The sequence below is a fragment of the Rana temporaria genome, chromosome 2 (genome assembly GCF_905171775.1).
Source record: "Rana temporaria chromosome 2, aRanTem1.1, whole genome shotgun sequence".
Taxonomy (NCBI): domain Eukaryota; kingdom Metazoa; phylum Chordata; class Amphibia; order Anura; family Ranidae; genus Rana; species Rana temporaria.
The window spans coordinates 242203919-242276007 of record NC_053490.1 but is presented as its reverse complement, the minus strand read 5'-3'; the positions used below and the strand labels follow the sequence as shown (position 1 = coordinate 242276007).

Here is a 72089-nt window from a genome sequence, read left to right as displayed (position 1 = left end):
CACTTTTGCCTTATGGTAAGGTGCTCCATCATTAGGGAAAAAGCATTGTTCCTCGCCTAATTGTTCTTGGATGGTTGGGAGAAGTTGATCTCGGAGGGTGTTTTGTACCATTCTTTATTCATGGCCGTGTTCTTAGGCAAAATTGTGAGTGAGCCCACTCCCTTGGCTGAGAAGCAACCCCACACATGAATGGTCTCAGGATGCTTTACTTTTGGCATGACACAGGACTGATGGTAGCTTTCACCTTTTTTCCTAGATGCCCTAAACAATCAAAAAGGGGATTCATCAGAGAAAATAAATGACCTTACCCCAATCCTCAGCAGTCCAATCTATGTACCTTTTGCAGAATATCAGTCTGTCCCTGATGTTTTTCCTGGAGAGAAGTGGTTTCTTTGCTGCCCTTCTTGAAACCAGGCCATCCTCAACGTCTTCTCCTCACTGTGCGTGTAGATGCACTCACACCTGTCTGCTGCCATTCCTGAGCAAGCTTTGCACTGGTGGCGCCGTAGAAGACTGTCCTGGCTCATGCTGGACTTTCTTGGGTGCTCTGAAGCCTTCTTCACAAATGCAGTGGAAATGTTTTTTTTTGTGGCATTAAGTTAATTTTCATGGCAAAGAGGGACTTTACAATTAATTGCAATTCTTCTGATCACTCTTCATTCTGGAGTATATGCAAATTGCCATCATAAAAACTAAAGCAGCAGACTTTGTGAAAATAAATATTTGTGTCATTCTCAAAACTTTTGGCTACTGCTGTATTTATGAGACTAATCAAAAGTCAGTTACCCTGATACCCATACATATGGGATAGGTGCAATTAACCTCCATATGAGATGGGGTCTAGTGATTTTGGTAAGAAGAGCATGTTTATTGTTGGTGGCATTGAAGGATTATTTTTGGATCATGGCTCACATGGCGTTTTGGTGCTTCAGTTTACCTGGATTTACAATAATAAGAGTTCACAGTGGAATATCGGGACATTCATTTCTATTTTGTTTTTCACTTTAATTGCACAATTTGTTTAATTTGTGCGCTAAAGTCACATTTAAAGTGTTTACACTGTGAATATATATTTCTGATATGAAAAGATAGCACTGTTATTTAGAATTTTGTTACACTTTATTTAAAGAGCACGATACGTGTATGTTTACATATTTATAAAAAAATATCTGTGTGACAGACCTAGCCAGGACAGAGGCTTTTGGAGAGGACTGAATGCAAGCCTCTTACCTTCCAATTATGGGCCATGACCTCAAAACAGGGAGGCGGATGGGTTATCGCGGCAGACGGACCTGGAACCTTAATGCCCTGTACACACGATCGGTCCATCCGATGAAAACGGTCTCATGGATTTTTCCATCAGTTATCCGATAAAGCTGACTGATGATCAGTCGTGCGTACACACCATCAGTAAAAAAAGCAATCGTGTCAGAACGCAGTGACGTAAAACACAACGACGTGCAGAAAAAAATGAAGTTCAATTCTTCCAAGCATGCGTCGACTTGATTCTGAGCAAGCGTGGATTTTTAACCGATGGACGTGCCTACAGACGATCATTTTTTTCTATAGGTTTTTTATCCATCAGATAATTTTAAAACAAGTTCCTAATTTTTTAACAGATGTATAAATAACCGGGGCCCACACACGATCGGTTTAGTCTGATGAAAGCGGTCCATCAGACCGTTTTCATCAGACAAACCGATCGTGTGTATGCGGTATAAGACTACTTTTCCAACATTCACAAGTTGACCCGTTCGGCGTCCCACTGTGGCTGTTGGACTATTTCCCGGGGGGGAGCATTGTCATGAACCTTGGAATACTGAAGTATTTCTCCTTTCAATCAGTTACACAGTGGTGGGGTCTTCTGCACTGTCTTAAAGGGGTTGTAAAGGAATTTCTTTTTTTCTCTAAATAGCTTCCTTTACCTTAGTGCAGTCCTCCTTCACTTACCTCATCCTTCCACTGTGCTTTTAAATGTCCTTATTTCTTCTGAGAAATGCTCACTTCCTGTTCTTCTGTCTGTAACTACACACCGTAATGCAAGGCTTTCTCCCTGGTGTGGAGAAAGCCTCTTGAGGGGGGAGGGGGCGAGCAGGCAAGTCAGGACACTCTCTACTTTGCAGATAGAGAAAGGAGCTGTGTGTTAGTGGGCGTTCTGACACTCCTGCTCGCCCCCTCAAGAGGCTTTCTCCACACCAGGAAGAAAGCCTTGCATTACGGTGTGTAGTTACAGACAGAAGAACAGGAAGTGAGGATTTCTCAGAAGAAATAGGGACATTTAAAAGCAAAATCGAAGGATGAGGTAAGTGAAGGAGGACTGCACTAAGGTAAAGGAAGCTATTTAGAGAAAAAAATGTTTTCCTTTACAACCCCTTTAAGGCTAACCCCACCTCCAGACGGCTCCATGGTCTGGAAGAAAAGCATTGTTCTGTGTTTGGCTGTTTATGTACTTTAGCCACTTCATTACTGGGCACTTAAACCCCCTTCCTGCCCAGACCAATTTTCAGCTTTCAACGCTGACGCATTTTGAATGACAATTGCGCGGTCATACAACACTGTACCCAAATTATATTTTTATCATTTTTTCCCCACAAATAGAGCTTTCTTTTGGTGGTATTTGCTCATCTCTGCGATTTTTATTTTTTGCGATATAAACAAAAAAGGACATCATTTTTTTTAAAAAAACACAATATTTTTTACTCTTTGTTATAATAATATCCCAATTTTTTTTTTAAAAAAAAGTTTTTTCCTCAGTTTAGGCCAATACGTATTCTTTTACATATTTTTGTTAAAAAAAATCGCAATAAGCGTATATTGATTGGTTTGCGCAAAAGTTATAGCGCCTACAAAATAGGGCATAGATTTATGATTTTTTTTTTTACTAGTAATGGCGGCGATCTGCGATTTTTTTTTCAGGCCTACGATATTGCGGAGGACATATCGGACACTTTTGACACTATTTTGGGACCATTCACATTTATACAGGGATCAGTGCTATAAAAATGCATTGATTACTGTATAAATGTGACTGGCAGGGAAGGGGTTAACACTAGGGGGTGAGGAAGGGGTTAAATGTATTCCCTGGGTGTTGATTCTTACTCTGGGGGGAGGGGACTGACTGGACGTGGAGCTCTGTGTTTACACACGGAGCTCCACGTTCCTGCTGTCACTGCCAATCGTGGGTACGTGGCGGAAATCGCGGCCGCCAGGCACGCGCATCGGCAACTCAGCGATGTGACGGGCACAGTTTTGCGCCCCCAGCAGCGCGCGTGGGAAATGCAAATAAAAGGACGTCCACCCGGCAGTTGAGAGCCGCGCTGTGGACGTCTACAGCGCGGGTCTCAAGTGGTTAATTACCCCCTGGAGCTTCCGTGTCATTACACATATCAGTCCTCCTATTCAAACTATCGGACTAATCCCTGCTGACCCTGTTTCAAGTCCTCATTTGCATGGCCAAGAGGACCTAATTGAGAACTACAATGTACTTTACAATTGACCAATATGAAAGTGGTTGTTGGGGGGCAGGGTGTTCAAACTGCTATGTATAAAACTGTGTTGTGTGCAGCCAATAAAAGATTCCTGTTTGAACTTACATACAGCCTGCCTGGTGTTTGTTCTGAGCTATCACAAATGGATTCGAACGGCACATAGCTGTAGTTCGAATCCCGGAGCATCGGATGGCCGAACGATCAGACGTTGCGATCTGCAATCTGATTCAATAGTAGCAGAGGAATGCCGGGAGAGTGGAACTGAGCGAGCAAGGGTCTCGTTACAATCTGTTTGTAGATATTTTAGTAAGCAGCTGTCTGTTGTTGAAGCATAATATTTATAATTTTTTAGAGCGTTGATATTAGTACAGAGCTAATTTGTATATATATATATCTATATATATTATATATATACACACAGTATGTCACAAAAGTGAGAACACCCCTCACGTTTTTGTAAATATTTTATTATATCTTTTTATGTGACAACACTGAAGAAATGACACTTTGCTACAATGTAAAGTAGTGAGTATACAGCTTGTATAACAGTGTAAATTTGCTCTCCCCTCAAAATGATTTAACACACAACCATTAATGTCTAAACTTCTGGCATATATATATATATATATATATATATATATATATATATATATATATATATATATATATGTATATACTGCTCAAAAAAATTAAAGGAACACTTTTGAATCAAAACTCCTGAGAATTGAAATTAACAACAGGTGCACTAGATGGGCAACAATGAGACAACCTTCAAAACAGGAATGTTTTTTCAGGTGGAGGTGTCTGACATTTTTTTTCCCTACTCATCTTTTCTGACTGTTTTTCACTAGTTTTGCATTTGGCTAGGGTCAGTGTCACTACTGGTAGCACGAGGCGATACTTGGACCCTATAAAGGTTGCACAGGCAGTCCAACTCCTCCAGGATGGCACATCAATACGTGTCATTGCCAGAAGGTTTTCCGTTTCTCCCAGCACAGTCTCAAGAGCATGGAGGAGATTCCAGGAGACAGGCAGTTACTCTAGGAGAGCTGGACAGAGACGTAGAAGGTCCTTAACCCATCAGCAGGATGGTAGCTGCTCTTTTGTGCACAGAGGAACAGGATGAGCACTGCCAGAGCTCTACAAAATGACATCTAGCAGGCCACTGGTGTGCATGTCTCTGACCAAACAATCAGAAACAGACTTCATGGGGGTGGCCTGAGGGCCCGACATCCTCTAGTGTGCTCTGTGCTCACTGCCAGACACTGTGGAGCTTGATTGGCATTTTCCATTGAACACCAGAATTGGCAGGTCCGGCACTGGTGCCCCATGCTTTTCACAGATGAGAGCAGGTTCACCCTGAGCATACGTGACAGACGTGAAAGGGTCTGGAGAAGCCGGGGAGAACTTTATGCTGCCTGTAACATCGTTCAGCATGACCGGTTTGGTGGTGGGTCAGTGATGGTCTGGGGAGGCATATCCATGGAGGGACGCACAGACCTCTACAGGCTACACAATGGCACCCTGAGTGCCATTAGGTATCGGGATGAAATCCTTGGACCCATTGTCAGACCCTACGCTGGTGCAGTGGGTCCTGGGTTCCTCCTGGTGCACGACAATGCCCGGCCTCATGTGACAAGAGCATGCAGCCAGTTCCTGGAGGATGATGAAATTGATACCATTGACCCCCACGCTCACCTGACCTAAATCCAAAAGAACACCTCTGGGACATTATGTTTCTGCCCATCTGGTGAGCTACGAGTAAGCATCACACGATGTGAAACATGTCAGCCATCCTTTTCCTTTTGTTCACTTCTTTTTGACTGCAAAATTGTTGGTTGTTTTTTGTTTTTTGGATTTCACTTGCTGAATAAAGATATCGTTTTAAGGAGTGCGGCAGTCCAGGACCTCTTTTCATCCAATGCACCTGTGCATAGCCAGCACCCTTGTGGCTTGGTGGGACGGAAGCAAAGCCAGGGGATCAGCAGTTTTCTGAGCGGTATTATTTCTCACCATCCGGTGCCGCCAGGTTGCACCTCAGTCTGCTCAGGAGCTCAGTGATGCTCTGGTCCGGATCTCGGAGGAAATACCCAAGGACACCATCCGTCGTCTCATTAGGAGCATGCCCTGATGTTGTCAGGCATTCATACAAGCACTTGGGGGCCATACAAACTACTAAGGACCATTTTGAGTTGTTGCAATGAAATTTCAGCAAAATGGACTAGCTTGCTGCATAATTTTTTCACTTTGATTTTCGGGGTGTCTTTGAATTCAGCCCTCTGTAGGTGGATAATTTTCATTTCCATCAAATGATGTGCCATCCTTTCATTCCTAACACATTACCCAATCCATATCAGTATAGGTATCCAGCATGAGATTTTTGCCTGTTGAGATCTGATATGTTTTCAAAGTGTTCCTTTAATTTTTTTGAGCAGTGTATATAAGAAAGCCAGTATGGTGGCCTGAATTTATGGGAGGGGCGCCCGGGGGTATTTACGCATGCCCACTCACCCATGCTCCTTGTAGGTTCCAGTGCGCAATTTGTTGCGTCATGAGACCGACTCTTCAACTCACTTCGTGTTTGTGAGTCTGTTGTTCCCAAATACAATGTGTTGCAGTTGCTTATTCGTAGTTTGTCTCGCTCGTTGTCGCAGGTAGGGGTCATTACTTTGCATCTGTATCATGTCTTATACGTTTGCCATTCGTTGTATCCCCCATATCGTGTGTGCAGAACTTACAAATCTTTCATACACAGTTGTTTCCCCCACATTATTTGGCAAATCAAAGTTTTTTTTGTGCATCATGCCACACCACACTCTTCGGATACATTGCATACCCGCTACAGTCCGATGCGGACCCAGTCACACGGCCATTGTCGTAGGTGAGATTCATTACCATGTTTGTCATGTCAATTTGTAGCCATTTGCGGTGAAACTTCAGAATAATTTGTACGCACTCCTTCTCTCATCTATGTTACTACACCAAACTTGTTGTTTTGCCTCGTGCACGGCACTATACCACACCTTCCCGTACATTACACTCCCGCCACAGTTTGATGCAAACTCACTCGCACGGCCCACTGTCGCAGGTTAGATTCGTTACCACATTCTTTATGTCGTATCAATTCGTTACCATTCATTGTCTCCCATGTTGTTCTTAAGTTCCCCCTACGGAAACTACGAATCAAACAGACATTATCCTTCTTCCATATACTATTCGCTTAAGGGTACGATAAGCCACCAAACAACTGAAACAAGACAGTTGTTGCTATCCTTTTTCTTTTGTCGCCCCGGCTACCTTTAAGTCACTAACCACTGAGACCCTTGCAACCACCCCAAAAACCGCCTCAGTAACCCGACTCTTATTTGAGACCCTTGCAGCTACGCTATATTATTTAAACAACCTAAAACACCAGTTAAGACCCTTGCAGCCATGCAAAACCGTCTCAGCAGCAGACAGGTTGAGAGTAGTGCTCAACAACATAAATGTACCCATAGCTGAGCACAATGTGGAAGGTCCGGCACACTCTGTCACCTTCCTAGGTGTCACTCTAGATACGTGTGCCATGCAGGCTTGCCTGCCTCTTGACAAACTAGCTTGGACAGTTATCCACAATTTGACCTTGTCACAAGGGTGTACCAGAAGGCAGTTGCAATCCTTATTAGGGATGCTTAATTTCGTCCTGAGGATCATTCCTCAAGGGCGGTCCTTTATCACATGGCTTTTAATCTTTCTCACACTAGTGCATGACTCAGATCGAATTCTCAGACTATATTCAGCAGCAATAGCAGACCTAGCTATGTGGGACGAGTTCCTCACTAACTGGAACAGCATTTCTATGTTTATCCCGGCAGCTTCAGCTCAGTCTCCACAGGTGGTCACCAATGCCACAGCCTCCACAGGCTTTGCGGCTATCTTTGGCAGCTACAGACCTTGGCCCCTCCTAATTCCTGATTTCACACAATCCTCATCTCTGTTCGAGCTGTATCCTATAGTGGTAGCTGCCCAGGCCTGGGGCCACACCTGAACAGGACAAACGGTGGTTTTCACCACGGATAACCAGGCCACAGCCGACATTATCAATAAAGGCAGATCCAAGGCACTTCCCATCATGTCCTTCCTGTGCAGGCTTGTGCAGCTGTCACTCCATCACCAGTTTAATATTTACTGCAAGCATGTTCCAGCCAAATGCAATACTGCAGCAGATGCCCTGTCCCATTTTAACTTCACCCTGTTTTTTTAGCAGGAGCCTGGAGCCGACCCTATTACTACTCCTGTCCCACTCTGGTCGTTGCTGACGATGGACTGAAGTTGCATCTCACCAATGTAACCCAGATCATCAACCACTCCTTAGCACTCAAGACACTAAAGGCCTATCGACTAGCTTGGAGCTTTTACCGCAAGTTTTTGGCCTCTTGCCCCGAAGCAGCGATAGGCGACTTCGTAAGGTATTGATTTGGTTGCTAGTCACTTGATTATGAACATTTGACTTCAGTGAACATCTAGTCCGATTGAAACAAGTGATGATGCATGAACATAGGGCCTGATCCTCAAAAGGGATACGCCGGCGTATCTACTGATACGCCGTCGTATCCCTGTTTCTATCTATGGAACTGATCCACAGAATCAGTTTCACATAGATAGGCAGAAGATCCGACATGTGTAAGGGACTTACACTGTCGGATCCTAGGATGCAGTACCGCAGCCGCAGCTGGGAGCATTTCTCGTCGAAATGCCGCTTCGGGTATGCAAATTAGCACTTACGGAGATCCACGAAGCTTTTACGCTTCGTTTTTTCTCCGTAAGTATTAGTTTGCCGTTGCAATATTAGGGCTGCTTTTACAAGGCCTAAACTGTTTAGGCCTTGTAAAAGTAGACCCTTCTATCCCGCGTCGCTGTCTTTTTTTTCTCAAATTTTTTTTTCCCGCCGCAACTCGTATTTTTTTTTTTTACGCCCGTCGCGATTCTCAAAACCCGGCGCAACGTAAAACCGCGCAAAGCACGTAGGGAAAATGACGTCGGGAGCATGTGCAGTACGTCCGGCGCGGGAGCGCGCCTAATTTAAATGGGACTCGCCCCATTAAATTAGGAACGCCTTGCGCCGGCCGGATTTAAGTTACACCGCTCAAAATTTCTAGGTAGGTGCTTTGTGGATCGGGCACTTAGTTAGAGATTTTGCGGCGGTGTAACTTAAATGGCAAAAGTTACGTTGCGCCGGGTTTTTGAGGATTAGGCCCATAATGTCTGCCTTTTTTCTGACCGATAAAAAAAATTTAAATTCCTGAAACATTTGTTATTTTTACCTTAGATTGCATTTTTTTATAACATGTTAACAATTTCCTTAAAAATGTGCAGTGAAATTCCTTGCCAAAGGTAATTGTCATCTGGAAGAGCACCAGTTAGCACAATCCTGTTTCATTCTGCTTAGTGGATGATATTCCGTTCAACTAATATCAATTCACTTTAATAACTTAATGCTGCCAGGGAATTGCATTAAACAAAAGGGATTTTCTTCCAAGCCTAGCACTATGCAGAGTGTAGGGGAAGTACACACTGATCTTTCCTATACTATTAACAGCAGACAGAGTTAAGTACAGCTTCAGCCCAGACAGATGAACTACAAGTGTACTTTGGCTTATGCAAAGTGTATATAGTCAATTTTTGCAGCCAAAGTGCTAACAACAGCTACTTTATAGTTGCTGCATGTCCCAATTCACATAGCATAAATTATTTACCTTTTCATATGCTCTATTCTGCACCCTTTTGCAAGGAAAAATCCTACGAATACTTTCTTTCTTTATGAGGGGGCTGGGCAGCTGTGTTTTCTGTACTGTTCAAGCAGATCTTCATCAATTACAGCTAGATTTGCTCACTGTCTGTCATAACAAAAGTTAAGAGACTATGCTTCTTGAATGAATGAATGAATGAATGAAAACTTATATAGCGCAGCACATGCAAATTTAATCGCCTCTGGGCGCTTGTTGTTCCTGTCTCCTTTGGTATCAAAAGAGATGAGTCTTGATCTTTCTCCTGAATGCTAAGTGATTCTCCTCCAACCGAATGCTGGTTGGTAAAGCGTTCCATAGTCTAGGCCCTTGGACCGCGAATCTCCTTTCTCCTTTGGACTTGTATCTGGCTTTGGGTATCTGGAGGAAATTTTGATTGGTGGAACGCAGAACGCGATTGGGTTTATGAGCTTTTATTTTTTCGCATAGATAATGGGGAGCATTCCCATAGATACATCTATGCGTTAGACAGAGTGCTTTAAAAGTGATTCTGTCTTTTACTGGTAACCAGTGAAGGGTTCTCAGTGAAGGTGAGATTGATTCCCAAGGTTTTTTCCCAGTCACAAGTCTAGCGGCCGTATTTTGAACGACTTGTAGACGAGCGATTTGGTACTTGGGGAGTCCGAGGTAAAGGGCATTTGCATAGTCCAATCTTGAGTTTACAATAGCTCCCACCACGACCGCTATGTCTTCCTTGGGAATAAAAGGAGTAAGTCTGCGTAGTAGGCGCAGCAGATGGTGAGATCCACTGACTACTGACCCTATTTGTGCGTCCAATGTCATGTGAGAGTCAAAGATGACCCCGAGACTTTTGACTTTGGCGCTAGGGGTGATGATTTTGCCCAGAATGGGCGGGGGGGTCCAAGTTGTTGTAGGTTGATTCATACGCTTGGCGTGAAACAGGAGAAGTTCTGTTTTCTCTCCGTTGAGTTTAAGATAACTCTTTGTCATCCAGTCCTCTATCAAAGAGAGGCATGTCTCTAGATTGAGGTGATGATCCTTTTTATTGCAAATGCGGAAATATAGTTGCGTGTCGTCTGCATATGAGTGGTAGAGCAGTTTTTGACTGCTAATAATCTCAAAAAGAGGGCGAAGATAGATGTTGAATAACACCGGTGACAGGGGGGATCCTTGAGGGACTCCGTACGATACCGTGCGTTTCTCAGAAGTGAAAGGTCCTAACTTCACCATTTGCGATCGGTTTTCCAAAAAAGAGGAGAACCAAGATAAATCGCCTTCTGCGACTCTGGCTACTTCAGCTAGCCGAGTCAATAAAAGCTTGTGGTCTACTGTGTCGAAGGCTGCGCTCAGGTCCAACAGAACCAGAAGACAAGATTCTCCTTCATCTGCGGCCTCGAGAGCGTCGTCCCATATTTTGAGCAATGCGGTTTCTGTCCCGCATTGCATGTTAATGTGGACAGACTAAGGACAGATTCACTCTGACATTGCTATGTGTCTTTTTTATCCACAGTAAATACAAAGGCCTTGGGGCTGATGTTTGGACCTATCTTTGTGGGATAGTTGTGAGCAGCCAAGTTGCATAGGCTCCTCTCAGGGAGGCAAAGCAAAGAATATGGATGGCTCAAGGTAATCTCTTTTGGAACACTCCTAAAAGCATCGAGAATAATAGGTATTTTTCATTCAGTTTATCTCTTCTTCGCTTAGGCAAACCCTGTCCAAAGATGGTCACAAGGGCCCCAATATTCTAGTTGAGTTCAGCTGTGAGAGTTTTTAAAGTCCTACTGTAAGCAAACCTGGTGGAGGCTTATCAAAGATTCTTCAGAAGAGATTCAGAAAAGTCGCAGGGTTGTTGGACACAGGGCCTCAGTTTCCCAGATTGGGAATTCCAAAGCTTTCCCAGAGTGCTGGGTAATTACATAGGCCACTTTATTGTTGTCCATAGAAAAAATGTGTGGCTGTAGCTCTAAATGTATGTTATACCAATTTTTTAAGCCACAGTACAACACTTGGTATCCCCAGAGAAAGATAGAGAAGGTGGCAAGTGAAGCATGGATGCCCCAGGCATAACAGACAACTGCACCGGAGAGGACTGTAATGAAGCCAGAGGTTCAGCAACTGGAGTAAGAGTAACCTGTAGTTGATCCATATTAATCTCAAGGGAATTGAGATGTTGGATCACCTTGACGTGACTGGCTTCCTGGCCATTGAGTCTTTGAGAAAGTAGCTATTAAGGATCAGTAGGTGATTAGGGTACGTCAGACAGGTCAGATAGATAGAGCCTGTGTCCACTGAGAGAAGGACTGTCCAGATGAAGTAGAAGCTTCTACATCATCTGGACAGTTCTTTTCTCAGTGGATACAAACCTCTGTCCGTGACAGGCCTCAGCATAGGATGTTGCCAACTAACAAATCAGTTTTTACACATTAGGACCTTCCTAATGTCTCAAAGAAGACCCATATACTCAATTTAGATCTATATTAAGCATATGTAAAATACAAGGAAACATAAACTGTTGTCTGTCTTGACATTTGCATTTAAACGGGTTCACATATTCAGTGGAAAATTTGAAAAACACAATATTCTGAGAATTGAGGCCCAAAACATTGGAAAGCCACCAACAGACATGTCCCTTTGCTCATTGGGACCAGTATATTTTGTTTTATGCAAATAAAGACTAGAGCTATACCACGCCAAAGTAGTATCAATTAATTAAACCTGTTCTGCTGCTGTACGGGGCCCAGTGAAGATGTCTAACAACAAAACATACGGGTGCCTGCTCGATAGATCTGGAGTGGACCCGTATACATATCTATGCCTGTGTCGGGAGACACCTCTAAATGTGAGTGCAATGTGTTTTTAATAAAGAGAAAACATTTTTTTTTTAAAGGATTTTTTGCTATGCTGCACTTGTTTTCCTATATTTTCCTATATTTCACCTCTCTGAAGAGACTGAAGAGATTGGGCAGTAAACAATGTAGGAGAGCTAAAACCAGCCATCATGAATCTGCAGAGTATTGAACCCTATTAAAGAAGGATATTTGCCGACTGGTTTCTCATCACCAGTTACAAATTACTGAGATTGATCTGGAACAACAGATGAGAGCTGAGATCATTCATTGCGGATCTGCAGACCATTGCGCCCCATAGAGGGAAAAACACCTGTTTGCTAGTTCCTTCCTCATCACTATCCATAAATATCGGTGAGTGATCTTGATCATAAGCAATAGAGGATAAGTCACACGGGGTGATGTTATCAACGGAGAGAAAGCATTGTCACACTTTATGCTATATTTTGAACAAAAGGGGTTGAATAAGATTGATTGGACTTTTTTAACATATGTTTGACACTTTTTGGTTGCTACATTGTTGCTCTTTAGGATTTATTTATGAACTTTTAGGTTTGGGTTAGACACATACACATTCCCTTACAGCAGATATCTTATGAGGGTTTGATTTACTTTACTCTTTTTTTACGTTGTTTTGGCTAATATAACATGAAGATCTTTGTTTGGATACACATTTTCGGATAAGATCAGCACTACAGGATCACTAATATTAGAAAGAGTCATATTTAATTTATGTTATTTACTTTAAGGTTTTTAAATTTGAATGTTTAACACACACCTGGGTACAGCACTGTGCTGTTTTATAGCTTATAGGTTATTCCATTATAGTAAAACTTTCCTTCGTTTGTCTACCCAAACATGATATTTAATTTAACAGTAGTTAATTTCACCCCTGGTTTCCTTTATATTTTAGAGATTATACAGTGGCATGTGTGTGCCACTTTCAGGTACTTCCACCAACCATGGCCATTATGACATTTTCTCACTTGCTTTATTATGTGATTTAATAGAAGGAAATCTTCAAAACCTTATAAGGTTCTACATGTACTTGGAAAATGATCTAAAAATGTTACTGTTCATAGATAATGTTGGACTCTTTAAAGGTGGGATTGATAGATATTTTCTAATTTATAAGGTTTGGAAGTAAGCTTTTATGACTTATTCCAATTAAATTGTACAACCCAGCAACTGGTACTAGATGAATTAAAGTATATAAACTTGAATTATTTTAACATATTAACATACCTTTGTCAGTATAGCTTATATGTCTTTTTTTGGACAGTGCTAAAATCTTTGGGTGGAGACTTTACTTGAAAGTTAGACATTTTGTCTGATCTCACTCATGATTCATGTTTTACATTTGACAATGAGCAGTCCAGTCATTTGGACTGTCAGCGCCCACTTGATTTCTAAAATGCTTCACAGATGCAATGAAGAATCTGCCAAATCAGGCAGGTTCTGCTATTCTGAAATAAATTAATACATTTTAAATCAACTTGCACATTAAAGAACTATCTGTCATGGAATTATCATCATAAAATGGTTACCTTAATTGTTGTAGGATACAAATATTTACATTTTTTTTTTTTTTACAATAAAGTCAAATATATTGTTAAGCCAGATGCATTTCATTTGAATCCAAATAATATATACAGTATCTCGCAAAAGCGAGTACACCCCTCACATTTTTGTAAATATTTTATTATATCTTTTCATGAAGAAATTACACTTTGCTACAATGTAAAGTAGTGAGTGAACAGCTTGTAGAACAGTGTACATTTTCTATCCCCTTAAAATAACCAATAGCCAATAACGTCTAAACCGCTGGCAACAAAAGTGAGTACACCCCTAAGTGAAAATGTCCAAATTGGGCCCAAAGTGTCAATATTTTGTGTGGCCACCATTATTTTCCAGCACTGCCTTAACCCCCATGGGCATGGAGTTCACCAGAGCTTCACTGGTTGCCACTGGAGTCCTCTTCCACTCCTCCATGATGACATCACAGAGCTGGTGGATGTTAGAGGCCTTGCGCTCCTCCACCTTCTATTTCAGAATGCCCCACAGATGCTCAATATGGTTGAGGTCTGGAGACATGTTTGGTCAGTCCATCACCTTTACCCTCAGCTTCTTTAGCAAGGCTGTGGTTGCCTTGGAGGTGTGTTTGGGGTCGTTATCATGTTGGAATACTTCCCTGCGGTCCATTCTACGAAGGGAGGGGATCATGCTCTGCTTCAGTATGTCCCAGTACATGTTGGCATTCATGGTTCCCTCAATGAATCGTAGCTCCCCAGTGTCGGTAGCACTTATGCAGCCCCAGACCATGACACTCCCACTACCACACTTGTCTTTAAACTCCTCACCTGGTGAAACAATCTGAACCAAATAAGTTTATCTTGATCTCATAAGACCACAGGACATAGTTACAGTAATCCATATCATTAGAAAAAGAGTGAGGTACAGCGCAAAAACAAAATAATTGAAATTCTAAATTATATAAATGATATAACAAAAACACCATGCATCAATAATGTATGAACAAAATTAGCTGTGAAAAATATGCTAATCAGAAAAGATTGATACTGATATATAAACTACAAATGTAAATAAATAATCATTGAGTGATTACATAAATTATATAAAAAGTAGTGTCTGTCCATGTATTTATAAAAAAACAGTGAATACAAAAAATGCAAATAAATAACTCCAAACTTAGGTAGAAAAATATATGTGTCTATAAAAAAATTTCCCCAAGTGTCTAAAGAAACATTCATGAAAAGTGAATTCCAGAAAACGATCTTCCAATAGAGGGTATTTAAAAGCTGGCACCACCTTCCACCAAGGGTACACCCGAGTGACAGAAGTAAATTCTCCTTACCAGATATACTGACCACAACGGCGGTCAGACTGAGCGCGGGTTATTTTAAAGTCACCCAAACGACTATATGCTGTGTGTTGGAGCTGCCTCAGATCAGATCCGATCAACCAAAACGAATGAATGGCTCAAATACAAAAAGAGAGAAGGGGGCCCATAGTGCAACTTTGCAAAACAGATTTATTGTAAAAGAAAAGTATTGCACTTACAGGTAGTTGAAGAAATTCAAGCCCAATAAAATGCACCATGTGCAGTTAAAAAACGTGATCTCAGCGTCCTCTTTGATTCCTTTTCCTGGGTCAGATAGTTCAGAAGAGCGTGATGACGTCGGGACGCAGGCCACACCTACGCGTTTCGTCATATGTATGTGGTTACTACTGTAGATGAACCTAATTATTTGATAATTTCCAATATTGATACCAGTATACAAAACAAATACACACAGGTGATGGTATTACATAAACTAGTGATGCAATAATGACAGTGGTCACTACAAAATTGAGTCCCAATATTAGTGTGGAATCCAATGATGAATCCGTATATCTTGCTTAAGGTGATGTTAATGATCCTCCACCATACATTCAAAAAATCTGTTTTCACCCAATAGTGCTCAGATATAAGATGCGCTTAACACAAATATTTGACTTCTTTACTGAAAAAGAAAGTCAAATATAGCGTTGACAGGATTGGGCCTGTACACATGCTGGATTTGCTTGAAAGTTTTCAATTTCCTCACTCCCAGAGTTCAGGTAAGATGTGTGAACAAACAGAAAAAAAGCCCATAGCATAATACTGTTTTTATTCATAAAAAGTGAATTTAAAAAATGCCAAATGACATTAAAATGGGGGCTGCTGGCGTATCAACAAATCGCTTTGTGGTGTCACTGCGCTTAGCCTCATTGGCGGCGAGCGTTCCACCAACCCTGCTAGTTCCTCAAGCGCCAGAGATGGCGTGGGCAGACACGTGACCAGGTACGGCCGCCGACGTACGTTTCGTTGGTTTACGTCTTCAGGGGGTGTACCTGGTCACAGAGGATGACGGTATTTGTAGTCTGTCTCAAAATCTCATTAATGCTCATACAGACGAAATTTATTAAAATAATAAAACCATGCGGGGAAATTTAGTTCTATTGCAGCCACAGTGCCGATCAGCTGACAAGTTACATATAAATCTTCTTAGGACATATAATACATTCATGGAAATCACTGACAGAAGGCGGAAGTGATGTCAGCGCGGGAATTCTAAGTGATTCTCCTGTGGTAGCCGTCGGGCCGATGTGAGGCGATTTATAGGGAATAGGACTATAACTGAGTGTTCCCGGCAATGATTCAATTAGTCTGCGAGCCTCCATTTTTTTGAAGACTCCTACAGCCAGTGCCAGTACCAGGATTTTATACACAGGAGACACCATCTGCTCGTGAGGCTTGGTTATAGCCATTGAAAGCTCACTTACCCACCTGTAAGGTAAGCGCTCTGTGAGCCCATCTACCAGCAAGATCTGCAATTTAAATTTTTTTATGGATTGAAGCACTCATATATTGGACTGAAGTATATGAAGAGTTCTTTCACTTAGTGCACTGTCATTAGGACTGTTTTCCTCATCAGTAACCATTGTTTTTGTTTGTTCATTTGCACTGACACTCAGTGCTGCTTTATATATATTTTTTACGGTTCTAGTTTGATTTTTGTATTTTGCACGGTCACTTTATGCCGTTGTATTTCTCTGTTTGGTTCACTCAGCCATTCGCACTTGCACCTTATCCGTGCTCAGTTTGTTTGTTTGACGCAGTTACAGACTGCACTTACATTTTATATGGGACACATTTATAGGTACATACACTGTTTAACAGTTATTATTATTTATCACAGATTATAGGTGTGTTAGAAATTGTGCTCATCACCCCATTTATTATTACCTACTTACAGGGATTTGTACACTTTAGATTTGAGCAGCATTTTCATTTTTTTTTACACATCACTTCCCTTTGTGGATCTCCTTTTTGATTTATTTGGCTAGCGCAGAAGGCTTTCCTTGCTTATTATCGATGTGCCTTGTTTACATAGGCACACCGCTGCTCCGTGTCTCCTGTCAGTGATCGGTGGGTTGCGGTGGCCATCTGGGCCACTGGACCCGCAGATTGGCTCCTGCTGTGTCCAATCACAGTGGAAGCGGCACTCTGGCAGCGCGCGCGCCTCTACACAGTGTGTGCAAAATCACGTACAGTGGCCACCACATCTAAGAATTGTTGAGCTGCTATTTAAAGAAAAACATTTTTGGAATTTAAAAATGCTTTAACTGTCTGCTATGTGGTGCTGGCTGTTAACAGGTATACTGAATATTTTCAGCTCTAGATTTCAGAAATAAACAATTGAATTAATTAAACTGGAGACTGCTGAGTAGTTTCCGTGTCATGCACAGCAGATACAATGACATTGATTTGAAACAAAATACATTTTATTAGCATAAAATCTCCCTCGAGTACTGTACTGAATAAAAATGTTTTTCTTTTTGTGTCATTGTTTGCCCACTGTTCTCCCCATTTAATCCATGCATAATTAAGACAGAAATGTAGACAAAAGACTAGTTTGTTTCTTACTATTCTGTCAGAGAGTAAAAGAGGTGAACACATTTTTTATTTAATGTAAAAATTATTATTTTTTTATGATTATTATTTTATGAATATTATAAACATTAGAAATAGAACATTTTAGAAGTTCATAAAACATGTAAGAGCCGGTTCACACTGGGGCGACCTGGGATCCAACTTCAAGTCGCCCCAAGTTGCCCCAAGTCGCACGGTAGAGAAAATAAATGGAAGTGAATGGGAGCTGTCTTAATGTACACTACTGAAGTTGCTCCGACTTCAGAAAAGGTTCCCGTACTACTTCATTTAAATTAGGCGCGTTCCCGCACCAAACGTACTACGCATGCTCCGTTTTGAAATTTCCCGCCTGTGCTTTGCGCGAAATGACGTCGCACCGACGTAATCTTTTGAACGGCGACGTGCGTTACGTCCTTTCCTATTCACGGACGACTTACGCAAAAAAAAAATTAAAATTCGACGCGGGAACGACGGCCATACTTTAACATGGCTAGTCTAAATATAAGCCACGAAATAGCAGCTTTACGCCGGGAAAAGCCGACTAGCGACGACGTAAGAGAATGCGACGACCGCGCGTACCTTCGTGGATCGCCGTAAACAGCTAATTAGCATACCCAACGTCGAAAACGACGCAAACTCCACCCAGCAGGCGCCGAAGTATTACACCTACGATCCGAAGGCGTACGAAGCCGTACGCCTGTCGGATCGAAGCCAGAAGCCGCTGTATCTTGGTTTGAGAATTCAAACTAAAGATATGACGCGGCAAATTTGAAAGTACGCCGGAGTATCAGCAGATACTCCGGCGTACTTTTTCTGTGAATCTAGCCCAAAGTGTCCTATGAAGGGTGAGTCCAAAAGACACTTTGGTATTCCTAAAGAGTGTTCACATTGGATCTTGTCAGAATAGATGACAGGCCTTCACTGCACTTTAAGCGCTGCTTCAACCTATTATAGCAGCAGCTCATTCTTTTATATAGGGGATTCTTGTCCACAAGGGATGGATCAGCTATTTGTGTTTGCTTTTATTTGATAAAATTATAAACATATTTATTAGATATACGGGAAATTTACCTTTCATTGGAAGCATTTGATCCCCTTCATGTGAGGGTATGCAGTATTGTAGTTATGGTTTGTAAGTTGGTTACTGGCAGCCACTAAACAAACCCAAACATGCGTTCCCATACTATAAGCAATTGCAAGTGTTAGAAGCTTATAGAATTTTTGAATAGGTTTGTGTCTATGGATCTAACATACAATGATGCCCGGGAGATAAGGGGGTAAGAGTTCTGAAATAATAAGGCAAGATTATCATAAAAATAGCAAATAGTTGAAATAAGAGATGTTAAGTGATGTTAAAAAAAAAACAGAAAGGGAAGACTACAATCAAAGTCAGATTGGGAGGAAAAGTCAATCACTGCGAAATCAGTGAGGGAACACAGAGTAAAGTGGAAAAAAACAGCCACAGACATCATTTGGTTTAGATAGTTTTCTTCTATATTGGCAGTATACAGCTTCAAAATATACAGTACAGTAAAACCTTGGATTGAGAGTAAATTGGTTTGAGAGCATTTTGCAAGACAAGCACATTTTTTTCTTGATATACAAGTAACGTCATGTCACAACTGGGTATAAAAGAGAAGAGAGGCGCCTCTAAGTGTAGCAATATGGTTATATTTAATGAAGGTACAACATTTAACAACTCACATGGTTGATGATTAAAAAAGGCCCATCTAAGTATGCAGGCATCCGGGATAAAGCGATCCACATAGACCATCCTCTGCACCGTCATCGGCGTCGTCCCTTCCACTCTGTGCTACATGAGTGGTTCAAGCCTCGCTTTCAGATCACTGTACTGCAGGGTAGTCTTCCCAGTCACGATTGCAGTCTGACAGCGTTGAGAGCTGGCAGTGCGGAGGATGGTCTATGTGGACAGCTTTACCCCGGATGCCTGCATTCCTAGATATGCATTTTTTAATCATCCACCATTTGAGTTGCTAAATGTTGTACCTTCATTAAATGTAACCATATTGCTACACTTAGACTCCATTCACACCTAGGCAGACAAATTTGCGGCGTTTTGTCAAATTTGCGGCGACAAAACGCCGGTATTGTCCGCCTAGATGTGCCCCAGATTGACCCCCTCTATGGAGATGGTTCGCATCTCCTAGCCGAACGCCGAAAGCCGCCTGAAAAAAGGTCTGGGACCTTTTTTCAGGCGGCAGGCGTCAGGCGTCCGGCGTTCAGCGTGGAGATGTGAATCATCTCCATAGAGGGACATGTGTTTTCATCCCTCTGGCGGCAGCGGCGTAGCACTACAGGCGTAAAAACGCCTAGGTGTGAATGGGGGCTTAGAGGCACCTCTCTTCTCTTTTATATTCAGTTGTGACATGACATTACTTGTATATCAAGTCAAGATTTATAAAAAAAAAAAAAAATTGCTTCATTAAATGTAACCATACTGCTATACTTAGAGGAGCCTATTTTCTATTTTATACTCTGTAGCTCCTGCGTCTAATCCCCGTTTGTGGATGGACATTTTATGGCTACACAACCTCACATTGTTATCATCTTTTTAAATGGACTATAAAATGAAGGACTTATGAATAAATGGTTGTGGAACGAATCATCTGAGTTTCCATTATTTCTTATGGGAAAATGTGCTTTGATATACAAGTTCTTTTGGATTACAAGCATGTTTCCGGGGCAAATTATGCTCGCCATCCAAGATTTTACTGTATTTCAGCAATGCAAGATAAACCACTAATCAATAATTACTATACTAAATTAATTTATTATTATTGACTGTTAATAACTGGTAATGTTAAGTAATAACTGTTAATAATAAATATACAGTTTATCTCGAGATTTCATTTCCCCATATTTCATATTTCATAGAATGAACAGGTATTTCAGCATTTAAATGGACCTAATGAGATGCTTTACAGAACAAGGGACAGAAAGGGGCTAACTTAAGTAATGCTAAACTCTAGATTAAAAAATTTAAATTCTATTCAAGTATGTATTCTTAAAGAGGTTGTAAAGGCAGAAGGTTATTTTATTAAAGGGGAGTATAAAGGATTTTTTTTTTTTTTTTTTTGCAGGTTTACCTATACTACCCATGCTACCCGGAGCCTCTATACTGAGAACCGAGCGATCGGCTGTGTTTTTAGAGCTCCGTGAGCAGAGAGCTGCATACTGTCAGTCACCGCTCTCTGCTCTTCTCCCTTCTCGCTCATTGGAGCACTGAGCTGTGGAGGGGCAAGGAACGGCCGTCTCAGGCTCTCAGCGACTCGCTGAGAGGCTGAACCGGGTGTTAAACTGAACAGTGGTGATGGCAAAATGAATTGCATTCCAGTGATCCATAAGAGAAGTACAGCCAAACAAGCTTTGCCTATACTTCTCCTTTAAAGCAGAGCTCCACCCAAAAGGAGAAGCTCTGTTTGTTTGCTTCCTTCCCCCCCTCTGCTGCCACATTTGGCTCCCCTCCTCCTACCACCACTGCCCGGCCATTCAGAAAGTGCAGTGGTTTTCATACATGGGCAGTAGGGAACTGGCTGTGAAGGCGCAAGGCTTCATTGTCGGTTTCCCTTACAAGGAATGGCAGCAGCACCCGAGAATCGATTGAAAAATTGCCTGGGGTGCCAACAATGCAGGATCCATGGACATGTAAGTGTCCTAATATTAAAAGTCAGCAGCTACAGCATTTGCAGCTGCTGACGGTTCATTTTTTGGTGGGGGGTTTGGGGCTGAATTTTGACTTTAATGCATAAAGCACCACTAGTTTTAGTGGCACTTTACCATCGTTTTAGAGGCGCTTTTCGACCACTAGCGGGGCGCTTTTAACTTTTGCTAGCGGCTAAAGGGTTAAAAGCGCCCCGAAGTTGCTGCTTACAGGACTTTTTTGGATGTCCTGCCAGCGCAGTGCCTCAGTGTAAAAGCACTCAGGCTTTCACACTGGGATTGCAGATGAGGCATTTTTCAGGTGCTTTAGGCCTCGTACACACGATCGGTTAACCAGAGAATAGCGGTCTGATGGACCGTTTTCATCGGTCAAAACCGATCGTGTGGGGGCCCCATAGGTTATTTAACCATCGGTTTAAAAAAAAGCCAACTTGCTTTAAATTTAAACCATGCATGCTCAGAATCAAGTCGACGCATGCTTGGAAGCATTGAACTTCGTTTTTTTCAGCACGTCGTTGTGTTTTACGTCACCGCGTTCTGACACAATTGGTTTTTTAACCGATGGTGTGTAGGCGCAACAGACCATCAGTCAGCTTCATCGGTTAACCGATGACAATGGTCCTTCAGACCGTTCTCATCAAATGGACTGATTGTGTGTACGAAGCTTTACAGGCACTGAAAAACACCTCCATTGTGAAAGGGGTTTAAGTGTTGGACACCTCTACAACAAGAGCATTTCCGGAGAATTTTTAGTACATCTCTTAGGCCTACATCATGTTTATATTTTAAATTAAATTTGTGTAACCCCCATAGTAAATATGAATGCCTTTTCAAGCCAAGTTAAATGAATCTACTTGCATAGTTCTTTTTACATAACTGTATATTTGTTTATTATCATTCCCGTGTGGCATCCCATAAAACATTCTGCATTTTTTAGTAGCTTATTCCTGCAGTTATTTTATTTTTTGCCGCAGTTTACCTTAGATGAACTAAGCTCAGAAAAAGAAAAAGCGGAATCAATTACACCAGCCCACGTCATGCTATATTAACACTGTCAGCTGAGAAGCATTCTTACTCATTGTCACAGTTCGGGTGTAGTGAACTATTGAAGATCTTGACAGTGTGCCCTTACATGGAGGGTAAAGCCAACAAACAATTGACTGTCCTTCACCTTGAGAAGCAAACAGAAAAACAAATTGGTATTTTTTTTTGTAATGAACTTGCAAAGAAATTTTAGACTTAATAAAGCTGATCTACAAGCAGGAAATAGAACAAAATTAGAGCACTACCTTTCCTGGCAAATTAGTTTATTCAACTCTCCTGTGATCAGTCACTTTGGCCTGCCTCTTCCTGCCTTTTCCACCTCACCATTGGTCAGCTAGACTGGTCATCATACAACGCAGTTATGGACCAATAGCATCTGGAAAAAAAGCTGAGTACTCAACCCCAGCAACCAAATTAAATTTGCATAATAGAGCATCACGTTTCATGTTTCTGGGGGACAATGGAAGGTATGTGATTATTCATAGAAGTACCGCTAAAGCCTGCTTTTTATGTTTGTTGAAAGGCTGGGATAAAGTAAGCAAACGTTTATTTTAAAGTGTATTTAAACCCTACATCTATTTTTCAGTATGCTGGGCATTATGCCTCGCTGCATATAGTTTTCTTAAACAAATAATTTTTTTGTGAGTCTGTTACAAAGCTTCTGACCTGGAAAAAGTGATAGTAACAGCACTTCCTGTTGCAGACTGACAACTAAAACGTAAACCTCTCTAGCTAAATATCCTTGTTTGTATTACAAGGCTGTCAAGATTTTGCTTTCCCTAGAAGGGGGAAAGGAGGATTTCAATGTCTTTGCTGAACTTTGAAGATACATTTCTCCACAATACTTATAGCTACAGAGGAGAATTCGGGTCTGTTTTAAACCACTCTTACCGCTCTGTAATAATGTGTAAATACTTTAACGTGCATACTAAAAATAGATTAAGGGTTTACATACACTTTTACTTATGCTTCCTTTGAGAAATATGTTTTAAAATGCATTTACAAGCATACATTTTTCTTATCTAGAAAATGCTCAAAATTGCTAAATATTCAATCAATGTTTCTCTTTGTATTTTACCTTGATCTTAGCCAGTGTTAAAGCTCGGAGCGCTTTACCCAATACCATCATTAGCTATGAAGAACTATAGAATAAACAGATACAGCAAAATAACTTGGATCAGCAAAGTTAGCACTTTCTATGGTCCTTATTGCTTCCTCTGGTTCTTGATACCAACGTATGCCCTTATGTACCATGCCCATCTGTTGTTATAATCTGACTGCATTGAACACTTCAAAAGAAAAATAAGTAACAAAGTATTTACTGTAGATTTTAAAGGGAAATGTGTGCGGAGCTAGGCAATGGTCATGCGGTTCTTGCCAAAGAAGAGAAAGAGTGCTTAAGCAGTGCACTGATGGGTTGGCAGTACCTGGATATCAGTACCCTAAGGTCCTTTAACAGAGACCAATACCTAGGCACTTATGTGTTCATGTATAAAGAATATCTGCAAAACCAGGTCAAGGTTTTTAAAATTAAAAAGACATTGCTTCTCCCCCCTTTTGTGAATTGGTAAGGGGTCCAAGGGCAAGAATCCGGTAATTTGTTGGCACCAGTAGGTAAGTTGGACACAAGTCTCTTGCATTCTGGTACCTTCTTGAGAGCAGTGAGGTTTCAGACGAGCTGGGTAGTGTTTTAACATAGGAATTTGAACTGCATTTTGGACTCTTTCCTTTTTTAACTAATTACAAGTGCTGACCAGAATATATGGGTTGTCATCAACATAACAGGACTCAGGAGACAGCATGCTAAATAGCCCTTTTGGTTTTGAATTACAAATCTGGGTACACCATGTCAGACTGGTATATCTGAAGAGTGGGAAACACACCCATTTTAATGTCTGCAGAAAAAAGAAGGAAAAAAAGGAACCCATGAATCGGCAGTTATGACACATATCCCTAGATCATGAAACATAGAAAACTACAACATAACTTAAATGGAAAGATAGAAGCGGAAGAGATAAATAAGCTTTAAATCTGCCTGATGTCTTTTGCCTCTAGTCTGTGCCATTTTGTCCTATTTATACATTTCATATCGCTAACAAAAAGCACTTATATTTACGAGAATTAATTATTTAAAGTAGCATGCTCCTGATTAGCCTGTCAGTGTCTAGATAAATGTTGCAATGTAATACTAAACGCACTTGGATTTTGGCAGTGTTAACTAATTATCTGCAGTGTTCAAGCACAAAGCTGTCAAGAGCTTCCGACTTTATGCAGCTTTTTCCTATATTGTCAGAAATTAAAAGGATAACTGTACTTTCAATGAACAGTCCAGCAATGAGACCCCTTCTCCCCTCTCATCAAAATGTGTAACCATGTAGACAGATGAAGATGCAGAGTTGAGCCTGTGAAATTGCAATATCCATCACAGTGTTATATCTGCTGAGGCACCTTTATTGTAGTGTGTATATGTGGGAAATGAAGGGACGATCCAGCGGCTTAGGTTGGCCATGCATGGTCGAATTTTGAAAGAATTTTCTTTTGAAAATCATAAATTTCATGCATTTTGTGATCTGATGATGCCACCATTGATTTCAAAATTTGGCTAACCAAGTCTTCAATTTTACCCTGATGTTGGTACAGAAAATAATTTTCGTGGTTGGGAATCTTTTTTTCTCTCTGGGAATTTTCTTTTCTTGCACATGCGCATTTATTTTTCGATTACATTTCTTGCGCGATTTTCCCATCCTTGATTAGAAAATCGTTAGCTTTTCCAAAAATGTCCAACATTAAAATTCGATGGCTGCACAAAAATCTATAAGATTTTCTAAAGAAAATTATTTCGAAATTCGACCCATGCCTTAAGCTACATACAAATCTTGACTTTTCCTGTAACGATCTTTGCCCCAACACCTCTTATCTCCAAAGACACTCTGTTGGTAAGTGATGCTGACTATCAAATTAAGTGATCAAGAAGAAGGTTTGGAGATTAGGTGAGCCAATCTCAACTTTTAAAGATATAAAACATATTTTCATTCAACTGTCTATATCTCTTGGTCTACTGACCATTTGACATAAAGTTGCGAGAGGGTTACTTTTATAGGGAAAGTATATTGTTCTTCCTGTCAGGGCACATTTGAGTTTTTAATTGCTGTGTTTACTGAAAAGTAATTTTTGACATGACCTGTATTTTTACAGGATTGTTCTTCCATATTTTTGTAATAAGAAGAAAAAGAGGAAGGTGGTACAAATAAATGAAGGCAAGGTGCCAGAGCCTGATTACATTTTGTAATGGTATTCAGAAATTAAGGTATAAGGTTTGAATTTTTTAAAAACCACTTGCCAACCACCCACAGTAAATATACGTCAGTACTTTGATGTTAAATACTGTTGTTGTTATGACTAGCTGCCATAACCCTGGTATTGCTTTTTCTTGTGGGCGATTCGGCATTAGATAAAAGTAATAACAGCAGTGGATTTGCCATGGGATCACTTTTAGGCTGGGTTCACATCTAAGCCACATGCGGCTTGCAGCATGGGTCCGGTGCGTCCCTGTTCTCCATTTCAGTGATGAATCAGTGCCGAATTTTTGCCTGAATTCAGTTTTGAAATGGAGTCAAAGACGCACAGGACCTATTTGCAATTGAGAGATATGTGAACCGGCTCTCTAGAGAGCCCGTCACAATCTCCTGTAATGCAAGTTGGATGAAGGGAAACTTTTGCTTTTAATAGTAAATGAAAGATCTGGGGTCTTTTTGACCCCAGATCTCTCAGTAAAGAGGACGTGTCTTGCTTATTTCTATTACAAGGGATGTTTACATTCCTTGTAATAGTAAAAAAGTGATAAAAAATAAAAATTAAAAAGTAAAATAAATAAGAATAATAAAAAAATTCAAGCGCCCCATTCCTCCGTGCTCATACGCAGAAGCAAACACATACATAAGTCGTGCCAACATATGTAAACCGTGTTCAAAGCACACATGTGAGGTATCACCCGAGAGCAATAATTCTAGCACAAGACTTCCTCTGAAACTCTAAACAGGTAACCTGTAAAAAAAATTAAAGCGTCGCCTATGGAGATTTTTAGCTACTGTAGTTTGTCACCGTTACACGAGTGTGCGCAATTTTAAAGCATGACATGTTAGGTATCTATTTACTCAGCATAACATCATCTTTCATATCATACAAAAAACTGGGGTAGCAGTTGTGTTTTTTTTTTTTTTATTCATTAAAGTGTAAATTTTTTTTATGTTTTTACAAGTGCGCTGCGAAAATACGGTGCGACATTAAAAATTGCATTGATCACCATTTTATTCTCTATGGTCTCTGCTAAGAAAAAAATATGTAATATTTGGGGGTTCTAAGTAATTTTCTAGCAAAAAATACTAATTTAAACTTGTAAACAAAAAGTTCCAGAAAAGGCCTGGTCAGCAAGTGGTTACGTACATTTCATTCTATTAAGAGGAACGTAATTGTGAGGAAGGTTATGGTAAAAACCCAAAGATGTGGCTCGATGACCCATCCTGACCACAGCCTCTGCAATATTGAGAGGATATGCAGGGTAGACACAATGAAGCCTTATAGGGGTCATATGCTATTTCAACATCATTTTTAGGCGTTCTCCCTAGAGTACAAATGTAATTAAGAAGGGTGATTTCTTATTTATGTGACCAGTCCACCAAAGAAGAAAGTGGAACTCCCTTTGCAAAAAGGCCAAATACGGATAACAAAGTGGATAGTTATTGATAAAAGATGTCTATAAATCTAAGAAATCAGACGTTCATGTAAAGAACCTTGCAAATACTTATTTTTAAAATAAGAGGTTTGTGGAAATGTTATTTCTGTGCTGAGTAACAACAAGTAATGACGGAGATGTAATTATAGAAAGATCCATTTGTCAGAGAGCATTTCTTCTTGACAGATTAAAAGACTAAAAGATAATTAGACAGGATAGAACACATTTGTCACAAAATGCACACCATGGGGCTCCCAGCACAGGCAATGGGTAGAGCACATACACTATTTGGATAGTGTTCTGTACCAGTGATGAAGAGGAAGGAGATCTAGAAGACTGCAATGGACTACTTATGTGGGCAGGATTAAAAAGTGTAATTTAAAACTAAGCACATTAGGCTGAGGGCAATCTCAAACCAATTAGTTGACGTAGAAAATATATTTATTTATACAAAGAATACAAGAAAAAACAAGCTAAAAAAATCATCATAACAAGATTATTGCTACAACATACACTGACATATAACACAATTACATATAAAATGATATCTTGCAAATAGAATATAACGGTACATATACAAAGTAGATTCACTCTAGTATCCGATAATACTTACGGTATCCTGTAGTTGACGTAGGTGTACTGCATAATGATACCCATGTAACTTGGGAACCAAGAGACCCCCCCCCCACCAGGAAACATAAGCTTGAAGAATAATATTTGTGGTACCAAATAAAAATGTTCATCACCAGCTGCAATTACTGCAAGGCAGAACGGTGAACTCTAAATGGAATAGAAAAAAGATACAATTTCAGCAATACCTTTATTTTGAAGGGGATTGTCCTCCCAACCCACGATATAGCATAGGAATCCTATTTAAAAGTCTCAGAAGGATTTTAGCAAACAAATGGAAGTTTGGATTTGTGTGGATGGAGTAGAGGCAGAGCCTCTGACTTGTCCTCATTCACTATGTAGCCTAAAAAGAGAGCATATAAATGCAATTGACAGTGTAGATCAGGAGAAAAATGCGAGGATGTGTAAAAGGATAATAGAGAACTGTTTTCAAAAAGGGAACTTTTATATTAAGAATTTTACTTTAATCTTGAGCAAACCAGTGGTGTCGCTAGGGGGTGGCTATTGGGGCTATAGCCCTGAATCTGGAGTCCCTAGCCCAGAGTGTCTTAGCGGGTGCAGCCTTTAAGTATAATGAAAGGGCAGTCAGCGGCAGCTGTATTTCACCTTCTGTGTGATCTGGCCAGCGCGGCTCAGCCCTCTGCACTGTTACCTGCAGGCTGCGTAGTGATATGCCTGAGGGCAGCAGCAGAAGAATGGCTGTGGTGCTGAATTTCTCATTCCATCCAACCAGCGTGGTGATGCCCACCATTTTGATGCCTCCAAAGTCACGCTGGGATTATGCAACAGAAGAACAACCATGGCGGAAGAGTTAAGGTGCTTCTGGAAATCTCCTGCCACACTGTGACTTGTATAACTAGAAGGAGTGTGCACGTTTTGTGTCAGAGTTTCTCAGTATGGAGCACATGAACTCCCTCCATGCCACAAGATTTCTGTGTGCTTCCCCTTTGTGTCACTGACTGGATTCCAGGACTGCATGTACCCCCCACCATCTGTCTGCCCTCCCTGACTCTCAGCAGATCTTCTCCTTTCTACATAAATATCCATTGTGTACCAACCTGCTGTTTTCCACAAGCCATCAACCTCCAACATTCTAATATCTCTAACATCCATCTCTCTCTCTCTCTCTCTCTCTCTCTCTCTCTCCACTGATGTAAGGGGAGGCTCTCTGGGGACCTTGATATAAGTAGAGAGGCTCTCTGGGCACCCTGATGTAAGGGGAGGCTCTCTGGGGACCCTGATGTAAGGGGGGGATTTGCACATAAGATATGTAATGATATGTTTTATATATATATACACACACACGTATATTATATACATGTGTATGCTAGCCCAAGCGAATGACTCTCTTTACTTTGCTGCTATGGGCTCTAGCCTCAGATCTTTTGTATACCTAGCAAACCAAGAAATTTGCCTGCTTGGGGGCCCTTGTTGGCTCTCTGCTGTTCTGAGAGGAAGGAAAACATAGAAGGGACATTGAAGAATAAGGGGAAGAAGTGTTTTATAAAAGGGTGGCATTTCTACTTGTCTCCTCATTTTCAACATAATTGAATCTGGTTTGCTACAGCTCCTTTTCGTGATATTTGTGAGTACCTGTAGATAGTAGATAGATACCCTTTATCCAATATCTCTGATATAAATAGAACTGGGTGACTATGACAACATAACAGAAAATGATGCCCGAGGTACAGCTATGGACAATCTTAAGAGACTCCACAAGTACTTGGACTGGCATTATTCTAAAAAGCATTTTCTTTCAGATGTTGTTTGAAAACTTAAATGTGGTTATTTTATTAGTGCATAAGCATAAGCCTTAAATACTGTGGCGGTAGTATGTGTTTTTGGGAAAAATTTGGAAACTTTTAACTTTTTTCCATCATGCACCTGTCTTTTTTATATATACTGTACAGGACGCCTAGGTTGGGTTCTGGACGGGTGCTATATAGCACCAATATTTGGGTTATGGTCCCTTTAAAAGTAAATAAACAGAAGAGAAATCCAAATCAAATCAATATTTGGTGTGATCACCCTTTGCTTTCAAAACAGAAAAAATTCTTTCAGGTACACTTGCACAGTTTTTGAAGGAACCTGACAGGTAGGTTGTTCCACACATCTTGGAAAAATAACCACAGATCTTGTGTAGATGTAGGTTGCCTCAAATCCTTCTGCCTCCTTATGTAATCCCAGATAGACTTGATGATGTTAAAATCAGGGCTCTGCGGGGCCAAACCATCACTTCCGGGACTCCTTGTTTTTCTTTACACTTAAGAGAGTTCTCATTGTCCTGCTGCAGAATAAATCTGGGGCTAATCACATGCCTCTCTGATGGTATGGTATAATGAATAAGTATATGCGTATCTCTCAGCATTGAGGACACCATTGATCCTGACCAAATCTCCAACTTAATTTGCAGAAATGCAGCCCCAAACTTGCAAGGAACCTCCACCATGCTTTACTGTTGCCTGCAGACACTTATTATTGTACCGCTCTCCAGCCTTTCATGAACAAACTACCTACAGCCAAATATTTCAAATGTTGACTCATCAGTTCAGAGCACCTGCTGCCATTTTTCTTCACCCCTGTTCCTATGTTTTCATGCACAGTGTCAGTTAGCCTTGTTTCCACATAGGAGGTAGGGCTCATTTTGTTCATTGATAAAAAATAAACTATTAATATTTCTATTACTGAAAAATGTCTTAATTTACAGCATTTTTTCACACCTGCCTAAAACTTTTGCACAGTACTGTATGCCACATTTAAATTATGAATGATAAGCTGCAAAAGCGTTCACTTTTATATTACAGATTATTTCTAATCTCTTGGAAGCTGTGAATAATTAAGCATATAATTCATAAAACACTTATTTTTTATTTTTGCACCTTGTCATGTCTAGAATTAGCAATTTTAAGCAGCACAATTTTTTGATGTGATGTTCCCAAAACCAAATCTAGACTGCATTAGATAAAGGCATAGTATAAATCTACTTTATTTATTTATTGAACAATTACATCAGTAACAGTAGCATATTCAATATATAACAACAGGGTAAAGGTATATAATACATGCACATACCTCATACAGGAGTTACAAAAAAGGAACAGTCAGATGTAACCAACAGGATAGTCAACTAAAATGTAATGCTTTACAGATTCCAGGTGATTCCACATTCAAGGCAGCAAGTCCCTATGTGAACAAAAGGGAATCCTAGCAGGATTCGAAAAAGGGACAAGAAGAGAGAAAAAGGGGGGGGGCATGGCGTAAGAAAAAAGGGGAAGTGAAGGGACGTAGGGAGGGGGTGAAGGGATAAAAAAGAAGGGGTGAGGAGAGGACAAAGGGGGGGGGTGTGACAGGATAGGGAAACCGAGGAGTAGAAGAAAGGGGGAAGTACAGAGGGAGGGACAGAGGGACAAGAGGAGAAACGAAAGAATAAGAGAGGGAATAGAGGGGGAGCATTTCTGGCCTGGATTTAGTCCAAATGTAATGTATTGTTTATAATTAAGGGTTCACTTCCGGAAAAGGAAGAGAAATTTAGGGAGGAAAAAATGTTTTATTAAATTTGCTCTCCCCACCGGGGAAAGAGGGAGTGATCTCCAACCCATACACCTCCGGGAGAACAATTTCCGCAGGGGTAGTAGATTCAGGTCAAAATGCTTGGTCAACCCAAAAAAGCGATGTGGATATAAGAGGGCGGGGGTGTGAGGAATGCAACAGGAATAGCAAAGACTTGTCCCAGTTTACCTTGACTCCAGAGTAGGAACCAAAGTCGTCAATTATCTGCAGAGCTGCTGGGAGGGACGAGGAGACATCATTTAGAAACAGGATGGTGTCATCTGCATACAAGGATATTTTCTCCTACACCACCCCCACCCGGATCCCCTTGACCGCAGACTCAGCTCGCAGCCTTGATGCCAGGGGTTCCACAGCTAATGCAAACAATCCTGGGAAGAGCAGGCATCCCTGCCTAATGCCTCTGGCCAAAGGGGATGCCGAGGAGAGGGAGTTGTTGGTACGCACTCGAGCGTATTGTAATAATAGATCATAGATGCACTATCATGGTACCTAGTAATAGTGGCTCAGTTCATGATAATTAAGTTACTAGTAACATAAGTGTGAAAGCAGAAAAAGACCAAATGGTCAGAGTGAGTCTGTCCCTTTTTTTTTTATTTTCGTTTGTGTTTTTTTTCTCCTTTTTAACAGTTTACTCATGCACATACATGTTTCTATGCTTGTAAACTTTCTGGGATGGAGGCTTAGTGTGCACTACAGTCATGTATGACCAGAACCTAGATTTCCAATACATTAGCCTGTTACAATAACACTATGTTGGATGGTACACATGAGATTGATAGCAGTCTTCACAAATGTGGGACAGCCTGCACCATGGTATACATTTGCATGATACTATAACATTTAAAGGCATGTCAGTACATTATATCCAAGGCAAACAGTCCCATTTACTTACATGCAATTGGATGATTATTTAAATTTATATGTACCTTGATTGGATTGATAACTTTTCATTAAAGCGGAGGTCCGCCGTTTTTTTTAAGTTAGCAGCTACAAAAACTGCAGCTGCTGACTTTTAAAAGAAGGACACTTACCTGTCCAGCATGCCCGCGATGTTGGCACCCGAGAGCCGAGCTTTCGCTCGGCTCTCAGGTGCTGCCGCCGCCATCTACGGTAAGGGAATCAGGAAGTGAACATGGATTTAAATAGAGCAGGAAGGAGGATACAGGAGAGGGGATTTTTTTTTTATTTTGTTTGTACATTGCACTTATTTCATTTCTTGTCCAAATACATTAAAGCGGATGTCCGCTGAAAAAAAAATATTAAAAGCCAGCAGCTACAAATACTGCAGCTGCTGACTTTTAATATTAGGACACTTACCTGTCCTGGAGTCCAGCGCCGTCCGCAGCAGAGGACGAGCGATCGCTCGTCACTCTGCTGCCCCCCCCCGCCATCCTTGGTGAGGGAACCAGGAAGTGAAGCACTCCGGCTTCACTGCCCAGTTCCATGCAGTGCATGCGCAAGTCGCGCTACGCCTGCGGATTGGCTACCGCTGTGTACTGGAGGCCGAGTGTTCCCGGAACACAACGGGGGGGGACCGGGACGGGAGGTGACGTCATGCCCGCAGTCTGCCCGAGAATGTGTGGCCGGAAGTGGGTGCAAATACCACACAAGCCATGTTCAGGGGGTCTATGCCTGTGCGCATACACAGGTTTATGCAAACATGGTGTTTTGCTGCATACAGCCAGTCTATTTCTATTGACGGCTGTACTATGAGTCTGCGGCTGTCTCTCCTGGGCAGGGAAACACACCAACAATTTACAACAAAAAACCTGAAAGTATCTGTAAGCCTGTCCTTCTCTGAATGTTGTACGGATAGTAAATATGATGTTTTCATGAATATTCCAGGTTAAATGGTAATAATTACTGAAGTGCCAAGCACAGACTTAAATTGAAAAGATGACTCACATCCCATATGAGCCACTGATGACGAAAGTCACACCTGCAAGGTTGCATGTGACTTAGAGAAGTGAGAACTACTCATTTCATTAATAAAACCTGGAGGTGTTCTAGAATAAAATACTTTAGTACAGACCCCAGTGAACTTACACAACTTCTTTCTTTCTAGTACACATGATGCACCAAGTAACTTAAAGGGGTTTTTTCATAATAAGCATCCTTTACCTGCAGACATTCCTCTTTTCACTTCCTCATTGTTCGTTTTTGCTCAGAAGTTGCTCTATTTCTTCTCTGTTCTGTTCACTTCCTGCTTGTCTGATTGTTACTCACCACCGTGATGGGAGGCTTTACTGCGGTGGTCAGTAACCTGCTCACCCCCTCCTGGGAACTACATCTGTGTGGCAGGACAATCTCTACGTGTTAGAGACTTCAAGGAGGTGTGAATTACTGGGCGTGCCGCAATGCATACTGGGAAATGTAGTTCTTACATGAACGAGCGATGCAAACCAGGAAGTGAATGAGAGAACAGAAACTAGAACGCCGGAGGTGATATAGATGAAGGAATTTAATAGGTATTTACTCGTTTTAAACAGAATCATTACACTATTCTACAAAACAGATTATAGCGCACACATGCAAAAATGACATTTATCCTGCAAGGCTAGTTAAAAACACCTGAACATATTCAAAAATACGGGGGTTTGGTCACACTATATAGTCATATAGTGCTAAGCCCACTTACTGCGACAAAGTACCCCGAATTAGTGGGTCCTACCCTAGTAATAGAATGAAAGAACCTGGGTCTCAACCATGGGAGATATACTCCTCTATGTGGGAGAACTGAAGGGTTTCTTCCTATACACTGGTGGCCACTAATGTGAGGTAATGAAGAGGGGGAGGGGTGCTCCAGCCAAGAGACCTGGTCAGGGTCTATACAAAATACAAAAAGATACTTGGTGGGCACACCCTAAAAATGCTATACATCTAAGCTGGTGCTGCTATAAGACCAAATACAGTACAAAACAGATTATAGCGCACACATGCAAAAATGACAGGTGTTTTTAACTAGCCTTGCAGGATAAATGTCATTTTTGCATGTGTGCGCTATAATCTGTTTTGTACTGTATTTGGTCTTATAGCAGCACCAGCTTAGATGTATAGCATTTTTAGGGTGTGCCCACCAAGTATCTTTTTGTATTTTGTATAGACCCTGACCAGGTCTCTTGGCTGGAGCACCCCTCCCCCTCTTCATTACCTCACATTAGTGGCCACCAGTGTATAGGAAGAAACCCTTCAGTTCTCCCACATAGAGGAGTATATCTCCCATGGTTGAGACCCAGGTTCTTTCATTCTATTACTAGGGTAGGACCCACTAATTCGGGGTACTTTGTCGCAGTAAGTGGGCTTAGCACTATATGACTATATAGTGTGACCAAACCCCCGTATTTTTGAATATGTTCAGGTGTTTTTAACTAGCCTTGCAGGATAAATGTCATTTTTGCATGTGTGCGCTATAATCTGTTTTGTACTGTATTTGGTCTTATAGCAGCACCAGCTTAGATGTATAGCATTTTTAGGGTGTGCCCACCAAGTATCTTTTTGTCATTACACTATTCTGTCTGTCTACCTTATAGACATTAATTTTAGGCAATTTTTTTTTTTCCTTTACAACTCCTTTAATATATGTATCGAACACAAAACAGAAGCACAGTTAGCAATCTGCAATGCTGCTGTCATTAATCATATATTTGTACATTACATACATCTATTTTCAGACTGTAGGACAAGCCTGAGAGCTGCAATAATACAGTGCCTTGAAAAAGTATTCATACCCCTGGCAATTTTCCACATTTTGTCATGTTACAACAAAAAAATGAAAATGTATTTTATTGAGCTATTATGTGATAGACCAACACAAAGTGGCACATAATTGTGAAGTGTAAGGATTTTTTTTTTTTTTTAACAAAGAAATATGTGAAAAGTGTGGCGTGCATTTGTATTCAGCCCATAGGTGTGCACAGCCTATTGCATTAGTGAGTGCACCCCAAAGCTCCAACACATATGCGCACATATTTACTGGCCTCTTCCCCACTCTCCATCCTGAAACAGGGGAGCCAGCTGGGAGCATACAGGGAGACCTCGGGCAACAGAAAGAAGAGGAAAAGGGACAAGAGGGGTGGCGGGGGTGGCATATATTGGTATCGATTCCCTGTATTTTCCTCCTGTGGCAGCTGAATGTCAATGAGAGGGCGAGGAGGAGAAGCCTACTTGCAGCTGCTGCAGGAGGAAAATACAGATCGGTTCCACTAAATTCCACCCCTGACGCTTTTCCTGTCCAGGTTCTGAGGGTCGGCAAGGAAGGATTGCGGTTTACCTGTCACCTGCAGGCCATTAACATTTAGTGGAACCAATTGTCTTTAGAAGTCACCTAATTAGTAAATAGTGTCCACCTGTGTCTAATTTAAACTCAGTATAATTACAGCTGTTCTGTGAAGCCTTCAGAGGTTTGTTAGAGAACCTTAGTACACAAACAGCATCATGAAGGCCAAGGAACACATCAGACAGGTCAGGGATTAAGCTGTGGAGACGTTTAAAGCAGGGTTAGGTTATAAAAAAATATCCTAAGCTTTAAACATCTCAGCACTGTTCAAGCCATCATCCAAAAATGGAATGAGTATGGCAAACCTACCAAGACATGCCATCCACCAAAACTAACATTCCGGGCAAGGAGAGCATTAATCAGAGAAGCAGCCAAGAGGCCCATGGTAACTCTGGAGAAGCTGCAGAGATTCACAGCTCAGGTGGAAGAATCTGTCCACAGAACAACTATTAGTAGTGGATTCCACATATCTGGTCTTTATGGAAAAGTGGAAGAAGAAAGTCATTGTTGAAATAAAACCATAAGGCCCCGTACACACGACAGAGGAACTCGACGTGCTTGGCACGTCGAGTTCCTCGTCTCGTTTTGGGATGAAGCCGCCGAGGAGCTCGGCGGGCCGCCTTCTCCTATAGAACAACGCGGCCAACGAGAAAATAGAGAACATGTTCTCTATTTTCTCGTCGAGCTCCTCGGCGGCTCCATCGAGCCAAAACTGTACAGACGACAGAGATTCTCGGCAGAATCCGGGTTTTGACCGAGTTTCTCGGCGAATTCTGCCGAGAATCTCTGTCGTGTGTACGAGGCCTAAGAACTCCCATTTGTAGTTTGCGAGAAGCCATGTGGGGGACACAGCAAACATGCGGAAAAATATGCTCTGGTCAGATGAGACCAAAATGTATCTTTTTGGCCTAAAAGCAAAACGCTATGTGTGGCAGAAAATTAATGCTGCACACCACCCTAAACACACCATCCCCATCGTGAAACATGGTGGTGGCAGCATCATGTTGTGGGGATGCTTTTCTTCAGCAGGGACAGGGAAGATGGTCACAGTTGATGGGAAGATGGATGGCGCCAAATACAGGGCAACCTTAGAAAAAAACCTGTTATGCCGCGTACACACGTTCGGACATTCCGACATCAAAACCGTAGATTCTTATCCAACGGATTTTCGCTCAAACTTGTATTGCATACACACGGTCACACAAATGTTGTCGGAAATTGCGAATGTCAAGAATGCGGTGATGTACAACACTACGACGAGCCTAGAAAAATGAAGTTAAATGTTTCCAAGCATGCGTCAAATTGTTTCCGAGCATGCATAGGATTTTTGTGCGTTGAATAGTGTACACACGGTCGGACTTTACGACAAGAACTTTTGTTGTCGGAAAATTTGAGAACCAGATCTCAAACATTTGTTGTTGGAATGTCTGACAACAAATGTCCGATGGAGCATACACACGATCGGATTTTCCAACAACAAGCTCACGTCGAACATTTGTTGTTGGAATGTACGATCGTGTGTACGCGGCAATAGAGTCTGCAAAAGACTTGAGCCTGGGGCAGAGGTTCATCTTCCTGCAGGACAATGACCCTACGGCTTGGTTCACACTGCTGCGCTGTGAATTTGTTCCATTTTTTGTCCTGTGTGAGGTGCGAATTTACCGCAAATTTACCACGATTTTACCACGAATTTCAGGAGTTAAGATTGATGTTCTAACCAATGGAATCATAATGAAAAAAAAAGTGTTAACTTCCTGTGTGCTTCCTGGTTTTTGTGGAGAGTAGTGTGGTGGAATTCGCATATATATAACCCATCAATGCGATTCCAGAACGATTTACATTGATGTCTATGGAGACTAAATTCTAAATGCAACGCTGTAAACCCGCACAAGACCCTTTTTTTATTGCATCACATTCGTAGAGGAATCGCAACGCATGTTTGTAAACGACCGTCTATGACTTTATGGACATGCGAATTTAGAATGTTTTTGACGCATCACATTCGTTATGAACGTGCATCAGTGTGAGTATAAATATACAGCCAGAGCTACAATGGAAAGGTTTAGATAAAAGCATATTCATGTGTTAGAATGACCCAGTCAAAGTCCAGAACTAAATCCAATTGAGAATCTGTGGCAAGACTTGAAAATTGATGTTCACAGACACTCTCCATCCAATCTGACAGAACTTGAGCTATTTTGCAAAGAAGAAAGGGCAAAAATGTCCATCTCTAGATGTGCAAAGCTGGTAGAGACATCTCTAAAAAGACTTGCAGATGTAATTGCAGTGAAAGGTGGTTCAACAGTATTGACTCGGGGGGGGGGGGGGGGCTGAATACAAATGCACCCCACACTTTTCACATATTTATTTGTAAAACATTTTGAAAACCATTTATCATTTTCTTTCCTCTTCACAATTATGTGCCACTTTGTGTTGGTCTATCATACAAAATGCCAATAAAATACATTTACATTTTTGGATGTAACATGACAAAATTAAATTTTTTTAAGGGGTATGAATACTTTTTCAAGACACTGTATGGCTGCATTATAAAGTTACACAGTATGATTACCGAAATAGGTTATTTCTGTGGTTATCCAAGAATATACCTATCTGATTGGCCTCTCTATGCAAACTGGGACATCTGCTGTCAATTTGACAGCAGGTCCTGATAAGAGTGTCCAATTAACTTATATAAGTGCCCTATCCAAATGTCAGTGTGTGCTGTGCTGAATTTCTGCTGAAGCAAATTAGTGATTTGCTCTTTGCTATTTGTGGATTCAATCTCCCTGGGTAAGGTATGTACAGTACATTGCCTTGCAAAAGTATTCACCCCTCTTGGAATTTTTTCGTGTTTTGTCGTCTCACAACCTGGGATTAACATGGTTTGTTTGAGGATTTATATCATTTAATTTACAGAACATGACCACAACTTTGAAGATGTTTTTTTTTTATTGTGAAGCAAACAACAAATAGGACAAATTAACAGAAAAAGTCAATGTGCATAACTATTCACTATTCAATGTCCTGCTGGAAGGTGAACCTCAGTCCTAGCCTCAAATCACACACAGAGTGGTACAGGTTTTGCTTAAGACTGACCAGTTTCCCAGTCCTGACTGCTGAAAAAGATCCCCACAGCATGATGCTGCCACCACCATGGTGTTCTTTGGGTTATGTGATGTGTTGGGTTTGCGCCAGACATAGCGTTTTCTTTGATGGCCAAAAAGTTCCATTATAGTCTCTTTAGACCAGAGCACCTCCCTCCATACATTTTGGGTCTCTAACATGCCTTTTCGCAAACTGAAACGTGCCATTTTGTTTTTTGCTGAAAGTAATGGCTTTCTTCTGGCGACTCTGCCATAATTTCCAACTCTATGGAGTCGTACGGCTTATTGTCGTCCTATGTACAGATACTCCAGTCTCTGCTGTGGAACTCTGCAGCTCCTCCAGGGTTACCTTCGGTCTCTGTGCTGCCTCTCTGATTAATGTCCTCCTTGCCCGGTCTGTGAGTGTTGGTGTGCGGCCGTCTCTTGGCACTGGCAGGTTTGCTGTTGTGCCATGTTCTTTCCATTTGGTTATAATAGATTTGATGGTGCTCCTAGGGATCATCAAAGATTTGGATATTTTTTTATAACCTAGCCCTGACTTGTGTGTACTTGTCTCAATCCAGAGCACTAAAGCCGGTTCACATATGTGTGGCCACAGGTTCGTGCCTGGGGTTCAGTGTTTGTCTTTTCACCGGATCAGGTGCGATTTAAGTCCAATCACACAGCCTGTGATTGACACAGATTCAGCTCCGTTCCTGTGTGCTGTGTGAGGGGGGGGGGGGTGTCCCTTCACTCCAATCAGCTCTTACTGAGATAACTTCAGCTCCCTGCCCCCTGCTTTCTGGACTCTCAGACAAGTTGTGTAAACTCTGCACTTTAAATGGATGTAGATTAGAGAAGACTGCAGACAAACCGGTACAACTTATGTAGAAGGATTTGTTTCATCTCTGTGCATCACCCGGTTTACATCCTTTTTTTTTTTCTTAATCGGGTACATTGTTATTGACAAGACAAAAGATATTACATTGTACAGTCAGGCTATAAGCCCCATTAATATGAAATAATACAGGATATGTATAAGCTCTAAACATAATATTATATGCACCCAATTAGCTTTAGTCAGGGGTTGTCAGTGGAAATATGACAAAGTGTGGGCCCCTTGGACGCTATTTGCGATTAATGTTTAGTAAGTAATTAACTGTACTGAAAGACTATGGTTTGTTTTTCTTTCCCTGTTTCTTGTGTGTAATCCAAGCATTTTGTATTGTTTTGTTCTACGTCAATCTGTATGCTCTGTCTTACCCGTTATGACAACAATAAAGCACCTTTGATTGTTAAAAAAACAATTAGCTATAGTCCGTACATAAAAGAACATCTGGTATATCAAAAATAAAAACACAATAATACAAAACAAAATATTGCAAATAGAAAAATCAAACAAAACAACATCCTGGAATAACAACTGCTCTTGTATAAGAAGATGGATAAACCAATAAGACAAGCCTTCTCACTTGCAATTATTGAAAAATAACTACACTGTCCACCCATATAGTAAGTATACTGTATGAAAACCTTCAAGACTAAAGGAGGATACCATTAGTCATGAAACTACAGCAATCTAGTAAGAGTAAGTTGTGGGTGTGCAGCCAACATTGCCATATGTTCATAAATGTATTTGGTAAATGTCTGCGACAATAAGTACCGTATTTATCTTGCTATAACGCGCCCCGGCGTATAGCGCGCACCCCCGAACTTGAAGGAAAATTCCTGGAAAAAAAAAATACTTACAGTTTGGATGCCCCTCGTCGGTGTCTTGCCCGTCGTCCATCGCGTCCTGACCGTCGTCCATCGGCGGCCTTGTCCGGTCCGGCGTCCTTCTATGGCCATCGTGCTGTCCTCCCCGCTCGATCCCCGCTTCCCGCGCTGTGTTTGAACCACTGCACCGACATATACCGAGAGCAGTACACTCGGGTATAGTCGGGCAGGCTCGGCTCCTCTCGCGTAAAGGACGTACAGGACGCACAGGACGTGACCGCGAGAGGAGCCGAGCCTGCCCGACTATACCCGAGTGTACTGTGCTTGGTATATGCCGGGGCAGTGGTTCAAACACAGCGCGGGAAGCGGGTATCGGCGTAAAAGGGCAAAAAAGTGCGCGGTATACGCTGATAAATACGGTATTTTTTTCTGGATATGGACAGTATTGACCTGCTGGATCCATTGCGTGCATGTCGGAGACTGTGCAGATAACCAGAACCTCGCTATCACTTTTCTAGCTAAGTATAACAGCCGAATAACAGCTATGTAGATAGGAGTAGGGTATAACTCCTCATCTAGACCCCCCAACAGGCACGTTAGTGGATCTTTGCCCAGGTCTGATTTAGTCAATCCCTAAAATAGAGTACAGACCACGTTATATGATATACATAACATGACTTGCCATCAGAAAGTAGAACTATGGGCAAACCTTTTTTTCCCATTTTTTGATAGAGCAAGGGAGGGGTTATAACCCCTGTCACATTTTTTTTAACCATATGTGTTCTATTGCAGAGATTTCCCTTCACTTCTTGTCCCATGGCCAAACAGCAAATGAGAGGAAATCCCTGCAAATTAAGGGAATTACTTGCGGAAGATTTTTTTCTCTATTACTTTTTTGGGGACAACCCAAAATTTGGGATTTTCTTTTACTTTATTTTCAGTGATAATGTTAAACAGGACAAATCTACCTAACAAGGGCAATACAAACAGACAGACAGGGGTTCTCATCCCCCTTCACCCCTTCCAAAACTAAAAAAAAGTTTTGCCTTTAGTTATACTACTACCTACTATCAGAACTGAAATATATTGCCAAACAAGATTTTCTCAGTGAAATTCTTTAGCCTGAAATGGCCCATGCATCTGTGTAGTGTGATAGAATTTTTCAGTGACCTACATTATTTCTAATCTAATTATATTCATTCAGTCTGGAACACATTTTATTTTTAATCCTGCTAATATTTTTTTCTACAGAAATGTGAACACAGAAAAAGAATTTCTCCTTGTGACAATGACCAATTGTTTAACTCTTTTGTGCAAACACACTTCTATTAAGACACAACTATACCTGGTCACCATATTCTAGTTCAGTATGCAATGGCCCAGATTCATAAAGCACTTGCGCCGACGTATAACAAGTTACGCCGACGTAAGTGCAAATGTGCGCCGTCGTATCTGTGCGCCAGACCAGACCCACAAACAGATATGCGCCTAAAACCAGGCTACACCCCGCCGATGTAGCTTGCTTACGCCGGCGTAGGGTGGGCGCACATTTAGGCTGGGTGCATGGTGCCGCTCCCATTGATTAGCCATTCAAACATGCAAATGAGGGAAATACGGGGATTCACGAACCTGCGTGCGCCCGACGCAGGCTACGTGAGGTGCGCGTAAGTTGTACGTCTGGTGCAACCCAGCAGCAGACATGCAAAGGTCTGCACCAGGGAACACAAGTCAGCGTATTTTACGTTGGATGTGTGTCTGGCTGGGCGTAGGTTACGTTCACGCCGTACGCTGTGATCTGGGATGCGTCTGGGATGCGTCCACGTCACGGCGCATGCGCAGTTCGTGATACGTATCTGTCTGGCGCTTGGCCCATCATTTGCATGGGGTCACGCCTCATTTGCATGGGTCACGCCCACTTCCACCTACGCCGGCCTGCGCCCTCGAAACCTACAACACGCTGACTCAGCGTTGGGAGCAATAGCTTGCTGAATGCAATGCTTGCCTCTCTGCGCTACGTTGGCATGGCGTACGGCATTTGCGCTACGGCGGCGTAATGTACGCCCACACTCTGTGAATCTGGGCCAATATGTTTAGATTTTTACTGCTCTGTATCTAACAAAATCAACGATAAAATGTTTTCTTAAAATTCAACTCTAGCCCAAACTTTTCTTATTCCTGGATAGAGTCAGGATTAGAAATTCTTCAAGGTTTTAAACATCAGCTGTGCATGTGCAAGGCTGGATTAAGGAGAATAAACTCATGGAATCCTTAATAGTGTTGCTCACGAATATTCGTATTGCGAATATTCGGCTCGAATATGGCATATTCGAGTATTCGCGATATATTTCGAATTTCGCGGTGAATATTCGCTATTCCGAATATTCAAATTTTTTCAATTTTATTTTTAGAACAGATCATCACATCCTAGAGATCTCCATCGACGTCTAAAAGCATTGCTGGTATGATTAGAGACCTTGGGCCGAGTAGCTGAAGTGATCATTTTATCTTACCGAAAAATCGCAATGCGATTATTCGGCAATCGGAATATCGCGCGATTATTTTCCCCGCCCTTCTTTTGCATCAGAGCCAATCAGAGTGCTCCTACCGCAGTTGTCGAAATTCCGCAATAAATATCGCATTCGCATTTTGCGAAATTTCGATAAAATATCACGAATATTCTGAGCCAATCAGAGGGCTCCTACCGCAGTTGTCGAAATTCCGCAATAAATATCGCATTCGCATTTTGCGAAATTTCGATAAAATATCACGAATATTCTGATCCAATCAGAGGGCTCCTACCGCAGTTGTCGAAATTCCGCAATAAATATCGCATTCGCATTTTGCGAAATTTCGATAAAATATCACGAATATTCTGAGACAATCAGAGGGCTCCTACCGCAGTTGTCGAAATTCCGCAATAAATATCGCATTCGCATTTTGCGAAATTTCGATAAAATATCACGAATATTCTGAGCCAATCAGAGTGCTCCTACCGCAGTTGTCAAAATTTTGCAATTATTTTCGCATTCGCAATAGCGAAATTTCGCAAACATTTCATTTCGATAAAATATCACGAATATTCGAATTTAGCGAATATTTCTCGAATATTCGGCTATATATTCGTGATATATCGCGAAATCGTATATGGCGTATTCTGCTCAACACTAATCCTTAACAGTCATATTGAACAATATGATGAATAAACAGGGTGATATAGGGATACCATGGGATCTCTTCATTACCCAGGGCTGAATACATTCCCTATGGCTTCAGCCAGAAAGCCAAATCTTTTTTTCTTTTCCTCTACATATCCCTTTTGTTTCTTCATTACTTTCCTTTACTTTTTTACTGTTGTGTATGCACAGCTCATTCCCATTTCAAAAAGTTGGGCGGTGTGTGTATGTAATACATAGTTACCTGTGCGGGTGCACTTTTTGGACTAACTTGTAAAGGTATGGTGACTTCATTTTAAAAGTTAGTATGAGCATAGCTTGTGATTGACTTCAGTTTCATACAGCAAATTAAATTAAAAATACTAACAACAGCATACAAAGCTATTCACAACTTTGCCGCGAGCTACATCACCAATCTTGTCTCCAAATATCACCCAAACTGTCCTCTCCGCTCCTCTTAAGACCTCCTGCTCATTGGCTCCCTTGTCTCCTCCTCCCATGCTCGCCTCCAGGACCTCTCCAAAGCCGCTCTCATTCTCTGGAACTCTCTACCGCAATCTGTCTCGCTATTTTCTTCTCTGGCTGCCTTTAGGCGATCTCTGAAAACTCATCTCCTCAGGTAAGCCTATCAAGCCTCTAACTAATTGAACATTTATCACTTCCATCAGCTTATCCCCCACAGTTACAACCTTCTTTATCGCCTGCCCCACCCTATTGGTTTGTACACTCTTATGAGCAGGGCCCTCTTTACCCTTTTGTATTTTATTTTATTGTAACTGTACTCTGTACTCTTTTATATTGTAAAGTGCTATATACATCTAGTAATAATAATAATAATTATTATCCCCAAAGTGAAGATGCTGCAAAAAGGGGGAGGTTCTCCTGACTCCTGGACTCCATTTTCTCAGTTCCATCTCTGGGATTAATGGGCCAGATCCACAAAGAGGCGCCGTAACTTAACTATTCTGATTTAAGTTACACCGCCGCAAAATTTCTACCTAAGTGCCCGATCCACAAAGCACTTACCTAGAAATTTTCGGCTGTGTAACTTAAATCCGGCCGGCGCAAGGCGTTCCCAATTCAAATGGGGCGAGTCCCATTTAAATTAGGCGCGCTCCCGCGCCAGACGTACTGCGCATGCTCGTGACTTCATTTTCCCGACGGGCATATCGCAAAATTACGTTACGCCGTGTTTTGTGAATCGCGCCGGGTAAAAAAAGTTGCGTCGGGAAAAAAAAAAGATACGGTGAAAAAAAAAAAAAAAAATCAGCGTCGCTGCAAAGAAGGGTCTACTTTTACATGGTGTAAACAGTTTACACTTTGTAAAAGCAGCCCTAATTTTACGATTGCAACGTAAGTATTTACGGAGATTTCACGAAGCTAAACCGCTTCGTGGATCTCCGTAAGTGCTCATTTGCATACGCGAAGCGGCATTTCGATTTGAATGCCCCCAGCGGCGGATGCGGTACTGCATCCTAAGATCCGGCAGTGTAAGTTCCCTACACATGCCGGATCTTCTGCCTATCTTTGGGAAACTGATTCTGTGGATCAGTTCCAAAGATAGAAACAGGGATACGACGGCGTATCAGTGGATACGACGGCGTATCAGTAGATACGCCGGCGTATCCCTTTTGAGAATCTGGCCCAATGTTCTTTTTATGTATATTAATGTATACCTCCACACTTCTGTGACATCCATTTGTGGATCCCAATTTTTTTTACACCTACTGTTCCTCTGGGTTTTTTTTTTGTGGTGAATATTTTTGATAAACATTATATTAAAAAAGGTCAGCTGTGCCCCCCAGTGAAAAAGGTTATCTGTCAAATTTAAATGCTGTCGATATCCTCATTAACCACTTGCTTACTGGGCACTTAAACCCCCCTCCTGCCCAGACCAATTTTCAGCTTTCAGCGCTGTCGCATTTTGAATGACAATTGCGTGGTCATACAACACTGTACCCAAATTAAATTTTTATCATTTTTTTCCCCACAAATAGAGCTTTCTTTTGGTGGTATTTGATCACATTTGCGGTTTCTATTTTTTGCTACAAAAATTTAAAAAAAAAACGAAAAATTATATATTTTTATATTTTGTTATAAAAATGTTCTCCTTCATTGATGTACGCTGATGAGGCTGCACTGATGGGCTGCACTGATGGGCTGCATTGATGGGCACTGATAAGGCGGCACTGGTGGGCACTGATAGGCAGCAATAGTGGGCACTGATAGGTAGCACTGGTGGGCACTGAAAGGTGACACTGAGAGGTGGCACTGATGGGTAGAACTGAAGGGCATTGATAGGTGGCACTGGTGGGCACTGAGAAGTGGCACTAATAGGTGGCATTAATCGGTGGCACTGATAGGTGGCAGTGATGGGCAGTGATGGGCACTGATGGGTGGCAATAATGGGCACTACTAGGTGGCACTGATGAGGCACTGATTGGCACCACTGGTGGTTATTGATAGGTGGCACTTGTGGGCATTGATAGGTGGCACTCATGGGCATTGATAGGTGACACTGTGGGCACTGGCAGGTGGCACTGGCACAGGAGACACTGGCACAGGTGGCAGGTGGCACTGGCAGGTGGGCATAATTGCCTCTTCCTCTTCGGGACCGATGTCCCTTGTACACAAGCCGGTGATCGGCTTTTTTTTCTCCTCACGCTGTCAACGTGAGGAGAATTTTTTTTACCGATCCTTTGTTTACATCATGTGATCCAACTGTCATTGGCTGACAGCTGATCACATGGTAAGGGGCCGGGACTGTCCCCTTACACGGATCTGTGATCACCCGAGTCCCAGTGACTCTGTGATCACAGTGCGCGCCCTGCAGGGGGCACGCGTTGCATGTGCAAAGGCTGATGGTCACCAGTCATCTCTATGACCGTCGGAGGCCCGGGAGCGATGTGATGACGTCACGCCCGGGTACCCGGAAGTAAACCAAGCCGCGATTGCGGCAAGTAAGCAATACTAAGCATGAGATCGGTGACATTTTTTTCACAATCTCATGCTTTCCAGCCTGGAGGAGAGATGTGGGGTCTTATTGACCCCGCATCTCTCCATAAAGAGGACCTGTCACACACATTTCCTATTACAAAGGATGTTTACATTCCTTGTAATAGGAATAAAAGTGATAAAAAAATTAAAAAAAGTGTAAAAAAATTAATAAATTAGTAAAATAAAAAAATAATAATAAAAAAAAATGTAAACGGCCCTGTCCCCAGTAGCTCACGCACAGAAACGAACGCATATCAAACTCTGTAAAGTCACTAACAAAAACATCTGCAAACCATTCTTATTTACTAAGTCGACTCGTGCTATATATTGCAAAGCCATAACAATATTTTCCATAATTTCTAAATTCTTTATTTTTCATATTTTCTAAATTCTATATGTATATATAGACACACACAAAGGTATGTTACAGTCCAGAATTCCGACAATTAGAAATTAGATAATTGTAGTGATTATTGCTGTCTGTCTATCTACTGTACTTCAAGCTCTGTTCTGTTATTTTAAAGTGGAATTTTCCATGGTTATTAAACTTAAATCAGACTATTTTAATTTCCACAAAGTTAACAATCTGGTTTATGTCTTGAAATATTTTTTTGTATCTCTTTACTTGAAGCTATAAATCTTTTTAATGAGGTGTCATCATCTATTTAAACATACTAACTTAAAGTATTCTTCTCAAAACATCTACATGTAGATGAAAGTACCCATGTGGTTGGGTTTGGTATATTAGTCTTCAAAAGGAAACATCCATCTCAGTTCATTAAAATACATTTTCCTGTCCTATGAATATCATTTTTAAAAACGTAATTTTCCCCTCTTATGCCGCGTACACACGATCATTTTTGGGCATGTAAAAAACAATGTTTTTCAGCATCTAGAAAAAACGTTGTTTTTTCCAACTTCATCATTAAAATGACGTTGCCCACACACGATTGTTTAAAAAAAATGATGTACAACACGTACAACGGCACTATAAAGGGGAAGTTCCATCATAACTTCCTTTTGAGCATTAGCAGGTTTTTAACGTCGTTTTAGCCCACACACAATCATTTTTTACAACCCGAAAAACGACATTGTTTAAAACGTTGTTAAAAAGTGCAGCATGTTCGAATTTTTTTTGTCGTTTTTCAGAACCCGAAAAATGATGTGAAGCCCACACACGATCATTTTAAATGACATTTTTTTAAAAAGTCGGTTTTTACATGCCGAAAAATGATCGTGTGTACGTGGCATTAGACTGCACAAGATGTGTTTTAGAAAATGTGGTATACATATATTAAAGGGGTTGTAAAGGTCTGTTTTTTATTTTCTTAACTACTTGCCGACCAGCCGCCGTCATTCTACGGCGGCAGGTCAGCTCTCCTGGGCGAGAGCACGTAGTATAACGTCACCCTTTAGAGCGGCCACTAGGGGCGCGTGCGCGCCGCAGGGCACACGCGATCGCTCGTTACAGAGCGGGGACCGGGAGCTGTGTGTGTAAACACACAGCTCTCGGTCCTGTCAGCGGGGGAAATGCTGATCTTCTGTTCATACAATGTATGAACAGAGGATCAGTGTTTCCCCTAGTGAGGCCACCCCCCCACAGTAAGAACACACCCAGGGAACATACTTAACCCCTTCCCCGCCCCCTAGTGTTAACCCCTTCACTGCCAGTGGCATTTTTATAGTAATCCAATGCATTTTTATAGCACAGATCGCTATAAAAATGCCACTGGTCCCAAAAATGTGTCAAAAGTGTCCGAAGTGTCCGCCATAATGTCGCAGTTCCCGAAAAAAAATCGCTGATCGCCGCCATTACTAGTAAAAAAAATATATTAATAAAAATGACATAAAAATACCCCCTATTTTGTAAACGCTATAACTTTTGCGCAAACCAATCAATAAACGCTTATTGCGATTTTTTTTTACGAAAAATACGTAGAAGAATACGTCTCGGCCTAAACTGAGGGAAAAAAATGTTTTTTTATATATTTTTGGGGGATATTTATTACAGCAAAAAGTAAAAAATATTCATTTTTTTTCAAAATTGTCGCTCTATTTTTGTTTATAGCGCAAAAAATAAAAACCGCAGAGGTGATCAAATACCACCAAAAGAAAGATCTATTTGTGGGAAAAAAAGGACGCCAATTTTGTTTGGGAGCCACGTCGCACGACCGCGCAATTGTCAGTTAAAGCGACGCAGTCCCGAATCGCAAAAAGTGCTCTGGTCTTTGACCAGCAATATGGTCCGGGGGGTAAGTGGTTAATAGGTTCCTTTGAAGTGGGATTCCACCAGCGATTTTTTTTTTTAGAAGTCAGCAGCTACTAACAGTGTAGCTGCTGACTTTTAATAAGGACACTTACCTGTCCTAGTCGCCCGCGATGTCGGTCCCCCGACGGTGATCGCTCGCTCCTGGCGCCTCTATCCTTACTAAGGGAAACAGGCAGTGAAGCCTTACGGCTTCACTGCCCGTTTCCTACTGCGCATGCGCGACTCGCGCGGCACTTTGTGAATGGGCGTCTGCCTCCTGGGATACACACAGTTCCCAGAAGGCAGCGTGGCTCATTCACCAGAAGACATGGTGACATAGGACGAGCCAGAAGATCCACCGCGGTGGAAGAAGAGGCAGAAGAGCTACTTCCGCATAGCAACCGCCCTTCCAGGTGAATATATATATATATATATATATATATATATATATATATATATATATATATATACGATTTTTAGGGATAAAAAAAGGGTGGAACTCCACTTCAAGCTAGTGCATTGTTGTTTCACTTACCTTTTCCTTCAATTTCCATTCTAAATGTTTTTTTCTTTGTTTGAATTTCTCACTTCCTGTTTCTCTTCAGTAAGCTTTCCCCCATCATCCGAGCCCTTCTGGCTGGGGGTTAGTCAGCCAGAACAGCTTACTGAGGAGGAACAGGAAGTGAGAAATTCAGACAAAGAAAACAAAGAAAAAAACAATGCACTAGCTTAAAGGAACCTGCTGGACATCAGAGAGCCTTTTGATTGGCCACATTAATTTTTTAATACAATTTCCTCAAAGTTTGCCTTTATATAGGTTTTTTGGCTTGTGATTGTGGCTATTTACTTTGTTTCAGATTAATTTCAGTAATCCTTCCATTAACCTCCCTGGCGGTATGATTCTTTCAGAAAAAAGATGCTGAAAGCGGTAACATTATTTGCAAGGAAATTTGGCGTTTTATATTGTAGGCCTGTAATTCTTAGGAATAACTCACTTAAATCTGACCAAACAAGCTTCTAATAGGCATCCCGGGTATGACATTTTTTTAAAAACAAAATGATAAATTAAAATATAATAAATAATTATAAATAATTATAACAAATAATAATATCATTCTAATAAAAATTATTCAATAATGTAATCAACTCAAAATCACTGAAATTTGCTCAGTTGCAGAATTGTTGCTGTCATTATTTTATTTTTTTATGATGAATTTCCCCACAAATCGCTATCGCACAATTCTGCAAGTGATTATAATTTATCGCTGTTTTCTAACTGATCTAAAACTATTTTTGACATAAAGGGACACTTTTGGTTGCTATGGACAATCTACAGTTTGCAGGGAGAAAGAAAGCTTTTTATTATATAAAATAAGATGTAGGGCACTGGGCAGACCACTAGGGACAAGAAGGGGGGGGGGGTGTATTTTTTTACATACAGTACTGTAATCTACAAGATTACAGTATACTGTATGTAAGGTGTTTGTTTACTTTTTTGAATTTGGTGCCGATCTCCGCTCCCGTGCGTCGTAACGTCGCAGGGAACGGAGATCGGCGGCACAGGAGGACACTGTGTGAATCGCTCACACAGCGCGGTGGCATCGCTGGATCCAGGAACAAGGTAAGCCAGCGCGCGCTGCAGGCTCTGCATAGCTACCCCGAGCGTGGGGGTATACCGCCAGAAGGGTTAACGCTGACTCAGTCCTAACAATTTGATTTTATTCTCACTTTGGTTAAAATGTAAATGTCCCTTGGCTATGCTTTCTGACTGTCGAATTCTCTAGCATAGACTCCATCCAGATGGATATGATCTTGACCTGTGTCTCACCAATAACATAATTAATAATTGGTACTCTGTCCTGGCCTGCCTAGCTTTTAGTTGCCACCAATCAAGCCATTTCGGGAACTGCACTCTGGGAGAATTAGATCCCATCCCACCCCACTACTAGTGTCTTTGGTAAAGTCCAGATACTTTCCAGCACCTGAACAAGCATTTATTTCCAACCAGGTGATGACTGCGAGCAAAGTCAGCCATTTCAGATAATCTGATTGAAGCCATATATTCATTTCATGTTCATGTAGTCCACTTTAATAGTATACTTTGTATGCCCACAAATAACTGAGATGTGGTCATACAAAACAAACTATTAAAGCAACCTAAATTAACATGAAAATTTACTCTAATGTCCGCTTTACTAAAAAAAACAAGTGGAAACATTTTAATAAATATGTACACTCTGTTGCCAGACTGGGATATTGGGGTTTATTTACTAAAGGCAAATCCACTTCGCACTACAAGTGCACTATAATGCCGCATACACACGATCGGACATTCCGACAACAAAACTGTACATTTTTTTACGACGGATTGTTCGCTCAAACCTGTCTTGCATACAAACGGTCACACAAATGTTGTCGGAAATTCCGAACATCTAGAATGCGGTCACGTACAACACTACGACAAGCCGAGAAAAATAAAGTTCAATGATTCCGAGCATGTGTCGAATTTATTCCGAGATGCGTAGGATTTTTGTGTGTCGGAACTGCATACAGACGATTGGAATTTCAGACAAGAACTTTTGTTGTCGGAAAAATTGAGAACCAGCTCTCAAACATTTGTTGTCAGAAATTCAGACCGTGTGTACACGGCATTAGTGTACTTGAAAGTGCACTGAAAGTGCATTTGGAGGTGCAGTCGCTGTAGGTCTGAGGGGTAGAACTGAAATGAGGGGAAGCTCTGCTGATTTTATCATCAAATCATGGGCAAGCTAAAATGCTGCTTTTTATTTTCCTTGCATGCCCCCCTCAGATCAACAGCAACTGCACTTCCAAGTGCACTTGTAGTGCAAAGTGGATTTGCCTTTAGTAAATAACCCCCATTATTTTTTATCAAATGAAACCTTGATGATTACATCTGAAAATGTATGTTGACAGCCTATGGCTTCCATCAGTCCTTGAAAAACCTGGAAGTTTTGCTTGGCATCTGAACCTCTGCATCGTTCAAATTAAAAGAGTCGCTTCACTATAGTGGAGAAAAAAAATATAGCATTTTTATTAAAGAATATATAGGCCCGGATTCAGAAAGCCTGGCGTAACTTTGTGCGGGCGTAGCGTATCTCAGATACGCTACACCGCCGTAACTTAGTGAGGCAGGTTCGGGCCCAGATTCTCAAAGGCGTTACACCGGGGCACCTTGATATGCGCGGCGCAATTGAACAGATGCGCCGTCGTATCGGTGCGCCATACCCACAGAACCAGGTACGCCAGAAATTAGTCTTGTTTCGATCGGCGCAACGTTTGTACTCTGGCGTAGCGTAGGCGCACATTTACGCCGAGAACGCCCAGCGCTCCCATTGATTTCATAATCAAATATGCAAATGAGGGATATACGGAGATTCCCGAACGTACGACCGCCCGACGCAGGCTACGAGCGGTGTGCGTAAGCTGTTCGTCCGGTGTAAACTTGCCCCTCATAAAAGCAGGGGCAACTTTGCACCAGACGTGTGCAGGTCAGCTGGAGAGCAGCTTTAGCAGCACCCTTACGGACGAGCTGAGCAACCACACTTGCAGGACAAGACTTCTGTATGCCAACATGCCAGGGGCAGGCATGGTCATAGCACAACTAGTGTGCGCCCAGGCGCTTAGAATGAGAAGGAGAAGGAGGAGGGCACGGCAGCGTTTTTACCGAACGCCATTAGACGTCTTGACCATCGGGGAAGCAGAGGTGTATCGCCTCTTCAGATTTAATACTCAAGCCATCCAGGAAATAACCACAATCCTGCAGGATGACCTTACCAGCCCAACACACCGCTCACATGCAGTGCAGCCACTGATCAAGGTCCTGGCAACACTCCACTTCCTGGCCACTGGATCTTTTCAGCGCACAAGTGGAGGTGTGGCTGGGATGTCACAAACCAGCATGAGCAGATGTGTGCACCAGGTTGTCCCCGCAATCCTGAGACACATGTCCAACCAAATCGTCAGACCCACCCAGGAGGTCCAGCGGAATAAGGCAAGGGCAGATTTTGTCAGAATTGCAGGATTCCCACGCACCATCGGGGCCATTGATTGCACCCATGTTGCACTACAGCCCCCCCGTGACACAGAGCACCTATTCCGCAATAGGAAGCTCTGGCATTCTATCAATGTCCAGGTGATCGTGGATGCCCATGGCCTCATATGGCACGTCCGTGCCAAACACCCCGGATCCTGTCATGACAGCTTCATCTACCGCCAAAGCGACATCCCAATGGAGTTTGACCAGAACGTGTATGGGGACAGCTGGCTGGTTGGTGAGTGACATGGGTGTCAGGTATGACTGTCCCCCCCTTATGACGCAGACATTACGAGGGACACATGCATGACTAACATCCTCCTGTCTTTTCCCTTCCAGGTGACTCGGCATATGCACTTGGACCTCATATAATGACCCCATTCCGGAACCCACAAACCCCAGGAGAGGAAAACTACAATGCTGCACACATAAGTACCCGTGCAGTGGTGGAACGAACCTTTGGCCAAATGAAGTCCCGTTTCAGATGCCTGGATAAGTCTGGGGGGACCCTGTTGTATTCCCCAGACTTTGTGTGCCAGATCATCGGGGCATGTTGCATTCTGCACAACTTCGCAGTGAGAAAGGGCCTGGAGATTGAACTACGTGATGACCTGAGCCCCCAACCCGACAATCCCCCCCTGCCTGAGGGTACCCCGTCTGCTGAGGGATCAGCAATCAGGAGATGCCTCGTTGAACGTCTCTTTGAACGTTAAACACACACATTAAAAATGGCACAATGTGAATGCACGCGTGCACACCACTGTGGTCCCTAGCACACACCCCCCACATGCACATCGAATTGGATTAGACCCAATCAAACCACATTGTTTTAGGGAGCAGTAACGCCGCGCCAAGGCTCCAATTATGTTACTGTACATTCATACACCTTTCACACAGCAGAGGGTGACACCCCTTTGCTGGCAGGAGTGTCAACCCCCCCCCCCCATTCTCACACCAGTCACACTATTCTGCACGCCTCACCGTGTGCATTTGTCAACAATAACTTAAAATACTCTTTACCAGAGCAATACTTAGAAAAATAAATAAAAAACTCTTTACCAGAGCAATACTTAGAAAAATAACTAATTGGCCTGCCTTCGGCCACGGCCCCGGCCCCGGCTCCTCAACTGCCTGGTTGGGGGGGGGTTGCATCAGGCAGAGGAGCATCCACCGGGGCAGGAGGCCTGCCCTCTAATGCCACCGCTATCCTCCTCAGGAGGTTATTGGTCTCGGTTTGAACACCAACAATGGCAGCTGTGTGCCCCTGGACGGACTCATTTAGGGTCTGCACCTCTTTCACCAGGCTTGCTGTGGTGGTTTCGAGATCCCGCAAACATGTGATAATTGCAGTGGTGTTGCCTGCAATGTCCTGAATCACATCGGTGACATGTCCCCTCTCCCCAAGGCTGTCAGCCACTCAAGTGAAGTCCTGGCCCATCGCACCCATAAGGCGGGTCTGGTCTTCCTGCGCAGTGGTCAGGGTCACAGACAGCAACTCGGGTACCCCCCTGGTTCTCGGCGTTGACCTCCTTGGTCCACGAGAGGCTTCAGGCCTGGCATAGGGGGAGGGATTAGATGGAGGGGGTGGGTTGGGGATGGAGACAGAGGGAGTGGCTGGGTTGGAGATGGAGTCCGAGGATATGGAGGATCGTGGGCTTGAGGTCCGGGATGGACCAGCCAAGCTTCCCAAATCCTCCATGAAAAGGGACAGTGACACCTCCTCCCCCAAATGCTCCGCATCCTGCAGAACCTCCTCAATGGAGGCGTGGCCACCACTCTCCTCCACCAATGCCGCTTGCCTTCCCTGGGGGTCAGGGGCATCTTCATCAGATGAAGATGGTGTGGGACGGGCAGGGACATCAGCATCAGGGGATGGTGTGGGACGGGCAGGGACATCAGCATCAGGGGATGGTGTGGGACGGGCAGGGGCATCAGCATCAGGGGATGGTGTGGGACGGGCAGGGGCACGAGACGGGCCAGCTTCATCCTGGACACCTGTGGATGACACAAAACATTCACATGTTGGTGGACCCACAAACTTGTCACATATTCCCTTCCTCCCCCCACACACATGCTACACACCAGATAGTTGAAATAAACACTTACCTGTCTTCAAGGGCGGATGAACAGAATCATAGCCCGGCATTCCCTCAACTTGCACCCTGGTAAGGCACCGGGCAACTACCTCCTCATCTGGTGTCAGACGGATCCTTGAGGCAGGTCCCCCACCAGTGCCCCTGGCATGCCTCGCCATGAGGGCCATCTTGTCCTTGACCCTCCTCCTAAGATCATTTATTTTTTTGCCTATATGATGGGGCCTCCTCGCCTCATTGCCCACAGCATTCACTTGATCCGTTATCCTCTGCAGGATCTCATCCCTTCGCCCCTTGCTTGTAGTTTTACTCCTGGACCCATGGAGGCGGTCATAGTGCCTCTCCATGCCTGCGAGAATGATGGCCCTCTCATCATGAGAGAAATTCTTTTTCCTTCTCCTTGTACGCTCAGCAGACATGGCAAAGCACTGCAAAAGTAAGCTCACCACCAACAGTAAACTAACAGGTGTACTTTTGCACACGATGGGCGCATGTCTGGGTGTATTTATGCACTTGGTTGGAGCAACTCGCCAATCGCGTTGTGCGCATGCGCATAGGGGTGGGGGACACCCGGTCACGTGACGGCGCATGCGCCGTCCGTTCAGACCATCATTTGCATAAGGTCACGGTTCATTTAAATGTATCACGCCCACTTCCTTCCTACTTTCACTTACGCCCACATACGCCCACGAATTTGCACTACGCCGGCGCAAATTTGAACGCCGGTGCTTTGGGAATACGGAGCTTACCTCTCTAAGTTGTCATGGCGTAGCGCATCTTGGATGCGCTACGCCCGCATAAGGATGTGCCGATATACGAGAATCTGGGCCTCTGTATTCAGAAAGAACCTGCGCCCTAAGTTACGGCGGGGTAGCGTATGTGGTCCGGCGTAAGCCCGCGTAATACAAATTATCCAGGCAGTGGGCGTGTTGTATGTAAACGAATGGTGATCCCACGTAAATGACGTTTTTTACTAACGGCGCATGCGCCATCCATGGACATATCCCAGTGCGCATGCTCCAAATTACGCCGCAAAGCCTCATCATTGGTTTTGACGTGAACGTAACTTACGCAAAGCCCCATTCGCGAACAACTTACGCAAACGACGCAAAATTCCACGCTGCCCCAAAGTCCATACTTAACATTGGCTACGCCTCATATAGCAGGGGTAACTTTACGCCGGAAAAAGCCTTATGTAAACGACGTAAAAAAATGCGCCGGGCGGACGTACGTTTCTGAATCGGCGTATCTACCTAATTTACATATTCTATGCGTAAATCACCGGAAGCGCCACCTAGCGGCCAGCGTAAATATGCAACTAAGATACGACGGTGTAAGAGACTTACGTCAGTCGTATCTTAGCCAAATTTCGGCGTATCTTGCTTTCTGAATACAGAAAGAAGATACGCCGGCGCATCCTAGAATTTACGCGGCGTATCAATAGATACGCCGACGTAAACTCTTTCTGAATCCGGGCCATAATTGCTACACAAGCCATATTGTAAAATTAATACCATTCCTTTTCAAAATGCAACAGTGTAATGTTCTGTAAAAATTCAATACAACGTGGCAATTTGGAGGCATTCTGTCCAAAACTAAAAGAAAAAAAGTTTTGCCTGGGGTTCAACTTTAAGACTCAATATTTATTTATTATATCAGTCCATTGATGGCAATTATGGTGTTTTTGGGTTCCTTGTATTCATGGAGGAAAGTAAGGCCATTTCAGATCCATTGTTGAGGTAGAGGGTAATTGTCCTCATTCTTCACAGGTAAGATGAAGTGGGGCACTTGTGGCACAGTTCCGGTTTTGTCTCGGTAGTGGTCTCTGTGTTGCTGAGCACTCTTTCTGAACTGGTCCAGCTCCTGGGTCCTGTTATAGTCTACGTGGTATCGGGACCAGTTAGGACTGTATAAGAACCTGTCCCAGCCACGGGATCGATTGCTCAGCACCAGTGCAGGGTCATTGGAGTAACTGGTAGGGAACTGCCCTCCTTTGCAGTAAGGACTCTGGCTTGAACTGAGAGCTGAGGAACGGAAATCCTGGAAGCAGCGCGCTGTGGTGTTTCCATACGTATCTCCATAGGTGAATGCCTCAGTTGGAATATGTCCACGGTACCCAGGCATGAGAGCAGGTGGGATGTAGGTGGCATTGTTGTGGGTGATCAATGTGCCGGCACTTCTGGACGCCATCCGGTGCCGTGACCTTTAACTTTAACACTTTCAGCAATAGCAACACTTCTTCTGTTCTTGTTATGTGCCTAGCTCCTTAGTCCCCTTTCACACTTATACGACTTGTCTCACGATTTTGGACTGCAAAATCGTATGACAAGTCATTCTCCATTATTTTCAATGACTACCATTCATACTGGCACGACTTTAAGTTGTGCCTACTTCAGAGTAGTCCTTGCACTACTTTGGTCCGATTTTGATGCCACTTACACAGGCATTCATTGAAATCGCGGCAAAAATCGTGGTAAAATCACGGCCGCAAAATTGCGGTAAAATTGCGCAACTTTTAAGTCGTACAAGTTTGAAAGGGGGCTAAAAAGAATTCTGTGGCATTTGTGAACCACTCAAAACCAGAAGATAATCTGTTTAGAGAAAATGACTTTAATTCGATAGGACTAGATGGCAATCCACGTTTGCCTTTCTTAACCTTCTTACCATAGAGAAAACCTTAAAATAATTTTCAGGTGTCAGAGAACCACTGCAAAAACCAGTTCACCAGGGGTCAGTGGGAAATCACACCTTACATTTGTGGTCAGTGGAAAGAATACCCTCCTTTTAGAGGTGATCAGAATGGTCACTATTGCAAACAACTAAGAAGATTATTGGTGCCATGCTGCTGGCTTTGCCAAGTAGCTTTGGACGTGGAATTATGCAGGTACCATCAGTTGTTTAACAGCCAAAGTTCAAAAAACACTAGCAAACCCTAATGCCGCGTACACACGGTTGTTTTTCAGCATGAAAAAAAACGACGTTTTTAAAAACGTCATTTAAAATCATCGTGTGTGGGCTTCACATCTTTTTTCGGCTTCTGAAAAAATTCATTTTTCGGGTTGTAAAAAATGATCGCGTGTGGGTTAAAACGACGTTTTAAACCCGCGCATGCCCAGAAGCGAGTTATGAGACGAGATCGCTCGTTCTGGTAAAACTACCATTCATAATGGAGTAAGTACATTCATCACGCTGTAACAGACAAAAAAGCGCAAATCGTCTTTTACTAACAAGGAATCAGCTAAAAGCAGCCCAAAGGCGAATAGCACTTCCCCTTCAGAGTGCCGTCGTACGTGTTGTACGTCACCGCGCTTTGTTCATAATTTTTCAAAAACGATGGTGTGTGGGCAACATCGTTTTTTATGATGAAGTTGGAAAAACTTATTTTTTTGGACATGCTGAAAAACTTCGTTTTTTTTTCATGCCGAAAAACGACCGTGTGTACGCGGCATCAGGTTCCACATGTCCTGTTTGAAAATGCCTGTTACTGTAATTGCAGAACACTTTAAGTTGTTTCATGCTTGAAGGATGTTTCCTCCTACCCCAGCCATAAAAATATGTGTCAATGTCTGATGTTTAACATTTTTGGGAAACACTTGTGAGAGATTAATATCTCATCTTCTGATGCAGTTTATTCTTACATTTTCAGGAAGCATGTTGTTGTGGAATGTGGACTGTCAGAAAGTATAAATAAGTTAGTGCCTGGCAAGCTGGGTGTGAGATATTCCTATCTGGCACAAAATTCACGCAGACTGCAGCATAAAGCAGAGGTTATCAGCTGAGCCACATTCACAATATTCTGGTCCTAAGGATAAGAAGACACAGTGGTAATCAATGCTTTATACACAAGTATAGTGTTCCTCATTAGAAGGTGCTAGTATGGGGCACCAGACTATTTAAAGACATTAAAATGAATGTATATTCTTTTGAATGATTTTTGATAAATATATGTACAGTGATAAGCTGGATATAAATAATCTTATCAGTGTGTGATAATCGTATTTAAAGTGGGGGGAGATGTCAACTAGGAGCGGACATTTTAGGGGTGTTATTATTATTATTATACAAGGCTTATATAGCGCCAACAGTTTGCGCAGCGTAGTGGATTTGTGCTAGGAGGGGTGACATTTTTTTTGGGGGGGGGATTTGAGGAAAGGGGGGGGAAATAGCAAGTGTGCAGATTTGCACTGGCATGAGGGGAGATTTATGCTTAGGGGGGTAAGCATGCAAAATAGTGCTCAGTGTTTTTGCAGGGGGATTTTTGCTAACGCATAATGCTCATACACCTTGGGGGGGTGCAGTTTGGTATATTCGCTCTGGGCTCCTGATGACCTTGTCCTCCTGACATTGGGTACAGGTTTGACACCCGAGCTTTAGTCATGTTCTGTAAACCTGCCTCGAAATGAACCTAGGTACACTCAGTTTATTACTAGTAATGATATATGCACATTGGGACAGTCATATTAACTCAATACATACTAAGGCTCTGCTTCCTGCTTTGCAGTAGTACACAATTGTCAAGCTTTAGGCCCCGTACACACGTCCGAGGAACTCGACGGGCAAAACACATCGTTTTGTCCGTCGAGTTCCTTGTGCAGCCGCCGAGGACCTCGGCGAGCCGAAATTTCCCATTGAACAACGAGGAAATAGAGAACATGTTCTCTATTTCCTCGCCGAGGTCCTCGTCGGCTTCCTCGGCCGAAAGTGTACACACGGCCGGGTTTCTCGGCAGAATTCAGCTCCGACCGAGTTTCTGGCTGAATTCTGCCGAGAAACTCGGTCGTGTGTACGGGGCCTGACTTTTTATTCTCCCATGGAGGAGCCAAATAATTGAAAACAACCTTTTCTGTGTGTGGCCAATATCATATCTCAAACTTTATTACTAATATATGATTTAAGGATCGTATAATGCAAAACCATAGATATAAAGGTAAATTTGAATTTATCTAAATAATGTATCCGGTATATATAGAAATATGAAGGCCCTGAATAAGACCAAGAGTAAGTAAGAGCAAATCTATGTCTCTTTAGTGAAATACTCTAGAAGTGTCCCTTAACAATCGAATAATCCACGTATCCCTGAAAGAATTTTATGTAAATTTATGCCTAATAGCAAGAGGTCATTTCAGATCAAAACAGTGTTGGCTTTTGGTTCAAATTATAGCCCCTTCAGGTCTGGTATGGATTTTAAAGGGAACCCTGCGCCAAAATAAAAAAAATGGCGTTGGGGTCCCCCCAAAAATCCCAAAAATCCATACCAGCCCTTTATCCAAGCATGCAACCTGGCAGGCAACAGGAAAAGAGGGAGTACGAGAAAGTCCCCCCCCTCTTAAACCATACCAGGCCATATGCCCTCAACATGAGGAGGATGTCCCCATGTTGATGGGGACAAGGGCCTCATCCCCACAACCCCCATAAGGGGACCCCCAGATCCCAGCCCCCCTATGTGAATTGGTAAGGGGGTACATTGTACCCCACCATTTCACAAAAAAAGTGTAAAAAATTAAAAAAAACACACAGACACAGCTTGGGACAAGTCCTTTATTAAAAAAGAAAAAAAATTGCAGCAATGTAATCCTTCCTCATCCCGAGATATGGAAAAACACGCCGCCATGATCCACTTCCGCTTCCATGGGAGGCGCCCGCCGATTAACGCTAGACCCGCCATGACAGCTCTTAAATAGCGCCCCCTCTAATGCAACAGGGTTTCAGCCGGTTTCCCCGTGGCTTCCAGATTCCGATAAGCCCCCCACCCGCAGACCCCCACAACCACCGGGCAAGGGTTGTGGGGATGAGGCCCTTGTCCCCATCAACATGGGGACATCCTCCCCATGTTGAGGGCATGTGGCCTGGTATGGTTCAGGAGGGGGGTGCTCTCTCGTCCTACCTCTTTTCCTGCGGCCTGCCAGATTGCGTACTCGGATAAGGGTCTGGTATGGATTTTTTGGGGGACGCCACACCACTTTTTTTGAATGCGGTGTTCCCCTTAAAATCCATACCAGACCTGAAGGGTCTGGTATGGATTTTGAGGGGAACACCTACGCCATTTAAAAAAAAAAAAAAATTGTTGCCATTCTCTGTACTCGCTCCATTTTGAGCACACCCTGGCAGGGAGGTCAGTGTGCAGTATGTAGTGACATGGCAGTCAGTGAGCAGTATGTAATGGTAGTGTAGTGAGCAGTATGTAGTGACAGGGTAGTCAGTGAGAAGTATGTAGTGCCAGTGCAGTCAGTGAACAGTATGTACTAGTGGTAGGACAGCCAGTGAGCAGGACCAGATTAAGAACATCAGCCTGGTGCTGAGGATTTTGGTGGGTCCTTTTTGGGAATAAATAAGATGAAAACACAAAAAATTGTTGTTAAAATAATTAAATTATTAAAACAAATTAAATTAAATAGAGATGAGGTAAGGGTTGGTGTGAGAGAGAGGAGGGCTGAAAGAGGGGGGGGGGGGAGAGAGAGGAGGGTAAAAGACGGGTAGAGCAAAAGGGTGCCTCTGGGTATCTTAAGTAGAGTAGTAATGTGGTTCTTGGAGCGTGCCATGGCAAACTGTGGGTGGGTCCACAATAGGCTAAGAGTTGGAGGGGCTTAAAGGGGCATAGTTACACAAAACAAAAGCCTTCTTGTACTCATAAAATATACTGAAATTGCTGTCCTGCAAGTCAGAGTCTCAGGGACATATACAAACCTCAGCACAATTATTATTTTAAAAATGAAAGCCTGCCATTACTTATGATTTTATGTACACTGAAAATAGAGAGCTAACGCTCCAAACTGTAATCCTTTCTCTATTACCTCTGGACATCCCCCTTGACCCATCTGCTCACCTTTGCGGTACAGACTGATGGCAGGCTCAGTGACAGTGGCAGGCAGGGGATGTTTACATCCCCAATGTCGGTAGCATTCAGCAGTGGTGATGATATACCTATGAATATGCCCAGCAATTTACCTATTAATGCTGCCTGCCACCAGTGCTGGGACAAGGCCATCCAGTGCCCAAGGCGAAGATACCAAGCTGCACCCCCACACACACAACACAGGTAAAGAGGAAGGGTTGGCAAGTGGGTGTTGAAGTGGGGGGGGGGGGGGGTAAGGTGGAGTGTATACGGTGGAAGATAGGTGCTGTGACCTGGAGGGTGAGAGATTCATGGCACAAAGGCAGTACAATGAAACAGGGTTGAAGGAGGAGAATAAGAGGGAAGTTCTGGAAGAGGTAAAAGATGGGTAGACTGGAGGTAGCATAATGGAGGAGGAGAGGTTTGCATTCAGAGGTGCTGTGATCTTTAAAGTAAAGTAGTTGGTAGAGAGGCACAGTGATCAGTGAGGGACGTGCGGTGAGGTCAGTGGCTGGTGAGGCACTGGCTAGTATCAGTGGCAGATACACACAGGTTACATATGTTGTGATCATTAGAGTGAGAGCAATAATTGTAGCACTATAGGAACAAAAAAAAAATTGTAGCACTAGACCTTCTCTTTAACTCTAAACATGTAACCTGTAAAAGGTCGCCTATGGTCATTTTTAAGTACTGAAGTTTGGCGTAATTCCACAAGTGTGCGCAATTTTAAAGCGTGACATGTTAGGTATCTATTTACTCTGTAACATCATCTTTCACATTATACAAAAAAAATTGGCTAATTGGGCCGTTTAACCTTCTGGTCCACCCTGGTGACACATCCACCACACAGAAGACTATCCAGGCACCCATACACAGCTACTCTCTTGTGGCCACTGTCACAATATCAGTGGTCCCTGAGCAGGGCTTGTACGAGAAGCCTTCCCTCTGCACGTCAGGCTCAACCGTGACAGAGGGTATGCCCTCCTAAATGCTTGAGACCCTCATGTACCCTTTGGGTTCAGCATCCACAAGGGAGTCCCAGTAGGGACCCTCCAGTGCAGCCTGCTGTGTCGTGCACCTCTGGCACCAACGGAAGGCCTGGGAGTTATCCCCATCACCGGCGGGACCCAAGGGATTTTGGTAGTTATACTAACTTTACACAAAATACATACATTTACTGAATACATAAATTGAATACATTTCAGTATGTTTATTCTGCCTGGAGGTCAATTTAAAGTATATGCTCACAGGCGAAGGGCACAAGAGTGCAGGCACCTCCCAGTGTATACAAACTTGTCATACTTCTTTCTCTTTTCGTCTTCACATTGGTGAAAGAGTAGCCAGTAGTTTGGCTGAAATGTTCTTTTTCGTATTGTTATAAATTACAATATAAATAGTTGCTGTGGTTAACACCTACACATTTATGATGTAGGCTTCCGATGCTGTGTTGTCATTTAAATTTCAAAACTTTTTTTGTTGACATATTGAATATTTGAAGCCAGCCTCCATTCAATTAGTTTACTGACATTCAAGCATCTTACCTCTGTCTAATGACTTGTGCACTGGCATTTCCAAAAATTATACACTGTAATTTTTAACAAATATAATTTTTGTGTTCTCAATAGACAGTTTGTTTTAACCTATCTGCTACAGCTTTGTATGATCTTTGATAAATTGTACACAAGTCTGCGTAGTGCAGTAGGTCATGCTCAAATTTTAATGGTATTTAAGAGGTATTAAATGCTTCAAACATTTTTTTTTTCTCTAGAACTAGTATATTGCTAGCAACCAAGGACACATTCATCAACATTATAAACACCATACAGTATACTGTATGTTTCCATGTACTGGTACTTTTAAAGCTGAAATGTGGGAATGATCTTTATTGTATTCATTTGTAATGCTACACACCATGATTTTAAAGTGTTTATATAGGTACCGTATATACTCGAGTATAAGCCAAGTTTTTCAGCACATTTTTTGTGTGCTGAAAATGCCCCCTCGGCTTATACTCGAGTCACCTTTTTGCGCCTGATCTCTCGGACTTTGGGGACCCGGTACTGACCGGCCGTAGGTCCCCTGGACCCCAATATTGGCACACATGTAGCCCCACTCTTTCTCTACAAGTGGGCAAAGTTTATTGTCTGGGTGACCTATGGCTGGGGAGCACCAATTTTTCAAACCTGGGCACCTCTTCCATAGACTCCCATGTTCAAAGTCAGTCTAGTCATGGACACAGTGAGGCATGGGCACATTGAGGCATGGACACAGTGAGGCATGGACACAGTGATGCAAAGTGAGGCACAGTGAGGCATGCAGATGGACACCCTAGACTTATACTCGAGTCAATACGTTTTCCCATTTTTTTTGTGGTAAAATTAGGTGCCTTGGCTTATATTCGGGTCGGCTTATACTCGAGTACATACGGTAAGTTAAAAAAAAATAACAAACTTGGTATACCTACCTGCTCTTTGTAATGGTTCCTCTCAGGTCCCCCCTCCCGACATTCCTGGCTCCTCCCCCCTGTTGAGCACCCCCATAGCAAGTCGCATGTGCTCTTGAGCCACTCTATGTGTGTCCATTGACACAGACACTGCAGCTTGGCCCCACACCCTGGTCCCTACTCACTAGCTGCCTAAGAGCCCCTACACCTATGGAACCCTCCTGAGGAGAAGAAGCCCTGCTCCCCAGTATCTCAGACTATTTATCCCATTCTAGCCCCCAACTGGACACTTTTTCTTCAATGACTGGCTAGTACCCAATAAATACCCGATAAATATTCAGGCTAGTTGATTTGACTCTCCTGTCCTAAGCTCTGTAAGCTTTTTTCAGAGGCAGGGGGAAGCAATCAAACTCCCAGCTTCTGCATAGGCCAGAACAAACTACTGTTTCTTGATTACAAAAGGAGCCAGAGCTAAATGTGCCTCACAACCTGCGCTAGAAGGGTGCTACACCTGCATTGGTTTAGCTTGGCAGAATATTAGTATGCATATCTTACACCTATTGTGCGAAGTAATGAGCATGTATAGTATAACTCTTTCAGGTATCCATTTGCTTTCACAAAGTTTATAAGAGGTTCCATGAAAATGGATTAACGCTTCAGTCCAGAAAGACAGCACCATCTTTGTCCAGGAATCATCCAGTATCAGTATCTACTTCCTACATTAAGATGCTAGTTCTTTTATAATGGAATCATAGAAGTCTCAAAAAATACAATAGCCTGAGTAAAAAATCTCAGTGGTCTTGGCTATGTCTTTTACAAATACAATCTTTGTCTGCAGTTGCTGCCTTTGTCTGGATCTTTTTGCGGTGTATTGTTTTGGTTTAACTCTCTCCGTATACACCAATTGATTGAGGTGAGAAGAGGGATATAAACATTCACAGATTTTCGGATTGCCACATTTTAATATCATAAAGAGAATTAAATAACAGCATAGAAAATGTTTTGTTTTATAATATCCTAAACGTATTCCTTCGCAACTTTTTTTTGACCATAGAGAAATCTTACAATGAATATTCAAGCGAAGGGGAACTTGCTAAATATTATTATATTATTGGTGATCAATAGGAGGACTGCCTTTCACATTAGTGGTCAATAGTAAGAATGCTTCCTTACACTAATACACTAATACACTAAATAATAATGCCTGTCCCTCTCTGCTGCCCATTCTCAGAAGCCTTTGTAGTTTGTGAATGAGTTCACATAATGCAACGGCTTCTGTGAAAGGGCAGAAGGAGATGAGGGGCAGGCATAGCAGTTCAAGCAACTTTGCTCTTGAAGGAAGTGAGACCACAGGGTGCAGAATTGAAGCTCTGGAAGTTATTTTCCTGGGCACAATAAACCTATAAGATGTAAATAATAGAGATGTTTATGAGGCGGCAAGCACCTTGGTATACCTGCAGTTTTTACAAAGTAGTTGAATTCCTGAATCACTATTATTCAGGATATGAATGAAGGTGTACTAAACCCTTTAAAATGGGGAACAGTCATTCCATTCTCTGTGCTCTCAGGAGCTTGATTCTCAGAGTTATTATAAGGTTAATACAGAGTACAACATTTTAGAAAGTTCCTGCTTAATGCCATCTGAATAGTTTGCCTTAAAGCAGGAGTTCACCCGAAAAAAATGTTTTAACATTAGATTGAGGCTATTTAAGGGGAGCAGAAACTGGTATTTTTTTTTAAATCAATGCCGTACTTACCGATTTCGAGATAGATGTTCTCCCGCCGCTTCCGGGTATGATCTTCGGGACTGGGCTTTCCTATTTGATTGACAGCCTTCTGACGGTCGCATACAGCGCGTCACCAGTTGCCAAAAGAAGCCGAATGTTGGTGTGTCTCTATACGGCGCCTGCGCACCGACATTCGGGGAAGACGGGAAATTCAAATGAAAGCTATTACAGCGGGCAATCCCGCTCTCTGCTGATCCGGCCGGCTTGCCTCTTCCTCTGCACAGGTGAGGCTGTATTGGGCACAGGCAGGCCAGGCTGTATTGGGCACAGGCAATGCTGTATTGGGCACAGGTCACGCTGTATGGGGCACAGGCTGTTCAGACTGTATTGGGCACAGGCAGGCCAGGCTGTATTGGGCACAGGCAACGCTGTATTGGGCACAGGTCATGCCGCATTGGGCACAGGCAATGCTGTATTGGGCACAGGTCACGCTGTATGGGGCACAGGCAGGCCAGGCTGTATTGGGCACAGGCAGGCCAGGCTGTATTGGGCACGGGCAACGCTGTATGGGGCACAGGTCACGCTGCATTGGGCACAGGTCATGCTGCATGGGGCACAGGTCATGCTGTATAGGGCACAGGTCACGCTGTATGGGGCACAGGTCACGCTGTATGGTGCACAGGTCACGCTGTATGGAGCACAGGTCATGCTGCATTGGGCACAGGTCACGCTGCATTGACACTAGGGCGGCTCTGGGGGGCCCCATACAACATTTTGCTGTGATTTCTAGTTACGCCCCTGTCTACAAGCACGATTTGTGCAGGAGGTAGAGGAGGTGCAGGAGGTAGAGGAGAAGTGTATATACGGACTGTATATAGCTGTGTCCCTGAAGAGTTCTACTGCTCAATCAAGTGCTTTGATCGAGTGGGCATCCCATAATATCCCTATCCAAGTTTATTCCCCTCAATAAAACATAAAAACAAAGCACTGGACTGTTCTGACTCAAGTGTGTTGTGAAGATGCAGTGTGTCTTTCTGTGCAGGGCTGTCTTAATAGCATCATGGGCCCCTGAGCAAAGTGATGCTCTGGGGCCCCTACAATGATGACAGCGCAGGTAAACAGTCATTAAGTAGGTAGGAGGCAGATTGCCTCCCCTTTGCATCTATCACTCTCAGTGCCATCATGGGGCCTCAATTTCAGGGCAGCATGGGCTCAAGGACCAGCTACTTTGGGGAAAGTGCAGGGACCCCCCATGCAGCTAGGGCCCCTGGACAGTGCCCAGGTGTGCCTTCTCATTAAGACAGCCCTGTTTCTGTGCAGGGTAAGGGATCCCTTTCTTCTTGCAGCACCTTAGTGTGTGCTACACCTATAGAGGTTCAATGATGGATGGGTTGGTTTAAGGTCTATCAGCTTAGCTTAGATTAGACAGACGTTTTTTTTTTTATGGCAGATTGATACCTAAATATTAAAAAGATAATCATGTCCACTGAAAAGAAAGTAGGACTGGTATCTACAACCTGCTTGATCGGAGACTAAAAATATTTAAATCTATGAAATTACTATAGGTAAAATCATTATTTTTCATGATCTTGCAGGCCTTAAAGTGGTTGTAAACCCACATTTTTTACTTTTACCTACAGGTAAGCCTATAATAAGGCTTACATGTAGGTATAAAGAATATCTCCTAAACCTGTACGGTTTAGGAGATATTCCCCCCGCAATGCGCCGCTGATTGCAGCGGCGCATGCGCAGCGGGGATCCTCGGCCAAAGGACCGGCAGCCGCCGGACCTTGCCGAATTGAAGTCTCCCGCGCGCATGCGCGGGAGTGACGTCATCGCCGCTCCAGCCAATCACAGCGCTGGAGCGGCGATACCCGGAAGACACGCCGAGTCAAGATGACATCTCGCTCGGCGTGGACCAGGTAAGTTCCTCTCAACTCGTTCCGAGGTAAGTATTTCATAATGAGCTAATATGCGGTGCATACTAGCTCATTATGGCTTTTGCCTTTCAGGTGAAAAAAATAAATAAAAAATTTATCGCGGGTTTACAACCGCTTTAATTCAGTAGGTTTAACCCACAAGATACCTTACCGATGATCATCAGCATTGTGGTCATTCTGGTGAGTGACTATTGATTTTAACCAATAGATAGACCTGGATACAGTAGATAAAATAAATATCGTTTCCCTGTACCACCTTAAGTATTTTATTGGTAGCAACATACATATTACACGTCTGTAGTTTGTGTTCTTTTGTATTATTTGAAAACATTATAGTGTGAGATAGAATTCTCCTTTAATTCTTGATATTATACTGTTCATTTGGTGATCCTATAGAAATGCACAAAAGCATACTTGTGGTTGCAGTACAGACTGCATTTGAACTGCATCGTTTATAAAGATTAATGGTTGCTGCCATTAACAGAATGCAAGATATTGTAGCTATGGCACAGGACCAATACACCATCTGGTTTTATCAGTGAGAATGTGAGGAGGTTTGGATGATTCAAAGAAAATAAAATATTCAGCAAAGTAACATGGGGGAGAACTCATCACGAAACAGACATTTATGGAATGATTTATTAAATCAGAAACCACCCTTGGCTTTCAGACATCTGATTGTGCATCTCCCGGGAAAAGGCAATATCAGTGTTCTACATTTATATGTTCCATTGATAACAATAAAATTCTCCTGTCATTGAATTTTAATTGGAAATGTGTTTTATTTTGGAATGTGGATAAGCAGATTGTTTGACTCTTCTTATGATAGAACATGCTGAGAACTGTATTAAATTACAGAGAAACGATCTAAGTTGTTCATGTCTCCGCATATAGGTCTACATGACTGTATGCAGTGTTAGAGGTTAAATGTGGGCAAAAACAAAAATACACCAATCAAAAGTGCAAGTACCATGTAGTAAATACATGTTTTCACCTGATAAATTCTGTCTATTTTAATTAGAAAGACCAAAACATAGTGTTGGAACCACTCCACATTTCCCCCCCTATGCATATTATTAGACAGGGCAATTCGGTTAGCTGCAGACTGGTTGGTAAGACGAGCTGGGAATTTTCTTTGGTTTTGTTTGACATGATTGAGTTTCCCTTCATCTGCTCCTTGCTACAAAGGCCAGTAATTAGTGAGGGCAGGGACCATTTGTTTGTACTGTTGGAATATTGGCAAGGGGATGCACTAGGCACCTTCTCTGCCATTGTGTTATATGCTGGGTGTCCAGTGTGTCCCTGTGCCTTTAACCACTTTACATCCAGCATAATGTCAAATGACGTCCACAAGGTGGCTCTGCCATCCTGGGTGAACATCATATGACGTCCTCAGGCCTCCCGGCTGCTAGGGGGCGCAGGTGTGCCCGCCACGTCCCGCGGGTGCTAATGCGCGTGCGTGGCGGCCACAATGTCCACCAGGTACCCACGATCGGCAGTTACAGAGCCAGGGACGTGGATCTCTGTAAACACAAAGATCCACGTCCTGTCAGGGAGAGGAGACTGATGGTGTGTCCCTTGTACATAGGGACACTGAACGGTCACCTCCCCCAGTCAGTCCCCTCCCCCCACAGATAGAATCACTCCCTAGGGAACACATTTAACCCCTTGATCGCCCCCTAGGTTAACCCCTTCCCTGCCAGTCACATTTATACAGTAATCAGTGCATATTTATAGCACTGTTCGCCGTATAAATGTGAATGGTCCCAAAATAGTGTAAAAAGTGTCCGGACTGTCCGCCGCAATAACGCAGTCCTGACAAAAATTGCAGATAACCGTCATTACTAGTAAAAAAAAATAATAAAAAAATGTCATAAATCTATCCCCTATTTTGTAGGCGCTATAACATTTGTGCAAACCAATCACTATACGCTTATTTCGATTTTTTTACCAAAAATATGTAGAAGAATACATATCGGCCTAAACTGAGAAAAATAATTGTTTTAAGGAAAAAAATTGGGATATTTATTATAGCATAAAGTAAAAAATATTGGGCCAGATTCAGAAAGGACTTACGCCAACGTATCTTCTGATACGCCGCGTAAGTCCACGGATGCACCGTCGTATCTATGCGCCTTATTCAGCAAACAAGATACGCCTGAATTTTGGCTTGATACGACCGACGTAAGTCTCCTACGCCATCGTATCTTGGGCGCATATTTACGCTGGCCGCAAGGGGCGCTTCCATTCATTTACAAGTCGAATATGTAAATTACCTAGATACGCTGATTCACGAACATACTTACGCCCGTCACTGTAATTTACGCCATTTACGTAAGGCATACGTCCGGCGTAAAGTTAAGCCTCATAAAGCAGGGTTAAGTCATGTTAGGGTATGGACGTCGGAACAGCCGTCGGATTTTGTGCCGTTTGCGTAAGTCGTATGTGAATGGGGCTGGGCGTAGGTTACGTTCACGTCGAAGGCATTGAGCCGTCGTATCTTAGGGAGTATATGCAACGTGATTCTGAGCATGCGCACACATGCGCCGTTCGTTCGGCCCTTCATTTACATGGGGTCACGCTTTATTTCAATACATCACGCCCACTACCTGCCTACTTTGAATTAGGTGGGCTTACGCCGGACCATTTACACTATGCTGCCGTAACTTAGGGAGCAAGTGCTTTGTGAATACTGGCCTTGCCTCTCTATATTACGTCGGCGTAGCGCATATGAGATGCGCTATGCCCGCACAAAGATACGCCTCTGTATGTGAATCTGGGCCATTGTGTTTTTTTGTTTATAGTGCAAAAAATAAAAACCCTAGAGATGATCAAATACCACCAAAAGAAAGTTCTATTTGTGGGGAAAAAAGGACGTCAATTTTGTTTGGGAGAAGGACCACGCAATTGCCATTCAAAGCGTGATAGTGCTGAAAGCTGAAAATGGGCCTGGGCAGGAAGGGGGTAAAAATGTTGAAGTGGTTAAGGGGGGGTTTTCCATATCAGGTGGTAGATTGAATTTTGTCTTGCTGCCTAACATGTAACAGTGATCAGTATATGGATATTAAAATATTTACTTAATCATGATAAACAGTAAATAAGGTTTAAAGAGGCTCTACATAACCCTAAAAAAAGCCGAAAGCAGTTCTCTATAATTGGGAGCTCAGTAGTGACATACTGGGGTTAAACGAAAGACCAGAGTGTTAATTGCTGAAGATTCTGATGGAAGCTCCTACCCTTAAGAAGTCAGAAGACACTGGCTGCTTTAGGCAATTTCTTTTTGGGGGGAGAGGAGAGTGCAACAGAGTCACTGTACAACAAATCCTAATTGACAATGTGGAGCGATTCATTCTCAAAGTTTACAACATTCTTGCACATCATGGTGCACCAACCTTTCTGTGTGCCCACCTTCTAAGCTCCTGCTTGTTGCTCCTTCCATGACCACTGACATCTTCTGCTGGCCTTTTTCCAGGTCTGGTAGTCAGCGGGCATTCACTGGTGATCTATATATAAAGTAAAATATCTGCGCTAACCCACTGCTGCTTAATATAGCCTGAATATTAAAGCGGGAGTTCACCCATTTATGATTTTTTTTTTTTTCTCCCATAAGGTTCCTGCTCGTTGTGTCTAGAGGAATCGGCTATTTGTAGTAAAATATGAGCTGTACTTACCCGTTTTCGAGCTGCATCTTGTTCCGTCGCTTCCGGGTATGGGTCTTCGGGAGCGGGCGTTCCTTCTTGATTGACAGCTTTCCGAGAGGCTTCCGACGGTCGCATCCATCGCGTCACTCGTAGCCGAAAGAAGCCGAACGTCGGTGCGGCTCTATACTGCGCCTGCGCACCGACGTTCGGCTTCTTTCGGAAAATCGTGACGCGATGGATGCGACCGTCGGAAGCTTCTCGGAAGACTGTCAATCAAGAAGGAACGCCCATTCCCGAAGCCCATACCCGGAAGCGACGGAGAGGATGCATCTCGTAAACGGGTAAGTACTGCACATATTTTAAAATAAATAGCCGATTCCCCTAGTAAAAACGAGCAGGAATCTAAGGGGGAAAAGTGCCCTCTAAGGGTGAACCCCCGCTTTAAGCTAATAGTACTGTAACTGTGTATTAGATAAAGCGTGCATCCAACATTGGATATAAACTTAATATGAAAGGTGAAATTAGTAAATCTAATGCTCAATTGTTGATTATAAATAAAGTTCTAAAAATAAAGCAAAAAAAAAAATACGCAAAAGTCCATAAAGTGCTCCAGAGATGTGCAGATTAATAGATGGACGCAATATGTTCA

The 72089-nt window shown here is 42.6% G+C and overlaps 1 protein-coding gene across 1 annotated transcript; it reads right to left on the bottom strand.

Moving 5' to 3' along the window:
* Positions 1-56485: 56485 nt before the first annotated feature.
* LOC120928590 (protein FAM166C A-like) lies at positions 56486-57047 on the bottom strand. Its single transcript, XM_040339640.1, has one exon. The coding sequence runs from the start codon at positions 57045-57047 to the stop codon at positions 56580-56582; it is 468 nt and encodes a 155-aa protein (XP_040195574.1). The 3' UTR covers positions 56486-56579.
* Positions 57048-72089: the final 15042 nt, after the last annotated feature.

Bases quoted from the DNA above. Each gene is read 5' to 3' on its own strand.
- LOC120928590 (XM_040339640.1), bottom strand. From the start codon at position 57,047: ATGGCGTCCAGAAGTGCCGGCACATTGATCACCCACAACAATGCCACC.